The 62753-nt window shown below is 45.4% G+C and overlaps 3 protein-coding genes across 3 annotated transcripts; 2 read left to right on the top strand and 1 right to left on the bottom strand.

The window, feature by feature from the left end:
* The first annotated feature begins 2017 nt into the window (after positions 1-2017).
* On the top strand, positions 2018-11952 carry SLC38A5 (solute carrier family 38 member 5). Its single transcript, XM_036306058.1, has 16 exons — positions 2018-2105; positions 3640-3693; positions 3771-3846; positions 4218-4333; positions 4422-4495; positions 5202-5294; positions 5434-5512; positions 7350-7432; positions 7812-7870; positions 7968-8105; positions 8275-8354; positions 8992-9092; positions 9341-9456; positions 10627-10771; positions 10859-10962; positions 11461-11952. The coding sequence occupies exons 2-16, from the start codon at positions 3641-3643 to the stop codon at positions 11560-11562; spliced, it is 1419 nt and encodes a 472-aa protein (XP_036161951.1). The 5' UTR covers positions 2018-2105; position 3640; the 3' UTR covers positions 11563-11952.
* A 21173-nt stretch (positions 11953-33125) lies between these two features.
* On the top strand, positions 33126-34315 carry LOC118653971 (cell cycle control protein 50A-like). Its single transcript, XM_036305006.1, is given in 2 exon segments — positions 33126-33423; positions 33426-34315. Coding segments are annotated over 2 exon segments (1083 nt in total). The 3' UTR covers positions 34211-34315.
* Positions 34316-50444: 16129 nt separating this feature from the next.
* LOC118653972 (putative protein SSX6) lies at positions 50445-53267 on the bottom strand. Its single transcript, XM_036305007.1, has 4 exons — positions 53199-53267; positions 52628-52742; positions 52337-52432; positions 50445-50584 (listed from the first exon to the last, which is right to left on the bottom strand). Exons 1-4 carry the CDS (start codon positions 53265-53267, stop codon positions 50445-50447), a joined length of 420 nt encoding a protein of 139 aa, XP_036160900.1.
* Positions 53268-62753: the final 9486 nt, after the last annotated feature.

Raw genomic sequence — 62753 nt, 5'->3', positions numbered from 1 at the left:
GTCTCCCAGGGACGCAGAAAAACCTTCTCCTTTCCTTTCTTTTCTGATTCACTGGACTCTCTATTTCTTGCGCCACCTCCTGAGCCACCTAACCTAACAGTTATGTGTGTACGCTGTGTGTGCAGCTACCTGCTTGAATACAGTTGTGTGCGAGTCTGTGGCTGTGGCTTCTCTGTCTGTACAATCATGTCTGCTGTGAGTACCTCTCTCTGCCACCAGAGCTGGATATGGTCACAAGTTCACACATGAGTTCATATGCACACAGGTATCATTATACAGCCTGAATCTGGACTTTGGCCTCGAGGGCTCTCTGAACGTGGAAGTGTATGTGTGAGACACTGGGCCTGTGTATGATGTTGTTGGTTTTGTGAAATCAGATTTGTCTGTGCATTTTGTGTGTGGCTGTGAGTCTGTGGGCCATGATGTCCATGAATCTATAGTGGTTCAGTGTGAGCCTATCCCTGTGCCACTCTCTGCTTTCTGGGTGTTGTCTGAGGCTGTGGGTGATGATGTCTGTAAGACTAAGTCATTCTGTGTGGCTGTGAGTGTGTGACTATCATGGCCTGGCTCTCCATGTGCACTCTGTGTGTATTCATATTTGTCAGCATATATTCTGTGTGTGTGACTGTGGGTCTGCTTGCAAGTTTGTATCTCTGTGGGTGATGGCAAGTCTGCCTCTATCTCCCAGCCCCTGGATGGAGCTGAGTGCGGGGGAGTCTCTCTCCTGCTGTGGGGAAGTAAACACCCCATCCCTTGCCCTCTTCCAATTGCACTTGGGGTGGGGGCATCTAGGTTAGCTTTGAACACCAGCCAGCTCCTGGCCTTTCCTGGAATTCTGTGCTTCCAGTGGGGGGTGGACAGGTGGGTGGAGGGGCCCAGGCAGAGGCCTTTTTTCCACCAGGGCCTTAAGCAGCTCAGTAGAGTTGGGCCAGGACCCCAAGTCCAACCGGTCCAACTTCCTGTTGGCGACACATGCCTGGATGGGAGTGCACAGACCCCCATATAAGAACGGGCAGACAGACAGTAGAGCTCCTAGGTTAGGGTGTGGATAGGCCTCACCCAATGCATGGGCTGGGTCCCGGACTTCAGGGTGTGCCTAGTTTGCAGACAGTGTGTGTCCACCCTCCCTATCCAACCACAAATGTCTTCACCGCCTCCCTCTGGGGACCTTCAAGATCTAGGTCCTCTCTCGGCTAGGTTGCCTGTCTGAGGTCAATTTATAGTGGCCTGGCTGTGTCTGTCCATCCCTGCACTTTTTCCACTGCTGTCCCCAGGTCTGTCCATCTACCTTGCATGCCCCTCTGCCTGAATCTGACTTTCTCTCCCTCTTGTCATCTGTCCCTGCAGGTGTCCCTCTGCCTCTTTCACTTCCTGTGTCTCCTTGTCTCTCTGGGCTGGTGTGCCTGTTTCCAACCTCTGTTTGGGGATATTATCTGGCTGTGTCCACCTAATCTGCCAGTTGTGTCTCCTGTTTACGACTGGGCCTGCCTTTTGCCTCTAGGTGCTTGCACGGGCCTACCCCCTGTTTGTTTCTGAGTCTGTCTACAGTCTCTTTCTCCCAGTGAATGCCCCTTTGTCTATCACTCCCCCATACCTTGTCTATCTTTCTGTCCTCTCTGTTGTCTGTCCTTGTGCCTGCCTGTCTTTATTTGTGACTGTTTCTGTTACTATCTCTGTCTCTCCACTCTGCATCTCTTCCCTCCATCCATCCCATCCCACTGTCTGGCTGACCCTTAAGTCAATTCTCACTGCCTGCCTGGCCCTTTCTCTGGGTGTGGATCTACTCCCTCAATCTTTCTGTCCACAGCCCCTCCCCACAACCAAGACCCACACACACCTCAGTCTCCCTCCATGTGGGTCCAGATGGGAGGGGTTCCCGCCTCTCCTCACTACACCCTCACCCCCCCCCCCCCCGCCCCCGCCCGCCCAGAAGGAGGGAAAGGAAAACACGAAAACGCGGGCCAGAAGGGGCGCGAGCTGCGTTGATTGGCCACTGGGCGGAGGGGGGGGGGGGCGGGGAGCAGTTCTAGAGAGCCGCGCGCGGCACTGGGGACCCGAGCTCTTGTCTGAGTCCTGCCACTGGTGGAGCCCAAAAGAGCGGAGAGGTGAGGAGGGGGCGCTGGCCGGGGTGGGGGGCTTTGGAGACCCCAAGGCACAAATGGGGGTCCCGGGAGGGGGCTCAGGGGATCCCTGGAGACCTTTTTTAGTATTAGTGGGGAATTGAATGGGAGAGGGGTCCTTTGGTAACTTGCTCCCAAGAGGGAATTCAGGAGTGGGTAGGAGTCCTCAGAGGGTGCTCACGGGTGAGGATGGTGCTCCATAAGAGCCCTCCCCTTCCCAGGAAAGGGACTCAGGACTCCGGCGGGAGTCTCCTGGAGGCAGTTTTAGCAATGATGGGGACGTAGAATGAGGGTTTCTGGGCTACCGCATTTGCAGGAAGTGAGTTCAGGGGTGAGAAATTCCATTCAGAAGACAGGGACTGTAGATTGGCCTGGGGATTACAGAGACACCCCCCACCCCGGGAACACCAGGTCCTGGAAGGGGTTTCTGATGAGGTCTCAGAGACAGCTCCTCCTCAGGAGGGGAAATTAGGGCTCAGGCAAGATTCCTGAGGCACCCTGAGCCCAGGAAGGGTCTTGAGTCTGGAAGTGTCTACAGTTCCTTCTGCCAGAAGAAGAGTGTTTAAGACTTGACAGGGGATCTAGAAAATACCTCTGGCTCCTAAAAGGGGGATTAATGGAGGCTTCCTGGGTCACTTCTGTCCCTGGAAAGGGGCTCAGTTGGGAAATTGTCTCTGGCCTCTAGTGAGGATATTCAGAGTTATGGCAGAGAGTTTGCCAAGTCAGGGGCTGGGGTCTCCGTACCAGTCCCCACCCCCAGCCCAGTGGACAGGTTGCATCAGCTCTGGGCTAGGCTTGGGGCCCAGGCTTGGGGCCCAGGCTTGGGGCCCAGGCAGGAAGGAGGGGGGTAGGAGGCATTATGAGAAGTGGGGCAGTCAGCGGACACGTGGCCGGAGTGGAGACCTCGCCATGTGGTGAGGGTAAAGCAATTTTTTTTTTTTTTTGGGGGGGGTTGGTTTGAGGGAGACCTGGCAAGGAAAGAGATAGACAGCAAGAAGAGTGAGTGTGAAGTTTGGGAGGACAGGCTATCACAGCTCCAGATGGCCATCTCGCCTGCTGTGAGGTTGCTTTCTCTCTTTATTTCTTTCTCTTTCTCCATATTTATCGCTCCACGTATGAGTAGCTGTGAGTATCCTCTGATGCTCTTTTCTCTCTCTCATCTCTTCCGCTCTCAGCCTCTCACTCCTTTTAAAAAATTTACTTTTAAAAATAAATTTTATAGTTTACATTCAGTATGATTTGTGTTAGTTCCAGGTGTACATCATAGGAGTATAGCTTTCTATACTTTACAAAGTGATCCTACTGAGATTTCAAGTACCCACCTCAGCCTTTTACTCTTCAGTTCTCTCCGTTTATTTCCCTTTCTCTGTCATCCTTCTGTTCCAGTTCCCCTCACCTCATCGCTTTCTATTTCTCTACCTGTCTGTCTCTAGCTGGACCCCTACCCCTTCACCTAGCTCTCCCACCTTGTAGCCCCCCAGCTCCATGTCTGACCCCCACCCCCTTTCTCTGCCCATAGGATGGAACTGCAGGACCCAAAGATGAATGGAGACCTACCTGCGGGTGCTGTGGGGTGAGTCAGGGCCTGAGGGGTCTGGGTCAGGGGTCAGGATTGCCTCTCATCAGCCCCAATTTCCCTGCCCTCTCCAGCTACAGGCAGGAACGCGAGGGCTTCCTGCCTAGCCATAATCCTGCTCCTGGGAGGAAGCCAACGGAGTTCATGGATGTGAGTGACCCTACAGGATCTGTCCCAGCTGCACTCTGCCCACTTCATCTCCTCCCCTACTCTTCCCTCTTCCCAGCTATTCCCCTCCCCAGCTGTTCCTTTGGTAGCTGCTCCACCCTCTCTGGTTTCTGTCCACTTATAGATGCTCCCCTCCAAAATATCTCCTAGTTTTCCCCTTCCTGGTTCTCCTTTTCCCAGCTCCTTCCCATCTTCAATTCCTTTTATTTCCTAACTTCTTGGTTTCTCCTCTGGCCCTTCCTGAGCTTCTTCATGTCCCAGTCACTTCCTCCTTAGTCTTTCTGGGTCCTAGAGCTGGTCTCTTACTTGACCCGCCTACCCATGTGTTCCTGGGCCTTGCCCCTTACCCACAGTTCGAGGGGAAGACATCATTTGGAATGTCAGTGTTCAACCTCAGCAACGCCATCATGGGCAGCGGCATCCTGGGGCTGGCCTATGCCATGGCCCACACAGGGGTCATCTTCTTCTTGTGAGTTCTAAGCAACCTGGGGGGCAGGGCTGTTTTGGGGCAGGCGGGAGGCCTTGGGGCCAAGTCTGAGTTGTGCCATCTGCCACAGGGCCCTGCTGCTGTGCATTGCTCTTCTGTCTTCATACTCCATCCATCTCCTGCTGACCTGTGCTGGTGTTGTAGGTGAGCCCCAGAGCTCAATCCAGACCCCTGACCCACTCCCCTGACTGAGACACCAGATTTCAAACAAACCCCCTGACTCTGGACATACCACCCTGACCCCAAACCCCACTTAAATCCCTGGACTCCAGACCCCAGACTGACCCTGGCCCTCAGACCTCATTTGGACTCCCAGATCCCCAATTCCCAATCCCCAGCCCTCAGTCTGGCCATAAACCCCATTGTTCAGACCCTCCTCATCCCTAGACCAATACATTCCTCCTCTAACTCCTCCCTTCAGTCTCTAGTCCCCACAACCATGGAAGCCAGCTAGCTGTAGAACCCTGAGACCAGGGTTCAGAGACCCAGTCCTCAGACCCCAGCTTCCAAGCTTCCATTGCCCCAGATCTCAGACTTTACTTCCACCATGGACTCAGACCATGTGTATGTGATCTCAGACTATGTATATAGTTATTTGCTCCCACGATCCCCACTACCCAACTCCAGCCCACCTCCTACCTTCTCCTTGGCCACAGTTCCTGACCACAGATCCCACCTCCCAGATCCTACCCCAAGCCCAATTGTAACTAACTCTCATCCCCAGTCCCCATCAATCAGACTCAATTACTCTAAACCCCAACTCCCCAACTCCCAGACTTTTTGGCTCCTAACCTCTCCCCTGGCTTCCTGGACCACAACCTGTTCCTTCCTGCCCTCCCCCCACCCCCAGGCATCCGAGCTTATGAGCAGCTGGGACAGAGGGCACTGGGGCCTGTGGGGAAGGTGGTGGTGGCCATGGTCATCTGTCTGCACAATGTTGGGGGTAAGGACTCTGGGAAGTGGAGGGATCAGCGAGAGGGAAGAGGGTGGGGTGAGGTGGGCTTCCCCAGGCTGGGCTGGGGAAAATGGGGTAAGGGGATGAGGGAAATCCTTTTGTTTACAACTCTCCTCACCTGTACCAGCCATGTCCAGTTACCTGTTCATCATCAAATCCGAACTCCCCCTGGTTATTGGCACCTTCCTGAACATGGAACCTGAGAGGTGAGTAAGCAACACCCCTTGGCTCTGGTCAGACTGTGATTCCTGAGTATTGTGATGCCAGCAGTATGTGTGGCTGTTGCTTTGACTATAGGAGTCTAATAGACCATGTTGATTTCTGTGACTGCTCTGGTTGATTCCATCTGGTGGCTGAATCTGTATGTCTAGTGTACTCCCATGCTGATCATGCAACTACTCTCAGCAGATCTAAACTCTGTGGATTTTGCTTCTGTTACTGTTGTAGTGGCAGGTTCTCTGGTCAGCTGTCTGATAGCCAACTATAGCTGTGTCCTGTATACTGTAATTCCAACCATGTGTATTTGACATTTGTTTACTCTGACTTTCCATGTTCAACAGATTCTGTTTGATTCTGGGTCCATCAGGCTGGCTGAATCTGTCTCGCTATATGTGTGGTCACTGACTCCAATAGTGTGTATGTATGTGTGTGACGTATACTGTGGTGCCAACTATGTATATGTGATTTGCTCCAAATGTATGTGCCAGTAGACTCCATCTCTGTTTAATTTAGTGACCATTGTTCTGGCAAATTCTTTCTGGCTTTGTGTAAGTGATCCTCACCTATAACTCTGTACATGTCCTCTGTATTGTTCCAACCATGTATGCTTGATCGTTGTTCTGATTATGCATTCAAATGACTGCATTTTAAAAATTCTGGATCCATATGCTGGCTGAATCTGTTCAGTTGTTTGGATATGATGGTTGATTCTGTGTATCTTTTTAGATTTTTGGCTTGATTCTGAAACCATCCAGGTAGCTGGCAGTCTATGTACCTAGGTGTGTCTAATTATTATAATCAGCTCCCACTGTATATATGGCCAATGATGCTTTGTTGGTTTATGTCGGTGTAACTGTGTGTATGTATGAGATGTAACATAGTAGGCACTCAATAAAATTCTTTTGAGCAAATGAGCAGTTGTTCAACTGATTCTGTATTAACTGTCTTGCCTGAGCACCTCCCTCCATTATCTATACAGATCCCAGTCTTTCTTTTTTTTTTTTTTTTTTTTTTTTAATATATTTTATTGATTTTTTACAGAGAGGAAGGGAGAGAGATAGAGAGTCAGAAACATCGATGAGAGAGAAACATCGATCAGCTGCCTCCTGCACATCTCCTACTGGGGATATGCCTGCAACCAAGGTACATGCCCTTGACCGGAATCGAACCTGGGACCTTTCAGTCCGCAGGCCGACGCTCTATCCACTGAGCCAAACCGGTTTCGGCCCAGTCTTTCTTTGAGTGTGGTTCCAATAGTGTGGCCAGCTGGCTGATTCATGTGGTCTATATTTCTGTCTTTGGTCACGTGGCCAAATCAATCCATCTACTTTCAGGTGTTCAACAAACCTTGAGCTGTTCAAACAACCACATGTGTGTTTCTGACTTTTGTCTGACTCTGCATCATTGTCTGCCAGCCAGCCAGATCATCAGACTGTTGTTCTACCTGTCAGACACCAGGGTCATGGCTCACTCTGTATCTGGAACTTTGTGTTGGACTATGTGAGTCTGACTGACTTGGGGTGTTGTTTACCCATCTGGTTGTGTATTCACTTGTGAGTCTGACAGCACAGTTTTGTCTAGCTGTGCATATGTTCTCAGATGTATCCCTCTGACAGTGTCTGGCAGATAGTCTTATAATTAGCCTGGCTGTTTCTATCAATCTTGTTGTGCCATCATTGTAACCACGTGAATGACTTCTTATAGCTAAGGTGTTGGCTCATCTCCTGATTACGGGCAGAAATCTGTCTGTCTGGCCATCTTCTATGTCTGACTGACAATTTTTTTTGGCCGGCAACTAGTCACTGTGTTTGCCTGTCTGTTTAGGGGCTGGTTCTTGAATGGAAACCTTCTCATCATCATGGTTAGTGTGTTAATCATCCTGCCACTGGCCCTCATGAGACACTTGGGTAAGAGGCTTCCTGTGTTGGTCATTGGATAGTGGGGTTAGAGAAGGGTAGCTAGATTGAGAGAATCCCATTTTCAAGGGCTATTGAACACTAGGGGAGAGCTTTTTTGATGTGGGTTTTAATAGATGAATAAGAGTTTGCTCTGGAGGGGAGGCTGGTCCAAGCAGAAGTAAAAGCTTATGCAAAGGTGTGGCATAATTGGGGTAAGGGAGTCTTGAAAACCAGACTAGGGGTTTAATATATGCTGTAGGGCAAGCATGTCAAACTTGTAGCCGGCAGGCCACATGAATAAGGCATGCGGCCCACTGACCATGAGTTTGACATGCTTGCTCTAGGGGGTCCCTGGATTTCTGAGTTTCTGTGTTATTGCTCCTTGCAGGCTACCTTGGATATACCAGTGGTCTTTCTCTCACCTGCATGCTGTTTTTCCTCATTTCAGTGAGTCTGAGAGAAGGACTTGAAGAAGTGGAGAGAGTTTGGGGCATTGGGACACAGCCTTCCCTGTAACCTCATTTCCCCATCCTTTCCTCCTCAGGTCATCTATAAGAAGTTCCATATTAGCTGTGATGTGGGCCACAATGAGACAGCAACAGAGAGTAAGAGCCCCTCAGTCCTTCCTAGCCAGGGACTCAACAGAAGCTGTGAGGCCCAGATGTTCACAGTGGACTCACAGGTGGGTATGCAGGCCAATAGGGCTTGCACCACACTCAGGCCCTCTGGAGTATTGGACATTGGGGGCTTTCAAGTATCTGATATGAAGAGCAGTGGTGGGGCCAGGAGTATGGAGAATAGGGGATGGAACCCTATAGGTGTTAATCTGTTGTACTTGGCCATTCCCCTAGATGTTCTACACAGTGCCCATTATGGCTTTTGCCTTTGTCTGCCACCCTGAGGTGCTGCCCATTTACACGGAGCTCTGCCGGTGAGTGGACAGGCAAGTGGGCATGTTTGATGAACCAACAGGTGGGGCAATAGTTATAATGTCTGACAATCCCTACAGCAGTTCTGGGACTGTAACTTGATTGTTGATTGTAGATGATGCAAAGGTTTGAAGTGGACAGGAGGTCTCAGGAGACAGAGGGAAGTGACTGTTTACTGATTGGGGCCCAAGCATTTTACTCTTTTAACATCCAATACAGGTGTTAATGGACAGAGTGGGGCAGCAGAGATGATCAGATGGAGGGGTGGCATGCATGGATGGGGACAGGGATATGACAGGACAAAAGGGGCTCAGGGATGATATGATAGGAGATGTGTGGATAATTAGGTAGGGATGGTCAGATAGAAGGGAGGGGCAGGGACAGTCAAGTGGAAGGGAGAGGCAGAGATGGTCAGACAGAGGATATGGGCAAAGATGGTCCTATGGGATGAGATATGGATGGACAGAGAGGGGAGGCTTGGCTTGTTACACAAGGGAGGTAGAGATGGGAATCCAAGAGTGTACCAGCTGAATGTCAGCTCTGGGAGAAGGGGACTCTGGAGTGTGGAGGTTGGTTTTGAGGGGTCTGGACCAAGTCCAGGGATATGGGCATTACAATTCTATGACCTCTGTACCTTAGGCCCTCCAAGCACAGAATGCAAGCTGTAGCCAATGTGTCCATCGGTGCCATGTTCTGCATGTATGCACTTACAGCCACCTTTGGATACCTTACCTTCTACAGTGAGTGGAGCTGGAGCCAGGGTTGGGTGGCAGCTGGGGTGGGGACTGGGAAGACTGTTGGGGCAGGAGCCTGAGCACTTTTCCTCTATGCCTCCGGACTCATCAGTTTCCAAATGGATAGTATGCATCACAAATGTAGATTTTGTTACTCTGTGTGTATGTGTGTGTGGGGCGGGGGGGAAGGGGGGACACTGGTTCTGGTTCTCCTGCCACATCCAGCATCCCTTGTCCCATGTCCTATGGCCCAGGAAGCGTGGAGGCGGAGATGCTACATATGTACAGCCAAAAGGACCTGCTCATCCTCTGTGTGCGCCTGGCAGTGCTGCTTGCAGTCACTCTCACTGTGCCAGTTGTGTTATTCCCTGTGCGTGGGGACCAAGGGGGGCCATGGAACAGAGGGACATGGGTAGAGGGTACAGGCATAGATGTTTGGATGGATGTTGGAGATAGGAGTGGATGAAGGGATGGATGGAGGAGGCAGGGATGGACAGACAGGGAAGGTAGAGTTGTCAGATGAGCAGAGAAGGCAAAAATAGATGGTAAGATAGAGACAGCCTGGAGGACAGGGGTGTGGGGAAGCATGAGACTTGATTGGGATGTCTGTAAGGAGGATCCTCCAAAAGACCAGGGTCCTCTGGGGGGGCCTTGCCAAAGGCAGCAGCCCCTACCTTGACTTTTCCAAACAAGTCTGATCCCTGGGTGTTTTGCTATCAAGGCTTTTTTGGCTCCTTATGCCAACTAGCTCCTTAGCCTCTCTTTCACAGAAAAGTGTGTCAGAGTAATCATTCATCCATCGTTCAGAGTCTGCCGGTCAGCCTCGGCACAGGGGTAGCACTTGAAGGAAGGAGGCACAGATGTCTGTCTAAACCAGTGATGGCGAACCTATGACACGCGTGTCAGAGGTGACACGCAAACACATTTTTTTGGTTGATTTTTCTTTGTTAAATGGCATTTAAATATATAAAATAAACATCAAAAATATGTCTTTGTTTTACTATGGTTGCAAATATCAAAAAAATTCTATATGTGACATGGCACCAGAGTTAAGTTAGGGTTTTTCAAAATGTTGACACGCTGAGCTCAAAAGGTTCGCCATCACTGGTGTAGACAGAAGAGGGAGGCAAAAAGGGTCAGACAGAGGGTAGTGGCATAGATGGGCAGTCAGAATGAAGAAACAGGCTAGGCACAAAAAGGGTGGAGGCAAAAGTAGTAAGGTATAAGAGGGACAAACTCTCAGATGAGGAGGTGGAATGACTTGAAAGAGGGGAGACATAGTCAGATGGAAAGAGGCAGGGATCTCAGACAGGATGGAAGGACAAATGGGTAGTCAGACAGGGGAGGAGAGATAGAGGAGGAGGTAAAGATTTCAGACAGTGGGTAGAGGCATAGATGGATGGTCAGATAAAGTGGAGACAGTCAGATGGAAGGGAAATCAGGGATCTCAGACAGAGGGTGGAGGCAAAGACAGATGACCACAAGGAAGGGGAGGCAGCATTTGGGCGCTGACTTGTGTCCCACCCTACTCTGGCTACAGATCCGCCGGGCCCTACAGCAGCTGCTCTTCCCAAGCAAAGCCTTCAGCTGGCCACGGCATGTGGCCATAGCCGTGATTCTGCTCATCTTGGTTAATGTCCTTGTCATCTACGTACCGACCATCCGGGATATCTTTGGGGTTATCGGTCAGTACCCAAACCCCAGTCCCCATCTAATATGGGCCTTGTACCCCAAACTTACATAGACTCCTATTCCTCTTGCTTGTACTTCAGGGTCCACCTCAGCCCCCAGCCTCATCTTCATCCTTCCCAGTGTCTTCTACCTCCGTATTGTACCCTCTGAGGTGGAGCCCCTCTCCTCTTTGCCCAAGATCCAGGTGAGCTTTCCAGGGGAGGACTGGGGAAAGGTGGTTGCTCTGAGGATGGAGCACTCCAAGATGACTAGAGATAGAAGGAACTTTTTCAAGAGGGGCCTGGGCAAAGATGGTTCATCCAGAGAAAAAGGTGGTTAGTCTGAAAGAGTGAAGGAGATTGTCTTAGGAAGGGGCTGAGCAAACAGAGCACCAGCAGGGTCTGGGAAGACAGAGGGGACACTCAATAAGAGGTTGGCATAGAGGGAGTGTTCTCCAGATGGAAGGTGCACTATTAGAAGAGAGTCAGGAGAACCTCCAAGGAGGATGGAGGAGAGTACTCCCTAAAGGGTTCTAGGAAGATGGAAGGAAGATTCAAGGAATGGTCTGGATTTAAGGAAAGAGGAGCACAAAGGAGAGTCAGAAATGAATGAGGACTCTCTGGAGGGCCTTGAAGAACATTCTCAGGAGGAGCTCTGCTGTGGTGACCCATCCAGTCTCATATTCTCTTCCTCTTGTCCATAGGCTCTGTGTTTTGGTGTCTTGGGGGTGCTCTTCATGGTGATCAGTCTAGGCTTCATGTTTTTCAACTGGGCCACAGGCCGGAGCCATGTGTCTGGACACTGATCGTGCCCTGGTCCAACCAGACTCCTGTGCGCATGCATCTCTGTGTATAGAGGAAGATGAGGCCACTCTCCCAGGTCCCTCCTGCCTGGTGTGTGAAGGTGGCTGATTCCCATTAACATGGCTGTCGGAAGTAGGTGGCCACAGAGACTGCAGAGTGGTCCACTGTCCTCCCCAGGGATGCTGAGCTTGGATCACGGTCCTCATCTCAACTCCACAGGAGCAGGAGAGGCCAGGTCCTCAGAGAGCCCCTGCCCAGCCCAGTCCTTTTTGCCTCCTCCTGGTAGAATCTGTCAGGATTACCCTCAAGTTAAAGGGGAAAATAAAGATGTTAGTTTCAACGCTTGCCTCAGCCTTCTGATCTCTTTCTAAAACTTCTTGGTGGAACTTGCTTAGGTTCAAACAGCGGTAAACTGAGGCCCTGAGAAGTAGTATGGAGCTGACTCTCATGTGTTCACTCACTTCTCCACTCCTTCAGTAACTTGCTCCCCAACTCATTGTTTCATTCACTTGCTCATTTCAGAAACATCTATTGAGAGCCTACTAGGTGCCAGGCAGTTTTCTAGGTGCAGGGGATACAGCAGTGAATCAAGCAGACAGTTATCCCTGGAATTGATGTTCTAGCACCAGAATGGGTGAATTATGGCCCACAGGCCAAATTCAACCCACGGTCTATTTTTGGCCCTTGAACTAAGAATGGTTTGCATATTTCTAATTGATTGAAAAAAAAATCAAAGGAATAATTTGTGACACTTGAAAATTATAAGAAGAAAGACTTGAATTTTCAAATTGAAAAGAGCCACTAAGTTCTGAACATGATTAATGCACACAGGCGCGCGTGCGCACACACACAAACACACTCAATAAATACAATTTCTAGGTTTAATATACAATTCTAAAGGATAAGGTGAAGATCCCACAAGGTCCCAGAGAAAAAAGAGGAGAAAATACAATGGAGACGTTCTTCAAAGAGATGATGAGAAATAACTTTGAACCTAGATTTCTATATCTAGCCAAGATAATCCATATGAAAGCAAAAATATTTCAGAAAATTCATCATTTACATGCCTCTTCTGAAAGGATTATGGTATGTGATTCAGCAAGAAGAAAAAAATGGATTTAGGAGGAAGGAGGGGGTTCCAATAAGCAATGGTGAGGGGAAAAACTAAAATTTATTGAAAAGTTTAAATAAGTTTTGATTGTAAATTTTAAAAATTAAAATCTTAAACTAAAGTTCCAGGTAATATAAACATGGAAGATGAGGGGAGGTACAGTAAAGAAAAGAGTTCTTGTTTTATATATTGCCCTGGCCAGTGTACTCAGTGGTTAGAGCGTTGTCCTGAGCACTGAAGGGTTGAAGGTTTGATTCCCGGTCAAGGGCACATACCTGGGTTGCAGGTTCAATCCAGGTGCGTGTGGAAGGTAACCAATTAATGTGCCTCTCTCACATGGATGTTTCTTTCTCTCTCTCTCTCTCTCTCTCTCTCTCTCTCTCTCTCTCTCTCTTTCTCTCTCTCTCCTCTTTCTCTCTCCCTCCCTCCTCCCTCCTTCCCTTCCACTCTTTCTAAAAAAATCAGTGGAAAAAGTATCCTTGGGTGAGGATTAACAACAAAAAAGAGATGGATATAGATTCTAAGTAATGGTAGAATTGTAGAATAGTTAAGAGCACTTGCCTTTTAGAGTGTAAACTCCAAAGCCAGGCTGCATGGTTTCAAATCTGGTTTCTTAGCTTACTAGCTGTGTAACCTTTTTTAAGTCAAATAATCTTTCTGTGCCTCAGTCTACTCAAGTAAACCAGGAATAACTAGGGTATCCAACTAATTGGATTTCTAGGATGATTAAATGAGGCCTGCAGATGCCACAGAAGAGGTGAGGAAGTATTTGGATTTCAGGACTATTTCTAGCAATAAAACTTGATGGTTTGGTCCTCATTGGGGGATGAGATGGCGTAGAATGGGAAAAGATTGGAGGCCACAGATGGAGAATAAGCTGAGGTGGAGCTTTCTAATTGTATCCAGAAAAGCTCATATTTTTTTTTTGGAAGGCTCATTACCTGTCCTGTAAACACCACAGAGTAGAAAAATGGTAGGGCTGGCTCAGTGGAGTCTGAGGTGGCATGGTCACATCAAGGCATAGTGGGGTTGAAAAGCTCATAGAAAAGTTCAGCCTGGCTGGCTAGTAACTAGGCATTCCTTCCCTAGCCCTCCATCCTCTGGGGTAGGCAATTACAATGAGTAACACCTCACCCTTAATGGTGCTTGTCCTGCTGGGTGTTGTTCACAGACAATATTCGGCAAAGCAAGTCAGAAACTTTATTGTTGGCCAAAGAATGAAGAAGGATAATTGAATGCCTAATTATTCCTTCTCCTTGATTCTGGGAAATTAGGAAAGTTATTAAAGGGTGGTGGTGGTGGGGGGGTAGGTCAGTTCAGGGGTGGGGATTCCCAAGGAAGGATGTGAGGCAGGATAGAAAGAAGTTCCAGAAAAATCCTGACAAGTATAGTGAGGAAGTAGGAACTCACATCCTCTCACCTGAGTCCCCAACTCTGGGCTTGATCAAAGGGAAACAGTTAATGGCAGGAAACTCCTGCGGTGGTCATTGAAGTCACAACAAGGCCCCCTCCAACCAGAAGGTGGAGTCAGAATTTGGCGCCACAAAGCCTGGAGACAACCCTCTCCTTAGAAACAAAATCCCAAGAAGTAATTGACCACAGAGCACCGAACTTGTGGTTTGGCCTATGTCCACTTGAATGCATACTTTTTGCTTCTTTCACAGAGTGCCCACACCCTGACCTCTTTCTTTTTCTCTATCTGAATAAAACTTGCTTTGTTCTCACTTCAGTTCTTCCTTGAATTTTTTCCTGGGTGAGTCAAGGACCTGGAAGTCCCCTGACACTTGAAAAGTCCCCCACTGTGCAGGGGTAGGGCCAGCCCTTCCCCCCCATTCCCTTGCAGAAGCTGTCCATAACAGGTGGAGGGATCTTGGATTTCCAAGGGAGCATGTGCAGTTCCCAAACATGTTTGGAACATATCTAGCTATACATAACTTGGCTTGGGAAGGGGTTTCAGGTGCCATCATGGATTTTTCTGGTGCAAACAGATTTCTTGGGGGTGGTCCTTGGATTTCTCATTTGATTCCCATGAGCAGGCTTAGCTAGCCCTGGAATTTCCGCTTTTTTTTTACTAGTTCAGCCTGTTTTTTGTCAGGGGATATGTTGGAGAGAATACAAGAAAGTCAGTAGAAGTTTAAAGATTAATTAATGATGTGGTGGCACAACCCAGTGACAAGAAGAAGGAGAATTTTTGTGTATTGTTAAGCAAGAATCTGCTTTAATCATTCACCATTGTAAATGCTTTTTAAATTTAAAGTTCTTTTTGCCCCCAAGATGAGTATTATATCAAATTTAAAAATTCATTCTATTGCAATTGTGATAATTGCTTTACTTTGAACCTTACTGGATATTTAGACAGCTACAAACTACTCACTTTGATATATATGTACATCTTTTTAAAAGCTAAATAAGTCTCTTGCCAGCCCATAACCCATGAATGACTTTCTTAGAGCCTTGGACCCATCTCTTTGAAATATTATGTCAAGGAAGATAAGCACCCCATCACTCTCTCACCTGGGAGTTTACCCTAGGTGCCTGGCTCCAAGCTATAAACAGTTCAGTCGCTTGACATAGACATAGTTTAATTTTTCTTTCAGAAAAAAGCAATTAGCTAGCACAGCTGACTATTACAATTACCAGGTGAATTTAGGACTTCCCTGGGGGCATTTGGTTCTCACATTTGGATGCTCCTGTAAAGAAAGGCCAGTGAGCTGCACACTTGAACTTTTCGGCTCCTTCCACCATATTTGGGATGTATGAAACACTACACCTCAAAGTGTGGTATCTGGTTTCCAAAACAGCTGCCCCAGGGGCCAGATGATGCAGTCTAGAAATATGGGGGAGTTAGTATCTGTTAGGTACATTTTGACCATTAAGAAAAGAAGCGGACTGAGCCAGGCAAATTCTCCCTCCTTCCTCCCTCTCGTGCACTATTCTGTGCAGTTTCTCTGTATTGTTTGTTTGGAGACTTTTAAAAAAATATATGTTTTTATTGATTTTTAGAGAGAGAGAGAGGGATAGAGAAATAAAAACATCAATGAGAGGGAAACATTGACCGCTGCCTCCTGCACGCCCCTTACTGGGGATCTAGCTGCAACCTGGGCATATGTCCTGATTGGGAATTGAACTGTGATCTCCTGGTTGATTCTCAACCACTGAGCCATGACGGCCGGACAAGGATAATTTTTTAACAGTACAGGAAAACAAGAAAAGGTGCTGGTGGGCCACCAGAAATACTGAGGCACTCTTGGTAAACAGAAAGGTGGAATCAAATTGATAGAAATCCAAGGAGACAAAATTGCAGTTCGAATCACCAGAGGCAAGAGCTGTTCTTTGTAACTGTCGTTTAAAAAACTCCAATCTCAGAATGAAAAAGGAGAAAGAGAGAATACTATGCTGCTGTAAAAAGGAAGAAACTCCTACCATTCGCAACAGCATGGATGGACCTGGAGAGCATTATTCTAAGCGAAATAAGTCAGTCAGAGAAATAAATACCACATGATCTCACTCATTTGTGGAAAATAATGAACAACATAAATGGATGAACAAACACAGACCCAGAGACAGAGAAGCATCGATCAGACTGTCAAAACTCAGAGGGGAGGCAGGGGAGGGTGGGGGAAGGAGGAGAGATCAACCAAAGGACTTGTATGCATGCAGATAAGCCTAACCAATGGACACAGACACTAAGGGGGTGAGGGTATGAACTGGGAGGTGGGGGGGCAATGGGGGAATAAGGACACATATGTAATGCCTTAATCAATAAGGAATAAAAAAAAAGAAAAAGGAGAAAGAGCAGAAGTGGGCCTTAGGTAAGTTACTGGGTGGAGGGGGGCAAAAAGGGAGAAAATCAGAGACATCTGTAATACTGTCAACAATCAAATAAAATAAAATAAAATAAAATAAAATAAAATAAAATAAAATTTTAAAAGTTCATTTGTAGATTCTCCTCCAGCACCTCATAGATTGGCTAGAAGTTGCCACTTTCACCTCTATAATGAAGCTCCAAGAATTGTTCTTTAACGAAAGTGAATAATCAATCTGCCCAACCTTCTGTATAATAACCATGAACATTAAGACATTTGATCATGTAATAGGCCACAAAGACAATCTTGAGAACCTCGTTAAATGTAGAAAAATGTAAGGAACATTTTCTAAACACAATATAATCAAACTAAAACAACTTTTTATACTAGAAACTTTTATAAAACATCCTAAAGTCTATCTGAAGATGGCTGCTTGAGCCAACTTGTCTACCTTCCCAGTGATCCACTGAAATGACAGAAGAATTAATAAAGTACAGATGTTTCTGACATAATGGGGCTGTGCCCTAATAAACCCATCATAAGTTGAAAATGCATTTAATATTGAACACTATAGCCTAGCCTAGCCTACCTCAAACTTGCTCAAAGCATTTATACATTAGCCTCCAGTTGGGCAAAATCATCTAACGTAAAACCTATTTTATAATAAAGTTTTGACTATCATGTAATTTATGTGTAAACACAAAACGCAATACAAAAAACCCCCTGAAAACACAGTACAAAAGTATCAGTTATTTACCCTCATGATTGTGTGGCTAATGAAGCTGTGGTTCACTGCCACTGCCCAGTATCACAAGAGAGCACCGTATCAAATATTGCTAGCCTGGGAAAACATCAAAATTCAAAGTACTGTTTCCACTGAATGCATATTGCTTTTGCACTATTGTAAAGTTGAAAAACTGTAAGTTGAACCATCATTAGTCGGGAAACCATCTGTACTGGAAAATAAGAAATTCTGAAGAATTCCTTAAAAAAAGAAAGAAGTTCAGATAAGATTTAAAAGGGTGAAGGGAACCAGAAGCCAAAATAAGCAGGAAGAATCAACTAAAAAGATAAGAGTATATCCAGAGAAACTCAAAGCAGAGCATAAATGGATGGAAAAAGCAAGAACTACCCTCAGAACTGAAGGGCTATTGGGCCTATAACACTCTTACACCAGCAGGTGGCACTCTAATAACCTTTAATAACTGAACTTCCTACCTACTACCTAGGAAGGGCTCCCTAGGATAGGTGTGGGTAATGCTGAGAAAGGAGCATATCAGGGTCTGAGGTAACCTCAACCCACCACAGTAATAATGAAGGAGAGAAGCACATTTGTAAAGAGGGGACTAGCTCAGCCTATCTGTTCCCTGGTTAATCACCCTAAAGAAAAGAGGATGGTCAGAGTGTCCTACCCCCTTAGTGTCTGAACCAGGTCCCATACAGTGATAACTTGATTCATACATTTTATGAATATAATATTCAGTTAAAACTGTAAAACACATAATATGTTGCCCAGAGCACCATTGGCCTATGTCTTTGGTTCAAAAACAATGTTCCCATAAGCACATGTTCCCCTAAGAAAGAATAAATCTTAATAGAGCCAACAGAGTGAACTGATCTGGACTAAATCTAGGCAATACTATGGAGACAGGGTAGTTTTCTCATTGTCTCTCAGTTTCCTTTCTTCCTCTGTCCCCCATCCAATACTTTCCTGATTTCTAAAGTCTAGTGTCCATCAAAAGTAGAAAAGTTAAAAAAAAAAAAGAAAAGTTATGACGACTGTGGTTCTCATATGTGATTGGTTGGCTGACTTTCAGTGTAAATGTCATACACCCTTAGCAGTGCCCCTCAAGCCCTCTGTCTCTGATGGAGAATCAGAAGATCTGTTTTCTCTAACAGTTCCTTAAGGTGTGAATGGGATAGTAGGGACTGAGCACTTCTCTGAGCCTCAGGTCCCCACCATCCTCTTGTGAGAAATAGAGACTAACAACAAAAGCTAAATCTAACAAAAAAGGTACAAACTTTGGATGTAAGCAATAATAAAACATCAGAGAAAACACAAAAATACCTTAAAAATGGAGACATAGCCCAAGTTCTTGGATGGAAAGACTTGGCAGTGTAAAGATGTCATTATCCCCCAAATTGATCTATAAATTCAGAGGAATTCCAGTCAGAGTCACAATAGAGTTTTTAAAAAATCATGGAGCTTGACCAGAAGATTCTAAAATGTAACTTATGAGTGGATAAAAAGCTGTGGTACATTTACACTTGGCCATAAAAAAGGAAATGTTCCCTTTTGCAACAGCATGTATGTATCTGGAGAGCATTATGCAAAATAAATAAGCCAGTTAGAGAAAGACAAGTACCATATGATTTCACTCATATGTGGAATCTAATGAACAAAATGAACTAACAAACAAAATAGTGTCAGACTCTTAGAGAGGAGAGGGGGTTGGAGGGCTAGATGGAAAAGATGAAGGGATTAAGTGGGAAAACAACACCCTTCATAGACATAGACAACAGCATAGTGATCACCAGAGGGGAAGGGAGTGGGGGGAGGTAGAAGAGAGTATAGGGGGGATAAATGGTGATGGAAGGGGATTTGACTTGGGGTGGTGAACACACAATACAATGCACAGATGATGTATTATAGAATTATATACCTGAAACGATATATTTTTATTAACCAACTAGTAGCCCTGCACACGAATCTGTGCACCAGTAGCTTTCTGCAGGGCCTGGCCGCTCTGCGCCCACTGCCCAGAGGCCCATTTGTAGCCAGGTGTGGAACACCAGGTGCGGAACACCCCCACTGGCCTCTCTGTGCCTGCTGCCCAGAGGGCCTCTGTGGCTGGGTGCAATGCTTGCCTCATTGCCGCGTCAACGAAGCAAGCATTCCACCAGGCTGCTCACACTTGCTGCTCTCAGCGGCCACCCCCTGCTGAGACTGGGGGACTCTGGCGGGGCTGAGAGGACTGGGCGCCGCCTTCTTGTGGCTATGGGTGCCACCATCTTTGTGATGGAGTGACGGTTAATTTGCACATTACCATTTTATTAGATAGGATGTCATTCCAATACATTCGATAACATAAAATGTACCTGGAGAGGCAAAGAGCCTACAGAAGGATGGAGTGGGAGGACTTTCTTTCTGGATAATCCGTCAATTATGGAGCTGCAGTCCCTGACACAGGGTCATGCTGAAGTGGAAGAGAAAGCAGAGAAACAGATCCCCCCACATGGGAACTCTTTACATATAGCTGATGTGGCCCCCAGAGCATTGGGGACAAAAAGGCCCATGCACCATCAACTTTCTCCTTTAAGATGACTACAGAAATCTAGTCTCTCACCTTATCTTCCTTTACTATAGACTCTATAGTATAGAGCTCTGAACACAGTCAAGGCCTCATAAGTGCCTTGTGATAAATGGATTGACTTATAAACTGTACCATCCTTCTACTTGCCTACCCTCATGGAGAGATCTCCTGTATGACACTTAAAACCTCTCAACTTAAGTACTCCTTTAGCCAGGATTTTCAACTTTGGCACCACTGACATTCTGGGTCAAATAATTCTTTGAGGGGGTTGCTGTCCTATGCATTGTAAGATGTTTCACAACATCTACCGACTAGATTCAGAGAACAGACTGACAGGTGTCAGAGGGGAGGGGGTTGTTGAATGTTGTCTTGGGGGGGGGGATAAAATTCTCACTCCTTTCCCCCCTACCACATTCTCATTTATGATGTCACATCCTCCTTGTGACTGATTTTATTTTTTATTGCCCTTGTGGCAGATTTTAGAATGTTCACAAATAACCTATAACCTAGCCTCCACTTATCCAAGAGGACTGCACAATCTCACCCTTATGGTCAGACTTAGCCATTTGATGACCCAGTTCATGCTTAGCCACACTCTCCTTTCTCTTTGCCAGGCCACCTGTGTGGCTGCTCTGTGTCCCTGGGTCCTGACATGAGGGTGTTATAATGTGGAGAAGAGCCCCAGTTCAGCTGAGATGGACAAGAAACATGAGTGATAAACTGTGGTTGTCTGTCATTTCAGCATAACCCAGTTGGCTCTGAGCCCATATCCCTCCCCACCAGAATAAACCCTGGTGTGAAATAATAAAAAATACACATCCTGGCCTCTTCCGCCACTTTCTGGCATAGGCCACCTAAAACCCTTGTAACTTCCTAAGTGATAAGAACACTATTTGTTCTAATGAGGCAACACTGAGGTGACTCCTGAATGGGGGCTGTTCACAAGAAAGACCAAGCCATGATTAGAAGCTTAGAACTTTCAGCTTCACCTTCCATTCTCTTGAAAAAGAAGAGGGGCTGGAAATATAATGATGGATCATGCCTACATGATGAAGCCTAGATGAAATCCCAATAGTATGAGGTGCAAAGAGCTTCTGGATTGGTGAATACATTCATATGCTTGGAGAGAAATAAAATCCAACACTACGGGGACAGAAGCTCCTGTGCTTTGGACCTTTCCAGATGTCACTCTATGTATCTCTTCATCTGGCTGTTCATCTGCATCCTTTATCACATTCCTTATTGTAAACATTTTAGCAATTGACTGAACTCAAGAAGGGGTCATGGAAACCTTGGATTTATAGCCATTTTTTCAGAATACAGGGAACAACCTGGAACTTGCAATTGGCATCTGGAAGGCAGGAGCAGACTTGTAGGACTGAGTCCTTAACCTGTGGGCACTAAGCTAACTCTGGCTAGTGTCAGAACTGAATTGTATTGTGGAACACACAGATGATGTTGTACAGAATAGGTTAGTGTGGGGGGAAAACCAGAAGTGTTCTGACTGTGGTAGTAGTGTGACGCTAAAGAAGAAACACTGGAGTATTTACCCAAACACCAGGGATGCTTCGCCATCTACCCCACCCCTGGTCAGGCCTGGCCCAGGGGGTAATAAATCTCAAGGTCACCATTTCTCAAGAAACTGCTTAAGAGAAAAATGAGGCCTCCTTTCACCTTCTCTACAGGACTCAGAGCAGGGAGTCACCTGGAACACCCATGGGGACCATGAAGGGCTTTCCAAGCTGCAGGTTGTGACTCATAAACAGGCCAATAGAATGTTGTATGTCACTTGAGCAGAATTTCATGTCTTTAATGAATTACAATGGAATAGCATAGCGTATCACTGAACAATAGAAAATATCAGAGTATCACAAGTGCAAAGGGTCAGCTTGATTTCATAGAGCATTTGGTTTAGAGTCACTGCAAAATGTGTTGTGTATTGTGAGTCTTGGTGAAGAAAGCTCAGAAGGCTCCTTTTGTGATGCATGCACTGCTCTTTCTCACACATCCCTGCATTTCCCAAATGTCTTCTAGGAATGGGGATTAGCTATAGACCCAGTCTAAAAACGATTGAAACACAAATCAGACAGGAGGGTATAAAGAGTCATTTAGGACCTCATCAGAAGAGCATGATCCACATCATGCTCATCAGTGTGTGGGGGAGAGGGCTAATTGAAGGTGGGCTCAGATCCATGTACAGGCTGATTTCTGGGTTTGGGAAAAACCATAGTCTCTTGGCATCTCAAAATCTGGATCTGTCTCATGGAGCAGGGGGAGGAGGAAAGCATTATCTACCTTGGAACCAAAGGCAAATTATTCCCTCTCATGACTGCAAAGTGTTTTCAAGTCGTCCTTTCCTGTACTTGTCTCCCTTGTTGGGCACCCAGTCAGGGTGTACCACCTTTCCAGAGAGGAAGAAAAAGGAAATCTTTCAGGATCTACTTTGGGGATTCTCTTCTATTTTTACACGGAGAATAATGTACCCAATGTCTAATATAAGAATATTGAATTTGAGGAATGCAGTGCTATATTAGGGTAAAAGAGAATTTGTTTCTGCTGAGGCAGAGGTGGAGCAGCATCCTCACTGACCCAGGCAGGACTCCCCTCTCACTGCTGAGCCAGTTCTGGGGGACCTCAGCCCTGGATATACTGACCCCTCACACCATCCTCCCTGACACCCTCTCCTTTCGATGGCTGTGACAGCACACACTGGGTCCTGGGTCTCCCTTGCCTGTATGCGAGGCCCTCTCCCACACACCCTGTGCATCTGTGTCCTCCCCTGCCCACACTGTCACCAGAACACTGCCTCTCCCTCTCTGTAAGCTGTGCTCTGGAGGTTCCCAGTCTTGGAAAAATTATTCCACATCTTCTCCCCTGAGTTCTGGAACAGAGTCCAGAGCACCTCTGTCTCATTCCACAATATCCATAATGGAATACAGCCCTTGAATCTCAGATCTGACAGAGAGTAAAGGCAAACCGTTCATCATATAAAAACTGGAAATATCCCCCAGGAGAATGTCAAGGTCAGGTGGGCAAGGGCATTTGTGTCTTGTTCCCTAATGTCTCCTCAGCACCACGGACAGCGTTCAGTACCCAGTACATGGCTCTTAGGTGTTGGCCGAACAAATGAAATCTTTGATGCAGCAATTCCACTACTAAGTCTATGTGCAAATAAATCACTCACACATGTGCACAGTGTTTGTGCACAAGAAAGAGAGGAAGAAACAACTGAGGAAAAAAAGTCTGTTTATTAACTGACAGAGAGTAAATGAATAGTGGGGGTTTGCAACACAGAGCAACTGCTCAATAGGAAACAGCATAAAAGGAACATGCTCAGGACACTCTGATAGTGGAGAAGAGTAAGTAGAAGATGCTCATAGTCAAACCGTTACTGTGTGCGCCTGTGTGTGTGTATAAATGAAGAGAAAAGCAAGAGCAGGTAGGAGATGCTCAAACTATTAGTGTGTGTGTGCCTGTGTGTGTGTGTACAAATGCGGAGAAGAGCATCTGGAATCTAGCAACTGGAATGCCTTACCAGTCACATTTGGGGAGAGAGAGGGGAGTGCTCCTCTGTGCAGAGATACCTGACAGTCCCTGTTTCCCAAAGTAAGTGCATGGATACACGGACAGGAACATGCGTTAGGAATAGGTGTTACTATACACTATAAAACTAACATCTAACAGAACATTTGTCACATTAACATAATAACATAGTGCTGAGCTTTTCACTACTGTAAGCTCTTTCTTTTAGTTGCTGTTCTCCTGATGGCCTGTACTTCACAGTCGTGCCCATGTTCAGGAAGGGCCACCAGGTTCTGCTTCTTTTCATGGGCACTTGTCACATCCCTGAGGTGGAGACAAGGAGAGAGAAAGGAAGTAAGTGGCAGTGAGCTCCCATTGCCTGATCCGTTAATACCTAACCCCTCATCCTGACCTGCAGGACCCTGAGCACTCAGATTCCTCCCCACCTCATGCTGTGCATGCACCCGCCACTGCTCCTCAAAGCGAATCATCTGCTCATGCCAGAGGGACTCTCATCTGTGGTATGAGTTCCTAGGCTAGAGGAAGCAGGGGCCTATAGTTCAAGAGCTGACCAGTGGGTGGAGCCCAGGGCATGCTGGGTAGGGAGATCCCTGGCTACACAGAGAAGGGAGTAGAAAGAGGGAGGGAAGCCTCGTCATTTAGTCTCAGTGCAGCATTCCAAGGGTCTTGGCAAAGGAACGATTTAGGGAAGGAATGACAAGGTGCGACTATGAGAACAGTGTGTTTTGCAGCAGTGTGGGCTGGAAGGAAAGGCCACTTACATAGTTCATCATCTTCCTCTGGGTCACTGATCTCTTCGTACACAATGTGGTTCTTTCTTTCCCTCAGCCTGCCAACCCAGACATTAGTCTCTTCTTTCTTGGATTCTGTGAGCTCCAGCACTGAGGCAGCAGCTTGAAAGAAACCTGGGACATTTGGGGTGAAAGTAACTTACCTGGAATCAGGACGAGAGCTGGAGGAACAGCTTCCTCCCAGACAGAAATCCTAGCAGAGGACATTGTTCCTCTTCTGATCCCTCCAGCCACAGAGCTAGCAGGCAGGGAACCATACCTGAATGTCTATCACCTGGCTCACACTTTTTTTTTTTTTAATATATTTTATTGATTTTTTTACAGAGAGGAAGGGAGAGAGAGAGAGAGTTAGAAACATCGATGTGAGAGATACACCGATCAGCTGCCTCCTGCACATCTCCTACTGGGGATGTGCCCGCAACCCAGGTACATGCCCTTGACCGGAATCGAACCTGGGACCCTTCAGTCCACAGGCCGACGCTCTATCCACTGAGCCAAACCGGTTTCGGCTGGCTCACACTTTTTGACCCACCCTGGTGATCCCCTGAAACTCTGCCCCTCCCTACTTGCAGGCTCATCCAAGCCATTTCCAGTGGCTCTTCCATACAAATGGCCTCTCTTGCCTCATGCTTCTCTCAAAAAAAAGCAGAATCTGGCCTCAATGTGCCCCATACCTCTCAATATGTGGCCTCAGGCCCGGCACTAGTGGCAGATCCCCTCGGATCAGAGTTTGGCCTCTCCTGGGCATCTCCAATCCTAACACTAGTAGCAGCCATCTGTAGATCGCTTTGACATTCATGCTGGGTGGCCCCAGGCAGGGCATAGGCAGTAGCTGACTTTGCACCTCCCAGGAGGCTCCGGAGCCAGTGCATCCATTGGTCAGCTTTGACCATGCCAGAATACAACCCTACCACCTCTAAGAGTGACGCACTCAAGGGGCGGACTTGGTCAGCACCAAAGCCCCACTGAATCAAGTCCTCCTCCATAGTGTTGGCTCTTGTCCAGCAGCTCTTCTGCTGTAGTGGTAGCTGATCCTCCAAGGTGATTGGCTTAGGACAGTGGTCGGAAAACTGCGGCTCGTGAGCCACATGCAGCTCTTTGGCCCCTTGAGTGTGGCTCTTCCACAAAATACCAACTTCTGCGCATGGGCCATGAAGTTTCAATTGCACTGTACGTGCACGCCCACAGATGGTATTTTGTGGAAGAGCCACACTCAAGGGGCCAAGGAGCCGCATGTGGCTTGTGAGCCACAGTTTGCCAACCACTGGCCTAGGGGCAATCCCTCCCAGTGACACCATCATCAACCAAGGCTTAACTACAAAAGCGTAGTGCAGAAGAGGAAGATGGTGACTGGCAAGAAAGCAGGGAGGGAGAGAGTGTGAGAGAGTGAGGAAGTGAAAGAAGAGTGTTTACATGTGGTGTGTGTGTGTGTGTGTGTGTGTGTGTGTGAGCTAGGGACAGTTAGATTCTGCAGGACTTTTGGGGGCTGGCAGACCGGGCAGTCTTAGACTGCAAAACCCTGCTGCCACTGCAAACACTCTGGGGCTGCTGGCGCTGGCACAGAAACCACGCCATCTTGAAGGGCAAAACTGCTGCAACTAGGATCTTAGCCTCACCACCACCCAGACTGGTCTCAGATGCAAACTTGGACCCTACAGACACTCTGGACAAAGACCTGAAACTACAGCTGAAGACGCACAGACACTGAGAATCCAGATATCCCGGCTGTTTGAAGAAATAATGATAGAAAACTTCCCTGATATAGGGAAGAAAAAACTTACACAAATGCAAGAAGCTCACAGAATCCCAAACAAAATGAACCCCAAAAGACCAACGCCAAGGCACATTATAATTAAATTGGCAAACACCAACAACAAAGTGAGAATCTTAAAAAGCGGCCAGAGAGAGACAGAAAGTTACCTACAAAGGATCCCCCATCAGACTGGCCACTGATTTCTCAACAGAAACACATCAGGTCAGAAGGTAATGGAATAAAATATACAACGTCATGCAAAGGAAGGGTCTGAATCCAAGAATACTGTACCCAGCAAGGCTATCAATCAAAATTGAGGGTTAAATCAGGAGCTTCACAGATAAAAAAGGACTAAGGGACTTTATTACCACCAAACCAGCAATGCAAGAAATGCTAAAGGTCTGCTGTAAAAGGAAGGAATAGGAAGAGAAGAAGGAACACAGGCATAAAAAATACAAATGGCGACAAACAAGTACCTATCAATAATAACTTTAAATGTAAGTGGATTAAATGCCCCAATCAAAAGACATAGGGTAGCTGAGTGGATAAGAAAACATGACCCACATATCTGCTGTCTATAGGAAACCCACCTCAGAAAAAAGGACTCATACAGACTGATGGTGAAGGGATGGAAAAAGGTTTTTCAGGCGAATGGAAATGAAAAAAAAGCTGGGGTAGCCATACGTATATATGACAAATTAGATCTCAAAGTGAAGGTCATAACAAGGGATAAGGAAGGCCACTTCATAATAATAAAGGGAGCAATCCAACAAGAAGAAATGAATCTGGTAAACATATATGCACCCAATACAGGAGCACCCAAATACATAAAAAAACTTCAAGAGGATATCAGGGGAGAGATTGACAACAATACAGTCATAGTAGGGAACTTTAATACCCCACGATCACCATTGGACAAATCCTCTAAACAAAAACTCAGCAAAGAACAAAGAAATAGGATGCAAATGTCAGAAATGGATGATATAGAGCTCAAAACCACACTTTTAAGATCTTTCAATAATTTTCTAGAAACTGCCAATAAATGTAGTGAGATCCTCAAGAAATCTAATGAGACCCTCAATGTTGTGATAAAGAACCAACTAGAAATTAGTCATACACTGACTGAAATAAAGAATATTATACAGACTCCAAACAGCAGACCAGAGGAGCGCAAGAATCAAGTCAAAGATTTGAAATGTGAAGAAGCAAAAAACACCCAACCAGAAAAGCAAAATGAAAAAAGAATCCAAAAATACGAAGATAGTGTAAGGAGCCTCTGGGACAGCTTCAAGCGCACCAACAACAGAATTATAGGGGTGCCAGAGGATGAGAGAGAGCAAGATATTGAAAACCTATTTGAAGAAATAATGACAGAAAACTTACCCCACTTGGTGAAAGAAATAGACTTACAGGTCCAAGAAGCGCAGAGAACCCCAAACAAAAGGAATCCAAAGAGAACCACACCAAGACACATCATAATTAAAATGCCAAGAGCAAAAGACAAAGAGAGAATCTTAAAAGCAGCAAGAGAAAGAAACTCAGTTACCTACAAGGGAATACCCATACGACTGTCAGCTGATTTCTCAACAGAAACTTTGCAGGCCAGAAGGGAGTGGCAAGAAATATTCAAAGTGATGAATACCAAGAACCTACAACCAAGATTACTTTATCCAGCAAAGCTATCATTCAGAATTGAAGGTCAGATAAAGAGCTTCACAGATAAGGAAAAGCTAAAGGAGTTCATCACTACCAAACCAGTATTATATGAAATGCTGAAAGGTATCCTTTAAGAAGAGGAAGAAGAAGGAAAAGGTAAAGATACAAATTATGAACAACAAATATGCATCTATCAACAAGTGAATCTAAGAATCCAGTGAATAAATAATCTGATGAACAGAATGAACTGGTGATTATAATAGAATCGGGGACATAGAAAGGGAATGGACTGACTATTATTGGGGGGGAAAGGTGTGTGGGAGAGGCGGGAAGAGACTGGACAAAAATCGTGCACCTATGGATGAGGACAGTGGGTGGGGAGTGAGGGCGGAGGGTGGGGCGGGAACTGGGAGGAGGGGAGTTATGGGGGAGAAAAAGAGGAACAAATGTAATAATCTGAACAATAAAGATTTAATAAAAAAAAAAACTCAGCAAAGAAACATCAATCCTAAATGACTCACTAGATCAGATGGAATTAATTGACATCTTCAGAACATTTCACCCCAAAGCCACAAAATATACATTCTTCTCAAGTGCACATGGGACATTTTCAAAGATAGACCACATATTAGGGCACAAAGTCTCTTCAAATTCAAGAGGATAGAAATCCTATCAAGCATCTTCTCAAATCACAATGGCATAAAACTAGAAATCAACTACAATAAAAACAATAAAAACCCAAACACCTGGAGGCTAAATAGCATGCTATTAAACAATGATTGGGTTACCAGAGAGATCAAAGAAGAAATAAAAAGCATCATAGCAACAAACGACAATGAAAATACAACAATCCAAAATCTATGGGACACAGTGAAAGCAGTCTTGAGGGGGAAGTTCATAGCTCTACAAGCCTACCACAAAAAATAAGAAACAATGGTAATAAATTATCTAACCCTACAACTCAAAGAGTTAGAAAGAGAACAACAAAAAAATCCCAGCATAAGCAGAAGGAAGGAAATAATAAAGATCAGAGCAGAGATAAACAAAATAGAGACCAAAAAACAAAACAAAACAAAAAAAACCCACACAAAAAAACAAAACCCACAATCCAAAAGATCAACAAAACCAAGAGTTAGTTCTTTGAAAGGATAAACAAGATTGATGAACCTCTAGCCAGGCTCACCAAGAAGCAAAGAGAGAGGACCCAAAAAACAAAATCAGAAATGAAAGAGGTGCAATAACAACCAATCCCACAGAAATACAAACAATTATGAAAAAATACTATGAACAACTCTATTCCAACAAAAAGGACAACCTAGATGAAATGGACATATTCTTAGAAAAATACAAGCTTCCAAAACTCAACCAAGAAGAATAAAAAAACCTGAATAGGTTGATAACTACTGAAGAAATTGAAACAGTGATCAAAACTCTTCCAACATATAAGCATAACCAATGGACACAAGACACTGGGGAGTAGGGGAGGCCGGGGGAACGTCAAGGGGGGAAAAAGGAGACATATGTAATACTCTTTGTAATACTTTAAGCAATAAAACAAAATTTAAAAAAGCCTCTTCCAGCAAACAATAGCCCTGGTCCAGACGGCTTTACAGGGGAGTTCTGCCAAGCATTCAAAGAAGAACTAAAACCTGTCCTACTCAGACTATTCCAAAAAATTCAAGAGAAAGGCACACTTCCAAGCTCTTTCTATGAAGCCAGCATTACCCTAATTCCAATACCAGATAAAGATACCACAAAAAAGAGAACTACAGGCCAATATCCTTGATGAACGTAGCTGCTAAAATCCTCAACAAAATTCTAGCAAATCTGATTCAGCAATACATTAGAAAGATCAAATACCATGACCAAGTGGGATATATTCCAGGAATGCAAGGATGGTACAATATCTGCAAATCAATAAGTGAGATATATCACATAAACAAACTGAGAGACAAAAATCACGTAATCATATCAATTGATGCAGAAAAAGCATTTGGCAAAATCCAACACCATTTCTTGATAAAAACTCTCAGCAAAGTGGGAATAGAGGAATCATACCTCAACATAATAAAAGCCCTATGTGACAAACCTACAGCCAACATCATACTCAGTGGGCATAAACTAAAACTATTTCCCCTAAGAATAGGAACAAGACAAGGATGCCCACTTTCACCACTCCTGTTTGACATAATACTAGAAGTACTAGCCATAATGATCAGACAAGAAGAAGAAATAAAAGGCATCCAAATTAGAAAAGAAGTAAAACTATCCTTATTTGCAGATGACATGATACTATACATAGAAAACCCCAAAGACTCCATAAAAAACTACTGGACTTAATAAATGAATTTGGCAATGTAGCAAGATACAAAAATAATGCCCAGAAATCTATGGCCTTTTTATACACCAATAATGAACTCACAGAAAGAGAAATGAAAAAAACAATCCCATTTACCGTTGCACCAAAAAAACTAAGATACCTAGGAATAAACTTAACCAAGGACGTAAAAGACCTGTACTCGGAAAAGTACAGGGCATTGAAAAAAGAGATAGAGAAAGACATAAACAAATGGAAGAACATACCACATTCATGGATTGGTAGAATCAACATCATTAAAATGTCCATACTACCCAAAGCAATCTATAGATTCAATGCAATACCTATTAAAATACCAACAGCATATTTGAAAGATCTAGAACAAACTCTCCAAATATTCATTTGGAATAAAAAAGACCCTGAATAGCCAGAGCTGTCCTGAGAAAGAAGAACAAAGTTAGTTGGAGGGATCACAATACCAGACATCAAACTATATTACCAAGCCACGGTTCTCAAAACTGCCTGGTACTGGTACAAGAACAGACATTTAGACCAATGGAACAGAATAGAGGATAAAGCAATTGACCCAAGCCATTATACTCAATTAATATTTTACAAAGGAGGCAAGAGTATACAATGGAGTCAAAACAGTCTCTTTAATAAATGGTGCTGGGAAATTTGGTCAGATACATGCAAAAAAATGAAACTAGATCACCAACTTACACCATACACAAAAACAAACTCAAAATTGCTAAAGGACTTGAGTAAGATGGGAAACCATAAAAACCCTACAAGAGTCCATAGGCAGCAAAATTGCAGACATATGTCATAGCAATATCTTCACAGACACAGATCCTAGGGCAAGAGAGACTAAGGAGAAAGTAAACAAATGGGACTACATCAAAATAAAAAGCTTCTGCACAGCAAAAGAAACCATCAATAAAACAACAAGAAAGCCCACTGCATGGGAGAACATATTTGCCAATATTATATCCAATAAGGGTTTAATCTCCAACATTTACAGGGAAGTCATACAATTTAACAAAAGGAAGATAACCAAATCAAAAAATGGGCAAAGGACCTAAATAGACACTTTTCGAAAGAGGACATTCAGAAAGCCAAGACACATGAAAACATGCTCAAAGTCACTAATCATCTGAGAGATGAAAATCAAAACAACAATGAGGTACCACCTCACACCTTTCAGAATAGCTATCATCAACAAATCAACAAATGACAAACGCTGGAGAGGATGTGGAGAAAAAGGAACACTCTTGCACTGCTGGTGGGAATGCAGACTGGTGCAGCCATTTTGGAAAATAGTATGGCGTTTCCTCAAAACACTATAAATGGAACTGCTATTTGACCCAGTGATCCCACTTCTAGGAATATATCCCAAGAAGCCAGAAACACCAATCAGAAAGGATATATGCACCCCTATGTTCATAGCAGCACAATTTACAATAGCTAATATTTGGAAACAACCTAAATGCCCATCAGCAGATGAGTGGATTAGAAAACCGTGGCACATCTACACAATGGAATACTACACTGCTATAAAAAAGAAGGAATTCTTACCATTTGCAGCAGCATGGATGGAACTGGAGAGCATTATGCCAAGTGAAATAAGCCAGGCAGTGAAAGAAAAAAATACCACATGATCTCACTTATTTATGGATAATAAAGAACATTATAACCTAATGAACAAAAAGATAGATACAGAGGCAGAGAAGCATCGAACAGACTTTCAAATTACAGGGGGAAGGCTGGGGAGTGTTGGGGGGGTGTAAGAGATCAATCGAAGGACTTATATGCGTGCACATAAGCATAACCAATGGACACAAGACACTAGGAGGAAGGTGGGGGAAGGGCATGTGCTGGGGGGTAGGGGAGGCCGGGGGAAGGTCAATGGGGGAAAAAAGGAGACATATGTACTACTATTTGTAATACTTTAAACAAGAAAATAAAAAAAGAAATTGAAGCAGTTATCAAAGAGCTTCTAGCAGCCCTAACCGGTTTGGCTCAGTGGATAGAGCGTTGGCCTGGGGACTGAAGGGTCCCAGGTTCGATTCCACTCAAGGGCATTTGCCTTGGTTGTGGGCACATCCCCAGTAGGGGGTGTGCAGGAGGCAGCTGGTCGATGTTTCTCTCTCATCGATGTTTCTAACTCTCTATCCCTCTCCCTTCCTCTCTGTGAAAAATCAATAAAATATATTTTTTTAAAAAAGCTTCCAGCAAACAAAAGCCCTGGACCAGATGCCTTCACAGAGTTTTATCAAACATTCAAAGAAGAACTAAACCTATCTTCCTCAGACTATACCAAAAAATTCAAGAGGATGGAACACTTTCAAGCTCATTCTATGAAGCCAGCATTACCTTAATCCCAAAGCCAAATAAAGACAATACAAAGAGAGTTACAGGCCAATATCCCTCATGAACATAGATGCCAACATTCTCAACAAAATTCTAGCAAATAGAATCTAGCATTACCTTAGAAAGATCATATACCATGACCAAATGGGATTTATTCTGGGGATGCAAGGATGGTACAATATCTGCAAATCAATAAATGTGTTACACCACATAAACAAATTGAGAGATAAAAACCATATAATAATATCCATTGATGCAGAAAAAGCATTTGACAAAATCCAACACCATTTCTTGATAAAAACTCTTAGCAAGGTGGGAATAGAGGGATCATACCTCAACATAATAAAATCCATATATGACAAACCCACAGCCAACGTCATACTCAATGGGCAAAAACTAAAACCATTTCCCCTAAGAACAGGAACAAGACAGGGATGCCCATTCTCACCACTCCTGTTCAACATAGTACTGGAAATACTAGCCATTGCGATCAGACAAGAAGAAGAAATAGGTCTTCAGTTCCTTTAGCTGAAGGTCCTCTGACCCCCAATGCTTTTCAAAATTATAACTCGTCTCCAGACTCTTTATTAGTCTCTGGATTCCTATGTCATCTACGCGCAGCCTTTTCCAGATTCCTGAACCCTTCTTGATGCTGTGACATGCACCCCGGCATAAATGGTGTCCCGAACTGGGGCTTTCTGAACCCTGGAAGTGCCAGCAATAAATGGACGCCCGAAATGGGACAAGAGCACCAACAATAAATGGCGCCCAAGCACCGACAACCCTGGAAGCACCTGCATTAATGGCGTTGGACATCTGGAAAAGAAGAATTCGCCTGAGCGGAAACAGCACCAGTTATGGTGACACCAGCGCCTGGCGGAGCCACGCCGGGGGGGGGGTCATGGCGATGAGCTATAATTCGAAGGATGAGGTGGACAGCGGGCCCCCGTGCGCTCCCCGGGGCGCCACGAAGAACCGGAGGCCGGATAACACGGCCTTCAAACAGCATCGCCTGCCAGCTTGGCAGCCCATCCTTATGGCTGGCATGGTGCTCCCTACCTTCATCATCATCGGCCTCATCTTCATCCCAACTGGCAAAGGCATCTTCGTCACTTCTAAGAAAATCCATGAGATCGAGACTGATTACTTCGGAATAGGCACTTCCAGTCCCTGCAATAAATGTTTGTCCTGGAATGTGACACCTGTATTTGTACAATTAACTTCACACTGGAACAGTTATTTGAGGGCAATGTGTTTATATATTATGGACTGTCTAATTTCTATCAAAACCACCGTCGTTATGTGAAATCTCGAGATGATAGTCAACTAAATGGAGATCCTACTGCTTTACTTAATCCCAGTAAGGAATGTGAGCCTTACCGAAAAAATGAAGACAAACCAATTGCTCCTTGTGGAGCTATTGCCAACAGCATGTTTAATGATACATTAGAATTGTTTCTGGCTGTCAATGGATCATTTTCAACAGCAATTCCTTTGAAAAAGAAAGGTATTGCTTGGTGGACAGATAAAAATGTGAAATTTAGAAATCCCCCTGGAGAAGGCCCCCTAGAAGAACGATTCAAAGATACAACAAAGCCAGTAAACTGGGTTAACCCAATATACTTGCTGGATTCTGACCAAGATAATAATGGGTTCATAAATGAAGATTTTATTGTTTGGATGCGTACTGCAGCATTGCCTACTTTTCATAAGTTATATCGTATTATAGAGCGGAAAAGTGATTTACATCCAATGTTACTAGCTGGAGACTACTTTTTGAATATCAAATACAATTACTCTGTACATTCTTTTGATGGACGAAAATGGATGATCTTAAGCACTATTTCATGGATGGGAGGAAAAAATCCATTTTTGGGAATTGCTTATATCACCACTAGATCCAACTCCTTCCTTCTGGGAGTTGTATTGCTAGTAATTAATCATAAGTATAGAAACAGTAGTAATACTGCTGACATTACCATTTAATTTTATATTCTGAAAACAAACTTACCGCATGTACATCAAGGCCAGTTCTGTTCAGCCTAGCTTTTGAATGCCTATGTCTGGTTAGTATGTCATTTTTGAGGTTGGCATATCACTTTTTATTTAAAAAAGTCTTTGTCCTTTACTTCATTCCTATGGATGACTTATGAAAATATATGATGGGTATAAAACAAATTAACCTTATTGATCATGTCAGCACTGTAACTACTGAAATGGCATTCTAATGTTTGCTTCTTGATGGGACAGCTCATATGCATAGAGCCTCTCTCATGTGAAATGTGCCTGCTGCTTAAATGTTTATGCTGTGTTGATAAATATTATATTGACATACGTGCTGTATATGTGTGCCTATTGTGTAAAGAGAGGAATTACAAGATGTATGAGTAAAATGATTTGCTAACTTTCAGGATTCAAAGTTATGAAAAAATGAAGAAAGACCAAATCTAAATAAAACACTTCATCATCGTCAAAAAAAGAAGAAGAGCCCTAACCGGTTTGGCTCAGTGGATAGAGCGTCGGCCTGCAGACTGAAAGGTCCCAGGTTCGATTCCGGTCAAGGGCATGTACCTTGGTTGCGGGCACATCCCCAGTAGGAGGTGTGCAGGAGGCAGCTGATCAATGTTTCTCTCTCATCGATGTTTCTAACTCTCTATCCCTCTCCCTTCCTCTCTGTAAAAAAATCAATAAAATGTATTTTTTTAAAAAAGAAGAAATAAAAGGCATCCAAATTGGAAAAGAAGAAGTAAAACTGACCTTATTCACAGATGACATGATATTGTACATAGAAAACCCCAAAGACTCCATGAAAAAACTACTACACTTAAAAGATGAATTCGGCAATGTAGCAGGATACAAAATTAACACCCAGAAATCTATGGCATTTTTATACATCAATAATGAACTAACAGAAAGAAAAACTAAAAAAGCAATCCCATTTACCATTGCAACAAAAAAATTAAGATACCTAGGAATAAATTTAACCGAGACAAAGGACCTGTACTCAGAAAATTTAAGGACACTGAAAAAAGAGATAGACAAGACATGAACAAATGAAAGAATATGCCATGTTCATGGGTTTGTAGAATCAACATCATTAAACTGTGCATACTATCCAAAGCAATCTATAAATTCACTGCAATCCCCATTAAAATACCAATGCACACTTCAAAGACCTAGAACAAACTCTCCAAAAATTCACTTGGAATAAAAAAAGACCCTAAATAGCTGCATCAATCTTGAGAAAGAAAAACAATGTTGGAGGTATCACAATACCAGATATAAAGCTATCTACAAAGCTACTGTTCTCAAAGCTGCCTGGTACTAGCACAAGAACAGACATATAGACCAGTGGAACAGAACAGGGAACGCAGAAATCAACACAAGAATTATGCTCAATTAATATTTGACAAAGGAGGCAAGAACATACAATGGAGTCAAGGCAGTCTTTTCAATAAACGGTGGTGGGAAAACTGGACAGGTACTTGCAAAAAAATGAAACTAGACCACTAACTTACACCATACACAAAAATAAACTCAAAATGGATAAAGGACTTAAACATAAGATGGGAAACCATAAACATCTTAGAAGAAGCCATAGGCAGCAAAATAGCAGACATTTGTCATAGCAATATCTTTACCTATAGAGCTCCTAGGGCAGTGATGGCGAACCTTTTAAGCTCGGCGTGTCAGCATTTTGAAAAACCCTAACTTAACTCTGGTGCAGTGTCACATATAGAAATTTTTTGATATTTGCAACCATAGTAAAACAAAGATTTATATTTTTGATATTTATTTTATGTATTTAAATACCATTTAACAAAGAAAAATCAACCAAAAAAATGAGTTCTCGTGTCACTTCTGACACGCATGTCATAGGTTCGCCATCCCTGTCCTAGGGCAATGGAAATTAAGGAGAAAATAAATAAATGGGACTACGTCAAAATAAAAAGCTTCTGCACAGCAAAAGAAACCATCAACAAAACAATGAGAAAGCCCACTGCATGGGAGAACATATTTCCAATGTTATCTGCAATAAGGCTTTAATCTCCAAAATTTACAGTGAACTCATACAACTTAACAAAAGGAAGATAAATAACCCAATAAAAAAATGGGCAAAGGACCTAAATAGACACTTTTCGAAAGAGGACATACAGAAGGCCAAGAGATAGATGAAAACATGCTCAAAGTCACTAATCATCCAAGAGATGCAAATCAAAACAACAATGAGGTACCATCTCACGTCTGCCAGAATGGCTATCATCAACAAATCAACAAACTACAAGTGCTGGAGAGGAGCAGAGGAAAAGGAACTCTTCTTCACTGCTGGTGGGAATGCAGACTGGTGCAACCACTGTGGAAAACAGTATGGCGTTTCCTCAAAAAATTAAAAATGGAACTGTCATTTGACCCAGTAATACCACTTCTAGGAATATATCCCCAAAAAACAGAGACACCAATCAGAAAGGATATATGCACCCCTATGTTCATAGCAGCACAATTCACCATAGCTAAGATCTGGAAACAGCCTAAGTGCCCATCAGCAGATGAGTGGATTAGAAAACTGTGGTACATCTACACAATGTAATACTACGATGCTATAAAAAAGAAGGAACTCTCACCATTTTCAACAGCATGAATGGAACTAGAGAGCATTATGCTAAGCAAAATAAGCCAGTCAGTGAAAGATAAATACCACATGATCTCACTCATTTGTGGAATATAAAGAACATCATAAACTGATGAACAAAAATAGATACAGAGAGAAGGAAGTATCGAACACTGTCAAACTACAGTGGGAAGGTAGGGGAGGGAGGGAAGGGGCAAGAGATAAACCACTGGTCTATATGTCTGTTCTTGTGCCAGTACCAGGAGACATATGTATTGCTATTTGTAATACTTTAAACAATAAAAGCAAAAACAAACAAAAACCCCAAAGAACAGTGCATGCAGCTCACACAGAGAAAAGCAGTTACTTACCTACAAGGAAACTCCCATACTACTGTCAACAGAAACTTTGCAGGCCAGAAAGGACTGATAAGTAATATTCAAAGTGACGAAAAGCAAGGACCTATAACCTATAACAAAGCTTATTGTACCTAGCAAAGCTATCATTTAGAATTAAAGGTCAGATAAAGAGCTTCATAGTCAAGAAAAAGCTAAAGGATTTCATCGCCACCAAACCAGTAGGACATGAAATTTTAAAGGGTCAGAAGGAGGAGGAGGAGGAGGAGGAAGAGGAGGAGGAGGAGGAGGAAGAGGAGGAGGAGGAGGAGGAGGAGGAGGAGGAGGAGGAGGAGGAGGAGGAGGAGGAAAGATAACAATTATGAACAATAAAATGGTAATAAATACATATCTATCAACAATTGAATCTAAAAATAAAACTGAATGAACAAGAACAGAAACAGACTCATAGATACAGAGAACATTTTGACAGTTGCCAGATGGGAGGGTGTTTCCGGGGATGGGTGAAAAAGGTAAAGTGACGTAGAAGTACAAATCAGCCATAGATCATGCACACAGAAAACAGACAGGTGAAGGCCTGTGATGGTGGGAGAGGGGTGGAGGGAGGCAAAGGGGATGAAATGGGGGACATCTGTAATACTCTCAACAATAAAATAAATTATAAGTAAAATAAATGGCTTAAAGTGGCAAAAAAGGAACCCCTAAGAATCTTTTCTGAGCAGCTGGACCTCAAAGAAGTTGGTCTTCAGGAACAATTTCCAGGCCCTTCCTGTTACTAACCATGATTCCTGGGGTCCTGAGCTTCATCAGAATCATGTTTACCAGCTTCTGTGGTCTGATTATTTGGATGCATGGAACCTGGGACGGTGTTGAGACCTAGGAGAAGCAAAATAGAAGCTTAAGAGACAACCTGAGAGGAGGGTGGATGCAGGGAGGCAGCAGGGACAGGGAAGGTCACGAGGTGGGGGAACAAGGGCCAGTGGGAGTGAAAAGTGCAGGGTCCAGATCTGAGCATCTCTGTGGCCACTCCTGGCCCTGGGCCCTGTTCAGGATCCAATAGAGCAGAAGGTTCTGAAGCTGCCCAGAGAATTCTCCCTTCACAAATGAAATGGGGTAAAATTTTCTGTGCCTAAGAAGCCATGTAAAGGGAAAGAGGACCCAGCCAGCATGACTCAGTGGTTGAGCATCGACCTATGAACCAGGAAGTCACAGTTTGATTCCTGGTCTGGGTGCATGGCCAGGATTGTGGGCTCAAGCCCTAGTGTGGGGCGTGCTGGAGGCAGCTGATCAGTGATTCTCCCTCATTGATGCTTCTGTCCTTTACCCACCTCCCATCCTCTCAGAAATCAATAAAATTATATTTTAAAAAATAAAGAGAAAGAGGAATGGTCTTGTGTTCCCAGGACTGTCTAAACCCAGAAGTTCCTGTTACCTTGCCCAATCAGGACCTCATAGGCTTCCTTCATGTACACACAGATTCTTTGGCTTAAATTTCCCAGTTTTGTCCACTCTTCCTTAGTCAAGCATTTGGGAACATCCTGGGACATCTAGGAAAAGAAGAAATAAATGAATCCCTGCAGCCGCTCAGGTAAACACGTTTGCCCTTTGGCCTGCCCTCTTCCTGTGCTGCAGAACCTGTGTTGGACCTGTACACTGGAGCTAACAGTTCCTCCTGGCTGATGTCACAGTGAACTGACAGAACAAGGGAAACATGGCTCAGCCTCTCCCCTGCTTGCAGCAGGTGCTTCATGCTGCTGGTGGGCTCTCCTCTCACCTTCCAGAATGGACCGTGAGTCACCACGTGTAGCCAAGGTCACAGGCCCTGTTTCCTTCAGGGATGCTAGGCAAGTTCTGAGTGAGGGTGGGAAGCTCCTGAGACTCGGATCTCCCCCGGCCGACACCCTGCTCCCTGTCCTCACCGCCTCTGACCTCATGACCTCAGACATGTGCTCACCCTGTCGTGTGCCCCAGTCACTTCTTGAGACCCCCCAGGCTCCTCACCTCAGATGTCTTCTCTGAATCCTGGGAGCCCTCCATGGGGTTGTTATCCAAGGAGCTGTCTCTGTTCATGCCTCTGGGAGTGCAGTGATGATGAAGGGATACAAGTGAGTCTCTGAGGTCACCCAGCTTAAGGGCCTGTGGGGATGAAGCCCTGAGGCAGGGTCAAACTCAGTGTTACCAGGAATTAATATTCTACTTTTGCTACAATGAGCTACCACCTCACTCCTGACAGAATGGCTACCATCAGTAACACACCAAACAAGTGCTGGCGAGGATGCGGAGAAAAGGGAACCCTACTGAAAATGCAGACTGGTGCAGCCACCGTGGAAAACAGTGTGGAGTTTCCTCAAAAAACTTAAAAATGAAACTGCCTTTTGACCCAGTGATCCGACTTCTCAGAATATATCCTATGAATCCAGAAACATCAATCAGAAAGAATATTTGCACCCCTGTGTTCATATCACCATTAGTTACAATAGCCAAGATCTGGAAGCAGCCCAAGTGCCCATCTGATGATGAGTGGATAAAAAAGCTGTGGTACATTTACACAGTGGAACACTGTGCAGCTGTAAAAAAGAAGGAGCTCTTATCCTTTGTGCTCCTGGAGATTAAGGTAAGTAAAATAAGAGTCAGAGAAAGGCAAATAGCATATGATCTCACTTATATGTGGAATCTAATAAACAGACTAAATTGAGGAACAAAATAGGAACAGAGGCATGGATACATGGAACACACTGACAAAACTCAGAGGCAACAAGTATGGAGGGGACTGAAAAAGATTAGCTAAAGAACAAATATGCATAAATGCAAAGCCATAGACACAAAAAACAATGTGCTGAAAGTTGGGGGATTTGGTGGGGGCGGGGAGGAGATAGGGATCTTCAAGAGTGTCAGCAATAAAAAATATATTCTCTGTTCTCCGTCCTGTGTTCTTTGTCCCTGAGGGAGGACAGGGAGTGGTCAGTGGAGGAGAGGGCCGAGGTCTCTGGGAGAGGAACTGGTGGGGAAGACAGGTTTCCTGTGGGCATGATCCCAGGAGCCAAGTGCTTTGAGGGGCTTGGTTACTGCTGCAGACCCGTCATTTGTCCTGAATGTGTTTCCTGAAAAATGTTATGAAGCTCCTGCTGTGTAACCAGCAGCTGAGGGTGCTGTGTTACTGAGGATGTGTTTTGCATCCGAAAGGTCGTGGGAGGTGAGCCCCAGGATCATGTGATTGGGACACTGAGGCAAAAGGATGTGGGGTTCCTTGCTGGAAATGAATGAAGACTGCTACTAGGTGTGGAGCTGGAGGCCAGTCCTAGGTCATTTGGAAATTGTTAGGGTCAGGAGAGCTGGAATCTCTGAGACAACAGGACCAGGCATCACCCTGCCGAGAAGGTAGGGGTTCCACATGGCGATTTCGTGCTCCCCTAAGTGAGGGCACTGGGCGTCTCTCAAGGAGGGTTTCTGAGGCCAAGAGGATGGCTGCTCTAACCCAAGTGCCCACCAGTAGACGCGTGGATAAACATAGTGCCTGTAGGCCACGGAACATTACTCAGCCACAAAAGAAGGAAATCTGACCATTTGGGACAGTAAGGATAGACACGAGGGAATCATGCTGAGTGGAATTCGCCAGTCATAGAAAGACAAGTGCCATATGCTCTCATGGACACTGAAATGCAAAGAACAAATAAATGAAGAGAGAAAATTAACACAGACTCATGGGCACAGAGAGCAGACTGGTGGTTGTCAGAGGACAGGGCGGGGGACAGGGAGAAAGAGGTGATGGAGTGAAAAGCACAAATTGCCCCGAATAGCTGCAGCAATCCTGAGAAAGCAGAACCAAGTGGGAGGGATCTCAATACCAGATATCAAGCTGTATTACAAAGCCACTGTTCTCAAAACTGCCTGGTCTGGCACAAGAACAGACATATAGATCAATGGAATAGAATAGGGAACCCAGAAATCGACCCAAACCAATATGCTCAATAAATATTTGACAAAGGAGGCATGAAGATACAATGGAGTGAAGACAGTCTTTTCAATAAATGTTGTTGGGAAAATTGGGCAGATACATGCAAAAAAATGAAACTAGACCACCAACTTACACCATACACAAGAATAAACTCAAATGGATAAAGGACTTAAACGTAAGACAGGAAACCAAAAAAATACTAGAGGAATCCACAGGCAGCAAAATCTCAGACATATGCCGAAGCAATTTCTTCACCGATACAGCTCCTAGGGCAGTGGTTCTCAACCTGTGTGTCACAGTAGAATGACCCTTTCACAGGGGTCGCCTAAGACCATCCTGCATATCAGATATTTACATTATGATTCATATCAGTAGCAACATTACAGTTATGAAGTAGCAACGAAAATAATTTTATGGTTGGGTCACAACATGAAGAATTGTATTTAAAGGGCCAGAAGGTTGAGAACCACTGTCCTAAGGCAATGGAAACTAAAGAGAAAATAAAGAAATGGGACTACATCAAAATAAAAAGCTTCTGCACAGCAAAGGAAACCATCAACAAAACAATAAGAAAGCCCACTGCATGGGAGAACATATTTGCAAATGTTATCACCAATAAGGGCTTTATCTCCAACATTTACAGGGAGCTCATGAAATTAACAAAAGGAAGATAAACAACCCAATCAAAAAATGGGCAACAAGGAGACATATGTAATACTCTCTGTAATACTTTAAGCATTAAAACAAACAAAAACAAAAAAACAAAAAAGAAAAAAGAAAGAAAAAAAGGGCAACAGACCTAAATAGATACTTTTAGAAAGAAGACAGAAGAAAGGCCAAAAGACATAGGAAAACATGCTCAAAGTCACTAATCATCTGAGAGATGCAAATCAAAACGACAATGAGGTACCATTTCACACCTGTCAGAATGGCTATCATCAACAAATCAACAAAGGACAAGTGCTGGAGAGGATGCGGAGAAAAAGGGAACCCTTGTGCACTGCTGGTGGGAATGCAGACTGGTGCAGCCACTGTGGAGAACAGTATGGAGTTTCCTCAAAAAACTAAAAATGGAACTCCCATTTGACCCAGTGATCCCGCTTCTAGGAATATGTCCCAAGAAGCCAGAAACACCAATCAGAAAGGATATATGCACCCCTATGTTCATAGCAGCACAATTCACCATAGTAAAGATCTGGAAACAGCCTAAGTGCCCATCAGTAGATGAGTGGATTAGAAAACTGTGGTCCATCTACACGATGGAATACTACACTGTGGTAAAAAAGAAGGAACTCTTACCGTTTGCCACGGCATGGATGGAACTGGAGAGCATTATGCCAAGTGAAGTAAGCCAGGCAGAGACAGATAAGTATCACAGGATCTCACTCATTGTGGAATAGGAAGGCCATCATAAACCGATGACCAAAAGCAGACCCAGAGTCATAGAAGCCTCGATCAGACCCTCAAACCTCAGAGGGAAGGCAGGGGAGGGTGGGGACGGGGAGGGGCGGAGGCGGTGAAGGAGTGAGCCGCACGGGCGGGTGCTGCAAAGCCGCCATGGGGATGTGAAGCACAGCACAGGGAACCCGGGGAATAATGTGTGGACGCTGTGTGTGGGGCTGGGCGGGCTGGAAATATGGGCCCCTGCACCGTGTGCCGGACACCAGAGCAAAGAGTCCTGCGTGTGATGGTAATTTAAACAATGATACAGTTAGAACAAAGGAAGGACAGGAAACAACTGTCGCCTTATCGCTAGGAGGCAAGAAAGGGGCCCTCGTGGCGCGGCCCGGTGTCTGCTGAGGGCCCGGGGGCGTGTGTCTAACGGGCTCGGTCTCTCAGGCTGCGGAGGTCCGGCTCCCGAGGGGAGCAGTCATGGCGGCTCGCGGACGACGGCAGTTTCGGTTTCGTCGCGGCCGTTTCGGTTTCGTCGCGGCAAGAAGGAATCTGCCGAAAGGCTTTACGTGGCCCTCAGGCCTAGGACCGTGGGTGTTACTGGGGGCGCAGCAGGGACCGACCGCTGGGGCCAGCGGCGGAGGCTCCCCGCGTTTCTCCGTGGCCCCCTCCCCCTCATGTGTCCAGGGCCCACCCTGAGGGAGAAGGCAGCTCCGAGTGAGCGGTTGTGCGGCTCGGGCCCTGAGGAGGACACGGCAGCTCAATGGCCGAGGACCTTGGCCTACCCTTACCGGTGGGGCAACTTGACCTGGCGCTTGGGGTCAGGATGAGGCAGTGGTCGCTGGGGCGGCTGAGGAGAGGTCCGTCAGGCCGGGAGATGGAGCCGGGAGCGTCTTTCAAGATGGCTGGAGAGAACCACGAGAACTTTCCCGCCTGGAGGGTGGCCGGGCCCTGCGCAGCCGCAGTTGGCAACTCGGGGTTCCGTCAGTGCGCATGCTCAGATTTTTCCTTGAGCGGACCCTGAGTCGTACTCTCGGCTATGTGTAAGCTGATTCGCTTTTAATGAAATGTATTTAATTCTATTTTATTTTAATAAAGAACAATTTTTAAAAATCTCGTGTTCCTTTTTTTTTTTTATTTCACCAGAGGATATGCATATTGATTTTTCAAAAGGGAGAGCGAGCGAGAGAGAGAAAGAGAGAAAGAGAGAGAGAGAGGGAGATGTGTCTGTCTCTATGTGCCGGGACTGAAGATCAGACCTGCTACCATTTTGCGTGTTGGGACAACCCTCCAACCAACTGAACCTTCCTGCTAAAGCTGTTGTTTTATTTTAATAAATGGAGTGTAGGAGGTGGCTACCTTCTCTGCTCCTTTCCATTGTAACAGAACAAGTGGGTTTGGCTGATCGAGGCTATGAAAGCCAAACTTCAGAGGCAGGTTCTGGAGCAAAAACATAGAGGTTTGATTCAGGTGCTATTTGTGACCTGGGAGAAGGGTTGACTCCCCTGTCATAGACCACTACTCCTTCCTTATCAACCCCAGGATTCTTATAGGTATAGGGAGGAGAGGGTTTTTTCCCCTCTCAAATATTGTGATAATTTATGGTGCCCTTATGTCCTGTCCATTCAACTCTCTCATTTTTGATGGTCTTAGTGAAAGAACCTCCTCCTGCTCAATTTTTATTTTATTTAATTTTTAAATATATTTTATTAATTTTTTACAGAGAAGAAGGGAGAGGGATAGAGAGTTAGAAACATCGATGAGAAACATTGATCAGCTGCCTCCTGCACACCCTCTACTGGGGATGTATTCGTAACCAAGGTACATGCCCTTGACCAGAATTGAACCTGGGACCCTTGAGTCCACAGGCTGACACTCTATCTACTGAGCCAAACCGATCAGGGCTCCATTTTTATTTTTTAATGTATTACATATGTACCCCTTTTTCTGCCCTGACCCCTTTTAGTTTGTCCCTACCCCCCTGCAGAGTGTCTGCTGAGGAATCAGCTGACAGCCTTATGGGGGCTCCTTTGTAGGTAACAAATTGCTTTTCTCATGCTGCTTTAAGATTCTCTCTTTGTCTTTAATTTTTATCATTTTAGTTGTGATGTGTCTGGGCATGGCCTGTTTGCGTTCTTCTTGCTTGGGACTCCCTGTGCCTCCTGAACTTGTGTGACTTTTTTCTTCACCAGGTTAGGGAGGTTTTCTGCAATTACTTCTTCAAACATGTTCTCCATCCCTTGCTCACTTTCATCCCTCTGTCACACCTATTATGTGAATACTAGAGGCCCAGTGCATGAAAATTCATGCACTGGAGAGGGGGTCCCTCATCCCAGCCTGCCCCCTCTCATAGTCCAGGAGCCCTAAGAAGTGGGAGGCGACCCAGCGATCAGGGGAAGGTGATATCCCATCACACCTCTGCTGCTGCCACTACCAGCAGTGCAAGACTCGGCCAGCCCTGGTTACCTGAGCCTCGGGTGGCCCTGAGTGGCTGGGCAGCCACCATCCGAGGCTTGCCTGCACCTTGGGCAGGCCCTGGGCAGCTGGGGGGCTGAGGGGACTGGGGGAATCCAGAGGCAGGTGCGCGGCAGGGCTGAGGGGACTGGGTGCCGCCATCTTATGGCTCTAGGCGCTGCAATTTTTGAGGGCATGACAGTCAATTAGCATATTCCCCCCCTTATTGGCTGTGGGCACCACCATATTTGCTACAGTGTGAGGGTCAATTAGCACATTCCCTCTTTATTAAATAGGATTTTTATGTTTCATTTTGTTCCTCGGCTCCCTTAAACTGTCCTCTAGTTTTTTACTTGTTTTTTCTTTTTGATTCTCTGATTGCATGATTTTTTTCTACCCTATCTTCTAATTCACTAATGTGATCCTTGGCTTCACCTAATCTGCTGTGTATTCCTGCCATTGTGTTCTTTATTAGTGCTATTTCTTTTTTCTTTTTATTAGTGCTATTTCATTCTTCATAGTTGTATCTTTTCTCATGGAGTTAATCATCTTTGCCATCATTATTATGAACTCTATGTCTGATAAAAAATTTCTTATCTCCATTTCATTTAGCTCCTCTGGAGAATCCTCTTGTCTTTTTGTTTGTTTTTGTTTGTTATTTTTGTCTTCCCATTTTGGCTGCCTGTTTGGGTTTGTGAATATGTATTAGGTAGAACTATGCCTCCCAATCTCTAGTGCAGGACAGTGTCAAACCCTGTTTCTGACTAACCTTGAGGCAAAGACTCAGTGCCTCAAGAGACCCACCTTTGCCTGCAAACTGATTGGATTCACTCTTGAGTAGCCTAAAGCAATCATCCACAGGTGGGGCGAGAGGTTTTCCACCAGGGTGGGGAAATTGCTTCTGTCTGGAGGCTAATTGTTATTCTCAGTCTCTTGATGGGCCTCAGAAATGCCACAGGTGGGGCAAGGGGTTTCCCAATAGGGTGGGGTAACTGTCTTTCCACAGGCAAAAACCGCCTGGATAGCAAAGGTCTGCCTGACAAATATGTCCTCTGAACCTTGAGGGAATGACTCAGCACAGGAAACCAGGGTGTCTGCCTTCCGAGCTCTAATCCCAGAGTTCTGGCAGACAGCAACCCTGCTGTTTTTCACAGCCAGATGTTATATGGGTACCTTTCTTAGTTCTGGTGCTCCCCGTTGGGGGCCCAGCTTGGAGTTTAGACTCCAGAGGTCTCAGTGGTAACTCCCACAGCTGAGATATCTCTCCAGACCTTCAGCTGCTATCTGTGGGAGATCAGCCAGCCCTTTCCAGTCTCCACTGTTTCTTCCAGTTTCTATGCAGTCTCCAGTTTCTGTCCTTGGTTATATGGGGTTCTCTCCAGCTAGTCTTCAGTTGATTATTCAGGGTGGGATTTTGTTTTTGTGTTGTAATTCCAGTTTGGTCCTGGGAGGGTGTCTGTGTACCATCCTGGTAGCTCCATTGGTTGGAGCATCATCCCATACACCAAAAGCTTGTGGGTCCAATTTGCAGTCGGGCACATATCTAGGATTCGGGTTGTATCCATGGTCAGGGAGTATATGGGAGGCAACCGATCAATGCTTCTCTCTCCCTCTCTCTAAAAAAAATCAATAAAATCAATAAAAACACATCCCTCGGTGAGAATTAAATAAAAAGAAAAGCCTACCTGGTGTGGCTCAGTGGTTGAGCATCAATCTATGAAAAAGGAGGTAATGGTTTGATTCCTGGTCAGGGCACATACATAGGCTGTGGGCTCAGTCTCCAGTGTGGGGTGTGCAGGAGGCAGTCTACCAATGATTCTCTCTCATCATTGATGTTTCTATCTCCCTCTCTCTCTCCCTTCCCCTCTGAAGTAAATAAAAATATATTTTAAAAAATATAGCAGGGCAGGTTTTATTAGGTTTCAAGGCCTGGGAATAAAGTTCTGGAACTTGAGGCTCTGCCCTGTGGGTTTACAGTTCAGCCCTCACAGTCATTCTTCCTTTCTTTTGAAGGGTGTCACATGTTTGCACTTTAGTCTTCTAAGTCCATTGCATGCCTGGGACAATTTGGAATCTGATAGCATTTCTGCATTGTGTCCCTGGTCTGTTACTTTCAGATTAACCTTGTAATCTTTCTGATGATATAGTATTCTTAAAAACTGTCTTGTACAACTGGTGTTCCAGCAAGGTGGCTTAGGAAGATGCCGACCTTGCTGCCTCTCACAAGGAAACCAAATATATCCCTCCATTTAGAGCATTTCCTCCTGCAAGATAACTTTGTGCACTAGAACAGCCTCTATAAAACAAGCAAGTGAGAGACCATATAGAGAAGTCTGTGAAACCTGGAGAGCTCTCTGGGATTTGAGGGAACTCTCTGTGATCAAGGGCGCTTGCAAGGACCATTGGTTATGTCCTCTTCAAGTCAACAGTGGTGGAGGGAGATTTAGGCATGTGCTCTGATTCACCTGTAAAGCTGCTGCACTGCTTCCAGATCATCCTGCTGGAGGTCATTCTGGTGGGACCAATAAGTTGCTATACACTCACGTGAACCGAGTAACTACCCAGAGCCTGCTCCAGACACAGACAACTGGAACCACAAGGTGCCATGTTGGGCTCCCACACTGGGCAGCCAGACCTGGAGCTCCCTCCAGCAAGACCAACAGGTTTCTGAGAAACCTGAACATCGCTCTGTCCAGTCTGGGACAATTATCTGTTCTAGGTCTGTCCTAGGTCCACAGATAATCTTTACCTGCCAGGAGACCCAGGCCTGAGAAGGCATCATGAGGCCTCCTTTCACCTTCTCTACAGGACTCAGAGCAGGGAGTCACCTAGTAGCACACACAGGGACCATGTAGAAGGGCTTTCCCAGTTGCAGGTTGTGACTCATAAACAGGCCAATAGAATGTTGTACGTCATCTGAGCAGAACTTCATGTCTTTAATAAATTATAATGGAATAACACAGCACATCACAGAACAGAATAGAAAATACCAGGCTGTGTTGCATGTGCCAAGGGTATGTTTTTGTGGAGCACTTGGCTTAGAGTCACTGCAAAATGTGTTGTGTATTGTGGGTCTTGGTGAAGAAAGCTCAGAAGGCTCCTCTTGTGATGCATGCACTGCTCTTTCTCACACATCCCTGCATTTCCCAAATCTCTGCTAGGAATGGGGATTAGCTACAGACCTAGTCTAAAAACGATTGAAACACAAACGAATCAGACAGGAGGGGCTGATTTCTGGGTTTGGGAAAAACCATAGTCTCTTGGCATCTCAAAATCTGGACCTGTCTCACGGAGCAGGGGGAGGAGGAAAGTATTATCTACCTTGGAACCAAAGGCAAATTATTCCCTCTCATGACTGCAAAGTGTTTTCAAGTCGTCCTTTCCTGCACTTGTCTCCCTTGCTGGGCACCCAGTCGGTGTGTACCATCTTCCCAGGGAGGAAGAAAAAGGAAACCTTTCAGGATCTACTTTGGACATTCTCTTCTCTTTTCACATGGACAATCATGTACTCAAACTGCATTAGCAGAATATTGAATTTAAGGAATGCAGCGCTATATTAGGATAAAAGAGAATTTGTTTCTGCTGAGGCAGAGGTGGAGCAGTATCCACACTGACCCAGGCAGGACTCCCCTCTCACTGCTGAGCCAGTTTTGGGGGACCTCAGCCCTGGATATACTGATCCCGCACACCATCCTCCCTGACACCCTCTCCTTTCGATGGCTGTGACAGCACACACTGGGTCCTGGGTCTCCCTTGCCTGTATGCCAGGCGCTCTCCCATGCACCCTGTGCATCTGTGTCCTCCCCTGCCCACACTATCACCAGGACATTGCCTCTCCCTCTCTGTAAGCTGTGCTCTGGAGGTTCCCAGTCTTGGAAAAATGATTCCACACCTTCTCCCCTGAGTTCTGGGACAGAGTCCAAAGCACCTCTGTCTCATCCCACACTCTCCACAATAGACTCCCCCATCCCCTGAGCCTGAGATCTTAGAGAGAGTAAAGGCAAGGCATCTAACCACCTGCAGAAGCCTGACTCTTGATTGTGTTTACAGAGTCCATCACGTAAAACCCGGAAATATCCCTCAACAGAATGTCAAGCTCACGTGGGCAAGGGCATTTCTGTCTTGTTCCCTATGTCTGCTCAGCACCAGGGACAGTGTTCAGTACCCAGTACAGGGCCCTGAGTGTTGAATGAATGAAACCTTTGATGCAGCAATTCCACTTCTATTTATGTGTACAAATGAATCACTCACACATGTGCACAGGGTTTGTGCACAAGAAGGAGAGGAGCAACCAACTGAGAAAAAACTTCTGTTTATTAATTGACAGTGAGTGATGCAGGATAAATGAAAAATCGGGGGTTGCAACATGGAGCAACTGCTGAACAGGGAACAGAATAAAAGGAACATGTTAGTGGAGAAGAGCAGGTGGAAGATGCTCTTAGGGTCACCTCATGTGTTTCTAAATGCAGAGAAATAGGTGTGTAATGAACCCCCAGAACTGCCCTCAGCATTCACATCTGGGAAGGAAGAGGGATGTGCTCTTCTGTGCACAGACACCTGCCAGTGCTGTTTCCCGGGATAAGTGCATGGATACACCAACAGAAACATGCATTAGGTATAGGTATCACTGTTCTATATAATAAAAGCGTAGGTGGCGTCACGCCCTCAAGTGATGTTGTCACAAGATGGCCACCACAAGATGGCTAACACAAGATGCCCTTAGGGAAGAGCAGGCCAGTCTGCGGGACACCCTTGCCCCCATGCACGAATTTCGTGCACCAGGTCTCTAGTACTTTATAAAACTAACATCTAACAGAACATTTGTAACATATTAACATATTAAGATAGTGCTGAACTTTTCACTGTACCCATGATGGCCAGTAGTTCACAGTTATGCCCATGATGGCCAGTAGTTCACAGTCGTGCCCATGTTCATGAAGGGCTACCAGGTTCTGCTTCTTTTCATGGGCACTTGTCACATCCCTGAGGTGGAGACAAGGAGAGAGAAAGGAAATAAGTGGCAGTGAGCTCCCATTGCCTAATCCGTTAATACCTAACCCTTCATCCTGACCTGCAGGACCCTGAGCACTCAGATTCCTCCCCACCTCATGCTGTGCATGCACCGCCCCCCCCCCCCACTGTTCCTCCAAGCAAATCTTCTGCTCATGCCACAGGGACTCTCACCTGTTGTATGAGTTCCTAGGCTAGAGGAAGCAGGGGCCTATAGTTCAGGAGCTGACCAGTGGGTGGAGCCCAGGGCATGCTGGGTAGGGAGATCCCTGGCTACACAGAGCAGGGAGTAGAAAGAGGGAGGGAAGCCTCGTCATTTAGTCTCAGTGCTGCACTCCAAGGATCTTGGCAAAGGAACGATTTAGGGAAGGAATGACAAGGTGCGACTATGAGAACAGTGTGTTTTGTAGCAGTGTGGGCTGGAAGGAAAGGCCACTTACAAAGTTAGTCATCATCCTCTGGGTCACTGATCTCTTGATACACAACAGGGTCCTTTCTTTCCCTCAGCCTGCTGACCCAGACATGAGTCTCTTCTTTCTTGGATTCTGTGAGCTCCAGCACTGGGGCAGCAGCTTGAAAGGAACCTGGGACATTTGGGGTGAAAGTAACTTACCTGGAATCAGGACGAGAGCTGGAGGAACAGCTTCCTCCCAGACAGAAATCCTAGCAGAGGACATTGTTCCTCTTCTGATCCCTCCAGCCACAGAGCTAGCAGGCAGGGAACCATATCTGAATGTCTATCACCTGGCTCACACTTTTTGACCCACCCTGGTGATCCCCTGAGACTCTGCCCATCCCTACTTGCAGGCTCATCCAAGCCATTTCCAGTGGCTTTTCCATACAAATGGCCTCTCTTGCCTCAAGCTTTCGACTTTACTAAAATATCTCAAACAAGCAGCAGATGGCTTCAGTGTGCCCTGAACCTCTAAATAAGTAGCTCCAAGCCAGGCTGTAACAGCAACCCATCTTGGTTCAGATTTTGGCCTCTCCTGGGCACCTCTATACCCAACACTAGTAGCATCCATCTGTGATCGCTTTGTCACTCATGCTGAGTGGCCCCAGGCAGGGCACAGGCAGTGGTCGACTTTTCACTTCACAGGTGGCTCCAGAGCCAGTGCATCCAGTGGTCAGCTTTGACCATGCCTGATTACAACCCTATCACCTCCAAGAGTGACACTCAAAGGGCAGGCTCAGTGAGCATCAAGGCCTCATTGAAGCAAGTCCTGCTCCATAGGATGGGCTCCTGTCCAGCAGCTCTTATGATGCTGTGGAGGCTGATCCTAGAAAGCTATTGGCCTGAGGGTCAATCCCTCCCAGTGATGCCATCATTAATCATGGTTCAATTATAACAGGACAGTGTACACAGCGGCACGCCTGGAGTGCCTAGCTCAGGTGACTGGGAGGCTGAACCATTGGGCCCTACAGGACATCTACTACACAAGGCCACTCTACCAAGTCCAGGAGACATAGCAGCTCTACCTAATACTTAGACACAAACACAGGGAAATAGCCCAAATTCGGAGATAAAGAACCAGGTTACTAATGAAATAACAGGAGAAATCTCCAGAAAAAAGGACTAAATGAAATGGAAGCAAGCTAACTACCAGACTCAGAATTCAAAACAACAATTTTAACGATGCTCAAGGAATTGACTTAGACTATATACGACTCTCAGCTGATTTCTCAACAGAAACTTTGCAGGCTAGAAGGAGTGGAAAGAAATATTCAAAGTGATGAAAAGCAAGGAGCTACAACCAAGATTACCCAACCCAGCACAGTTATTTAGAACTGAATGTTAAAGAGCTTCTCAGACAAGGTCAAGCTAAAGGAGTTCATCACCACCAAACCATATTATATGAAATTTTGAAGGGTATTCTTTATGAAGAAGAAAATAAAAGATCAAGAATAGGACAATAAAATGGCAATAAATACACATCTATCAACGATTAAATCTAAAAATCAAAATAAACGAACAAGCAGAACAGAAATACACTCCCATGTACAGAGAACATTTTGACAGTTACCAGATGGGAGGGGAGTTTGGAAGAATGGTGAAAATGATGAAGTTGATTTAGAAGTACATATTAGTTATAGCCCATGGACATAGACAATAGATAGATGAAGGCCTGGGATGGGGTGGGAGATGGATGGAGGGGGGCAAAGGGGGTAAAGTGGGGGGAAATTTGTAATACTCCGAACAATAAAAGAAATTTTTTAAAAAATAAAATGGTTTACAAGTGGCAAAAAAGGATACCCATGAGAATTTTTTCTGAGCAACTGGGCTCCGAAGAATTTGGGCTTCACAGACAATTTCCAGGCTGTTTTTTATCACTCACCCTCATTCCCAGGGTCCCAATCTTCACCAGAATCATGCCCAGACTTTGTGGTCCAATTCTTAGGACGCATGAAATCTGGGCAGTTGGTCATTAAACCTAGGAGAAGAAAAATATTTGATGCTTAACCTAAGAGGAGGGTGGATGCTGGGAGGCAGTAGGGACAGTAAAGGTCATCAGGAGGGGGGATGGAACAAAGGCCATTGGAAGTTAACCATGCAGGGTCCAGGTCTGAGTATCTCATTGACCACATCTGGCCCTGAGCCTTGTTCTGAACACAGAATTTCCTGTTACCTAGACCAGTCATGATTTCATAGTTTCTCTTCATGCACACACAGGTTCTTTTCTCTGAGTTTCCCAGCTTTGCCCACTCTTCCTCAGTGAAGTATTTGCGAATATCCTTGAATGCCTAGGAAAAGAAAAAATAATGAATCCCTGCAGCCACTCAGGTAAACATGTTTGCCCTTTAGCCTGCGCTCTTCCTGTGCTGCAGAACCTCTGTGTTGGACCTGTACACTGGAGCTAACAGTTCCTCCTCGTTGATGTTACCATGAACTGAGAGAACAAAGGTAACAAGGCTCAGCCTCTACCCTGTCATGCATCAGGTGCTTTATACTAGTGATGGGCTCTCCTCTCACCTTCCAGAATGGACCGTGAGTCACCAAGTGCAGCCAAGGTCACATGCCCTGTTTCCTTCAGGGATGCTAGGCAAGTTCTGAGTGAGGGTGGGAAGCTCCTGAGACTCGGATCTCCCCCGGCCGACACCCTGCTCCCTGTCCTCACCGCCTCTGACCTCATGACCTCAGACATGTGGTCACCCTGTCCTGTGCCCCAGTCTCTTCTTGATACTCTCCAATCTCCTCACCTTGCATTTCTCTTCCGAATCCTGGGAGCCCTCCATAAGGCTTTTATCCAAGGAACTGTCTCTGTTCATGCCTCTGGGAGTGCAGTGATGTTGAAGGGATACAAGTGAGTCTCTGAGGTCACCCAGCCAAAGAGCCTGTGGGAATAAAGCCCTGAGGCAGGGTTAAACTCAGTGTCACCAGGAATTAAGATTCTTCTTTTGCTACAATGAGCTACCACATCACTGCTGCCAGAATGGCTACTATTAGTAACACAACAAATAAGTGCTGGTGAGGATGAGGAGAAAAGGGAACCCTACTGCACAGCTGGTGGGAATGCAGACTGGTGCAGCCTGTGTGGAAAACAGTGTGGAGTTTGAAAAAAACAACAAACCTGCCAGTTGACCCAGCCATCCTATTGTATGAATATATTGTAAGAATCCAGAAACACCAATCAGAAAAAATATATGCACCCCTAAGTTCATATCAGCAGCAGTTACAATAGAGAAGATATGGAAACAGCCCAAGTGCCCATCATAGATGATGGGATAAAAAAATGTGCTACTCATGGACACTGACAATATAGCACGGTGAAGGCCTAGGGGAGAGGGGAGCAGGTTAGAGGGAGTCAATGGGGGGAGGGGGGTGGAGGGGCATATCTGTAATACTTTTAATAATAAATGCTGATTTTAAATATCTGTGGCACATTTACACACTAGAATACTTCATGTCTGTCAAAAAGAAGGAGCACTTACCCTTTGCAACAGCATGGATCGACCTGGTGATTGTTATGGTAAGCAAAATAAGCCAGTCAGAGAATGACAAATACCATATGATCTCACTTACATGTGGAATCTACTGTAAAAAATAAACTGATGCCCTGACCGGTTTAGCTCAGTGGATAGGGCGTCAGCCTGCAGACTGAGAGGTCCCAGGCTTGATTTCAGTCAAGGGCATGTACCTTGGTTGTGGGCACATCCCCAGTAGGAGGTGTGCAGGAGGCAGCTGATCGATGTTTCTCTCTCATCTATGTTTCTAACTCTCTATCCCTTTCTCTTCCTCTCTGTAAAAAATCAATAAAATACATATATTAAAAAAATAAACTGATGAACAAAATAGAACCAGAGGCATGGATAGATGGAAAAGACTGACAAAAGCCAGAGGGTAGGTGGGTGGGTGGGGACTGGATAAAGAAGGTGAAGAGAGTAACCAAGGAACATATGTGCGTAGCACATGGTCACAGGCATCAGCGTGGTGAAGGCCAGGGCAGCAGAGAGGTGGGGACTGGCTGGAGGTGGGCATAGTGGAGGGAGGGGAGGATGTGGAACATCAGTAACAGTGTCAGCAATAAAAATATATTCTCTGTTATCCATCCTGTGTTCTTTGTCCCTGAGGGAGGACAGGGGTGGTCAGTGGAGGAGGAGGCCGAGGTCTCTGGGAGAGGAACTGGTGGGGAGGACAGGTTTCGTGTGGGCATGATCCCAGGGGCCGAGCACCGTGAGGGGCTTGGTTACTGGTGCCGGTCCTTTGTCTGGAATGTGCTTCCTGAAGGAAGATATGAGGCCCCTGCTGTGTAAGTAGCAGCTGAGGGTGCAGTGTTACAGAGGGTTTCGTTTTATCCAAAAGGCCATGGGAGGTGAGCCCCAGGATCATGTGGTTGGGACACTGAGACAAAGGGATGTGGGGTTCCTTGCTGGAAATAAATGAAGACTGCTACTAGGAGTGGAGCTGGAGGCCAGTCATAGGTCGTTTGGAAATTGTTAGGGTCAGGAGAGCTGGAATCTCTGAGACAACAGGACCAGGCATCACCCTGCCGAGAAGGTAGGGGTTCAACATAGCGATCTCATACTCCCCTAAGGGAGGGCACTGGGCGTCTCTCAAGGAGGGTTTCTGAGGCCAAGAGGACGGCTGCTCTAACCCAAGTGCCCACCAGTAGACGCGTGGATAAACATAGTGCCTGTAGGCCACGGAACATTACTCAGCCACAAAAAGAAGGAAATCTGACCATTTGGGACAGTAAGGATTGACTAGAGGGAATCATGCTGAGTGGAATTCGCCAGTCATAGAAAGACAAGTGCCATATGCTCTCATGGACACTGAAATGCAAAGAACAAATAAATGAACAGAGAAAATTAGCACAGACTAAAGGGCAAAGAGAGCAGACTGGTGGTTGTCAGATGGCAAGTTGCGGGATGGGGAGAAAGAGGTGAAGGAGTGAAAAGCACAAATTGCCCCGAATAGCTGCAGCAATCCTGATAAGAACAAAGTGGGAGGGATTTCAATACCAGATATCAAGCTGTATTACAAAGCCACTGTTCTCAAAACTGCCTGGTACTGGCACAAGAACAGGCATATAGATCAATGGAATAGAATAGGGAACCCAGAAATCGACCCAAACCACTATGCTCAATTAATATTCAGCAAAAGAGGCATGAACATACCATGGAGTCAAGACAGTCTCTTCAATATATGGTGTTGGGAAAACTGGCAGATACATGCAAGAAAACGAAACTAGACCACCAACTTACACCATACACAAGAATAAACTCAAAATGGATAAAGGACTTAAATGTAAGACGGGAAACCATAAAAATACTAACTGAATCCACAGGCAGCAAAATCTCAGACATATGCCGAAGCAATTTCTTCACCGATACAGCTCCTAGGGCAATGGAAACTAAAGAGAAAATAAACAAATGGGACTACATCAAAATAAAAAGCTTCTGCACAGCAAAAGAAACCATCAACAAAACAACAAGAAAGCCCACTGCATGGAAGAACATATTTCCCAATGTCATCACCAATAAGGGCTTTATCTCCAACATTTACAGGAAACTCATGCAAGTTAACAAAAGGTAGAACAACACGACCATCAAAAAATGGGCAACAGACCTAAATAGTTATGTTTTGAAAGAAGACAGAAGGAAGGCCAAGAGACATAGGAAAACATGCTCAATGTCAGTAATCATCCGAGAGATGCAAATCAAAACAACAATGAGGTACCATCTCACACCTGTCAGAATGGCAATCATCAACAAATCAATGAATGACAAGTGCTGGAGAGGATGTGGAGAAAAAGGGAACCCTTGTGCACTGCTGGTGGGAATGCAGACTGGTGCAGCCACTGTGGAGAACAGTATGGAGTGTCCTCAAAAAACTAAAAATGGAACTCCCATTGGACCCAGTGCTCCCACTTCTGGGAATATGTCCCAAGAAGCCAGAAACACCAATCAGAAAGGATATATGCACCCCTATGTTCACAGCAGCACAATTCACCATAGCGAAGATCTGGAAACAGCCTAAGTGCCCATCAGCAGATGAATGGATTAGAAAACTATGGTACATCTACACAATGGAATACTATGCTGCTGTCAAAAAGAAGGAACTCTTACCATTTGCCACAGCATGGATGGAACTGGAGAGCATTATGCCAAGTGAAGTAAGCCAGGCAGAGACAGATAAGTATCACAGGATCTCACTCATTGTGGAATAGGAAGGCCATCATAAACCGATGACCAAAAGCAGACCCAGAGTCATAGAAGCCTCGATCAGACCCTCAAACCTCAGAGGGAAGGCAGGGGAGGGTGGGGACGGGGAGGGGCGGAGGCGGTGAAGGAGTGAGCCGCACGGGCGGGTGCTGCAAAGCCGCCACGGGGATGTGAAGCACAGCACAGGGAACCCGGGGAATAATGTGTGGACGCTGTGTGTGGGGCTGGGCGCGCTGGAAATATGGGCCCCTGCACCGTGTGCCGGACACCAGAGCAAAGAGTCCTGCGTGTGATGGTAATTTAAACAATGATACAGTTAGAACAAAGGAAGGACAGGAAACAACTGTCGCCTTATCGCTAGGAGGCAAGAAAGGGGCCCTCGTGGCGCGGCCCGGTGTCTGCTGAGGGCCCGGGGGCGTGTGTCTAACGGGCTCGGTCTCTCAGGCTGCGGAGGTCCGGCTCCCGAGGGGAGCAGTCATGGCGGCTCGCGGACGACGGCCGTTTCGGTTTCGTCGCGGCCGGAAGGAATCTGCCGAAAGGCTTTACGTGGCCCTCAGGCCTAGGACCGTGGGTGTTACTGGGGGCGCAGCAGGGACCGACCGCTGGGGCCAGCGGCGGAGGCTCCCCGCGTTTCTCCGTGGCCCCCTCCCCCTCATGTGTCCAGGGCCCACCCTGAGGGAGAAGGCAGCTCCGAGTGAGCGGTTGTGCGGCTCGGGCCCTGAGGAGGACACGGCAGCTCAATGGCCGAGGACCTTGGCCTACCCTTACTGGTGGGGCAACTTGACCTGGCGCTTGGGGTCAGGATGAGGCAGTGGTCGCTGGGGCCGGAGAGGAGAGGTCCGTCAGGCCTGGCGATGGAGCCGGGAGCGTCTTTCAAGATGGCTGGAGAGAACCACGAGAACTTTCCCGCCTGGAGGGTGGCCGGGCCCTGCGCAGCCGCAGTTGGCAACTCGGGGTTCCGTCAGTGCGCATGCTCAGATTTTTCCTTGAGCGGACCCTGAGTCCTACTTTCTGCTATGTGTAAGCTGATTCGCTTTTAATGAGATGTATTTAATTTTACTTTTGTAATAAAAAATTTAAAATATGTGCTGTTTTAAAATACCTCACCCGAAGATATATTGATTGATTTTTCATAGAAACAGGATGGGAGATAGAGCAATAGGAGAGAGGGGGAGACGGAAACTTCAATGTGAGGGAGAAACATCAAGCGGTGTCTGACTGTGTCCGTTGGAGAGATCAGTCCTGCAACCGTTAGGCATGTACAGAACAACCCTTCAACCAAATGAACCATTGGGCTAGTGCTGTTGTTTAGGTTTTAAAAAAATCTTTATGGTTAATAGTATTACAGATATTCCCCCCTTTCTTCCACTGTCCCCTTCACCCAGGTCCCGCCTCACTCCAGACCTTCACTTTCTTATTGTCTGTGTCAATAGGTCATGCAGATAAGACCTTTGGTTAATCTCTCCCCGCCCCCACCACCCCCTTCCCTCTGAGATTCATCAGTCTGTTACATGTTTCCATGCCTCTGGTTCTATTTGATTCATCAGTTTATTTTGGTCATTGGATTCCTTTTTTATTTCATTTGGTTTTTAGATTCAATTGTTGATAGATATGTATTTATTGCCATATTTGTTCATATTTCTCCTCTTCCTCCTCCTCCTCCTCCTCCTCCTCCTCTTCCTCCTCTTCCTCCTTCTTCATTACTTCTTCACTTGAAAACCCTTCAACATTTCATGTAATACTGCTTCGGTGGTGATGAATTTTTTAGTTTTTTTGTTGTCTGAGAAGCTCTTTATCTGACCTTCAATTCTTTGCTGGGTAGAGGAATCTTGGTTGTAGGTCCTTGATTTTCACCACTTTGAATATATCTTGCCACTCCCTTCTGACCTGCAAAGTTTCTGTTGAGAAATCAGCTGACAGTAGTATGAGTGCTTCCTTGTAGGTAACTGCTTTTCTCTTGCTGCTTTTAATATTCTTTGTCTTTAATCCTTGGCATTTTAATTATGATGCATTTTGGTGTGAGCTTCTTTGTATTCCTCTTCTTTGTGACTCTCTGGACATCCTGGACTTGTAGGTCTATTTTTTTCAACAAGTAGGGGAAGTTTTCTGTCATTATTGCTTCAAATAGGTTTTCAATATCTTGCTCTCTGTCTTCTCTTGCTGGCACCCCCATAATGTGAATGTTGGTATGCGTGAAGTTGTCCCAGAGGCTCCTTGCATTATCTTCATAATTTTGGATTCTTATTTCTTTTTGCTCTTCTGATTGGGTATTTTTTTGCATCCTCATATTTCAAATTGTTGATTTGATTCTCAGCATCCTGTACTTTACAGTTGATTCCCTGTAAATCATTCTTCATTTCAGCTAGTGTATGGTTAATATTTGACTGGTCCTTTTTAATGTCTTTGTAATTTTTACTAAGATCCTTGAAAGTCTCACTAAGTCCCTTGAAGGTCCCTTTGAGCCCATTGAAGCACTCATTAAGAATCTTGATCAAAAATATAATTCTGTATCTAGTAGTTTGCTTGCTTCCATTTCATTTATTTCTCTTTCTGAAGATTTCTTCTGTTCTTTCAGTTGTGACATGCTTTTATTTTTATTTTATTTTATTGATTTCAGAGAGGAAGGGAGAGGGACAGAGAGAGAGAAAGATCAATGATGAGAGAGAATCATTCATTGGCTGCCTCCTGCATGTCCCGTACTGGGGACTGAGTCTACAACCAGGGCATGTGCCCTTGACAAGAATTGAACCTGGGATCCTTCAGTCCCCAAGCCAATAATCTATCCACTGAGCCAAAATAGTCAGGGCAATATAGCATTCCTAAAGACTGTCTTGTGTAGCTGGTGGTCCAGCAAGGAGGTGTAGGAGGATGCTTAAACGTGCTGCTTTTCAGAAGGAAATAAGAATATATTCCTTCATTTAGAGCAATTACACCTGAAATGTAATGTTGTGCACTAGAACAGCTTGTGTAAAACAAGTGAGAGACCACATAGAGAAGCCTGTGAAACCTGGAGAGCTCTCTGGGATCATGGGTGCTTGCAAGGGCCATTGGTTATGGACAGTGGTGGAGGGAGCTCTGTCACCTGTAAGGCTGCTGCACTGCTTCCAAGTCACCCTGCTGGAGATCATTCTCATGGGACCAAATCTCTGTACAATGACGTGAACTAAGTAACCACCAGAGCCTGCTTCAGACACACACAACTGGAACCACAATGTGCCATGTTGGGTGCCCACACTGGGCAGCCAAACCTGGAGCTCCCTCCAGTGGGACCAATAGGGTTCTGTGAAGCCTGTACATCGTGCTGTCCAGCCTGAAGGCCACTGATTCCACAGACAATCTTTACCTGCCAGCAGACCCAGGCCTGAGAAAGCATCATGAGGCCTCCTTTCGCCTTCTCTACAGGGATGAGAACAGGGAGTCACCTGGGAGACACACACAGGGACCATCTAGAAGGGCTTTACAAGCTACAAGTTGTAACTCATGAACAGGCCAATAGAATGTTGTATGTTACCTGACCAGAATTTCATGTATTTAATGAATTACAAGGGAATAACACAGTGCATCACAGAACAGAATAGAAAATACCAGGCTGTATCGCATGTGCAAAGGGTCAGAATGGTTTTGTGGAGCACTTGGCTTAGAGTCACTGCAAAACGCATTGTGTACTGTGGGTCTTGGGGAAGAAAGCCCAGAAGGCTCCTCTTGTGATGCAAGCACTGCTCTTTCTCACACATCCCTGCATTTCCCAAATCTCTGATAAGAATGGGGATTAGCTATAGACCCAGTCTAAAAACAATTGAAACACAAATGAATCAGACAGGAGGGTATAAACAGTCATTTAGGACCTCATCAGAAGAGCATATGCATCCACATGGGGCATCAGTTTGTGGGGGAGAAGGATAATTGGGGGTGGGCTCAGAGCCATGTCCAGGCTGATTTCTGGGTTTGGGAAAAACCATAGTCTCCTGACATCTCATAATCAGGATCTTTCTCATGGACAGCATTATCTACTCCAGAACCTAAGGAAAAATATTTACGCTGCTGACTGCAAAGTGACTTGAAGTCTTTTTTTCTTGCGTATCTTTCTGCTGGGCACCCAGTCGGTGTGTACCACCTTTCAAGGGGAAAGAAAAATGAAATCTTTCAGGATTTATTCTGGGGATTCTCTTCTCTTTTCCCATGGACAATCATGTACTCAAACTGCATTAGCAGAATATTGATTTGAGGAATGCAGTGCTATATTAGGGTAAGAGAGAATTTGTTTTTGCTGAGGCAGAGGTGGAGCAGCATCCTCACTGACCCAGGTAGGACTCCTCTCTCACTGCTGAGCCAGTTCTCAGGGACCTCAGCCCTGGATATATTGACCCCTCACACCGTCCTCCCTGACATCCTCTCCTTTCGATGGCTGTGACAGCACACACTGGTTCCTGGGTCTTCCTTGCCTGTATGCCAGGCCCTCTCCCACACACCCTGTGCATCTGTGTCCTCCCCTGCCCACACTGTCACCAGAACACTGCCTCTCCCTCGCTGTAAGCTGTGCTCTGGAGGTTCCCAGTCTTCGAAAAATGATTCCATATCTTCTCCCCTGAGTTCTGGAAGAGAGTCCAGAGCACCTCTGTCTCATCCCACACTTTCCACAATAGCCTTTCCCAGCCCCTGAGCCTGAGAGCCGACTGAGTTAATAAAAGCAAGGGTTTCAACAGGTAAAATCTGGAAATATATCCCAGAAAAATGTCAAGCTCATGTGGAAGACATTTTTTTACTATTCCTTGATGTCTCCTCAGCACCAGGGACAGCATTCAGTTCTCTGTAAAGGGCCTGTACATGTTTGTTGAATGAATGAAACCTGTGAAGTAGCAACTCCACTTCTTTTTTAAAATCCCACCCGAAGATATTTTTCTATTGGTTTTTGGAGAAGAGGAAAAGAGAGGAAAACGCAGAGAGAAATATCGATGTTAGGGAAACACATCGATTGGTTGACTCCTGCAGACGCCCTAAGCAGGGTCGGGGCTAGGGAGGAGGATGCAACCAAGGTACATGCCCTTGGGAGAATCAAACCCAGGAACCTTTGGTCTGCAGGCCGATGCTCTATCCACTTAGCTAAACTGGCTAGTGCAGTAACTCCACTTCTAAGTCTCTGTTCAATGAACCACTCACACATATGCACAGGGTTTGTGCATAAGAAGGAGAGGAGCAACCAACTGTGAAAAAACTTCTGTTTATTAACTGACAGTGACTGATGTAGGGTAAATGAATAATGGGGGTTTGCAACAGAGAGCAATTGCTCAGCAGGGAACAGAGTAATTGATCTAACAGAGTTTTCATTACTAGAAACTTCCCAGGACACTTAGTAGACAAGAGCAAACACAAAATGCTCATAGTGAAAGCGTTAAGGCGTGTGTACAAATGCAGAGAAGAGCATCTGGAACCCAACTCCCGGAATACCTTACCAGTTCACATCTGGGGAGAGGAGGGTCCCTTACAGTGCTTGTTTACCGAAATAAGTGCATGGATACACGGACAGGAACGTGCATTAGGAACAGGTGTTACTATACTCTATAAAACTAACATCTAACAGAACATATCAACATAGTAACATAGTGCTGAGCTTTTCACTACTGTAAACTCTTTCTTTTGTTGCGGTACTCCAGATGGCCAGTAGTCCACAGTCATGCCCATGTTCATGAAGGGCCACCAGGTTCTGCTTCTTTTCATGGGCACTTGTCACATCCTTGAGGTGGAGACAAGGAGAGAGAAAGGAAATAAGTGGCAGTGAGCTCCCATTGCCTGATCCGTTAATACCTAACCCCTCATCCTGACCTGCAGGACCCTGAGCACTCAGATTCCTCCCCACCTCATGCTGTGCATGCACCCGCCACTGCTCCTCAAAGCGAATCATCTGCTCATGCCACAGGGACTCTCATCTGTGGTATGAGTTCCTAGGCTAGAGGAAGCTGAGGCCTATAGTTCAGGAGCTGACCAGGGGTTGGAGCCCAGGGCATGCTGGGTAGGGAGATCCCTGGCTACACAGAGCAGGGAGTAGAAAGAGGGAGGGAAGCCTTGTCATTTAGTCTCAGGGCTGCACTCCTA

This window comes from Myotis myotis, unplaced genomic scaffold, assembly GCF_014108235.1.
Source record: "Myotis myotis isolate mMyoMyo1 unplaced genomic scaffold, mMyoMyo1.p scaffold_m19_p_4, whole genome shotgun sequence".
Taxonomy (NCBI): domain Eukaryota; kingdom Metazoa; phylum Chordata; class Mammalia; order Chiroptera; family Vespertilionidae; genus Myotis; species Myotis myotis.
This window is presented reverse-complemented; position numbering and strand designations above follow the sequence as displayed.

Coding starts and splice junctions, on each gene's coding strand:
- SLC38A5 (XM_036306058.1), top strand. CDS start 3,641: ATGGAACTGCAGGACCCAAAGATGAATGGAGACCTACCTGCGGGTGCT. Junction 4,496..5,201: donor GACCTGTGCTGGTGTTGTAG/GTGAGCCCCAGA, acceptor CCCCACCCCCAG/GCATCCGAGCTTATGAGCAG. Junction 10,772..10,858: donor GGATATCTTTGGGGTTATCG/GTCAGTACCCAA, acceptor CTTGTACTTCAG/GGTCCACCTCAGCCCCCAGC.
- LOC118653972 (XM_036305007.1), bottom strand. CDS start 53,267: ATGAACAGAGACAGTTCCTTGGATAAAAGCCTTATGGAGGGCTCCCAG. Junction 52,743..53,198: donor ATTCGGAAGAGAAATGCAAG/GTGAGGAGATTG, acceptor TTCTTTTCCTAG/GCATTCAAGGATATTCGCAA. Junction 50,585..52,336: donor TTGGGACCCTGGGAATGAGG/GTGAGTGATAAA, acceptor CAAATGTCCCAG/GTTCCTTTCAAGCTGCTGCC.